Raw genomic sequence first — 72,089 nt, 5'->3', positions numbered from 1 at the left:
TTGCAGGTAGACACTCGTTTTTTGCAGGTCTTAGGAGAATAAAGAAGGTCAATTTATGGACGAGCAATTCTTGAAAGAAATTTTAATGAAACAAGGGAATTTTATCCAATTCATTACCCAACGGATTCATAACAAAAGCAATAAAGAATTGATTTCCATTTGAAGATTCATGTCACTGCTGCCAATACATTTTTCCAAAAGTTCATTTTTTCCTTGTCTTAGGAAATAACATCATAGCTATTGTAACTTAATTTATTTACATATTGTTTTTAAATAAAGTGTTGTTTCTTTTCTGAATTTTCTAATGTTTTTATGTTTCAGGTGTTTCTTCCTTCAAATTGTAATTTCCACTCCATTGGCGATTGAACAATGAGGACCCCACGATACAAATTCTTGTTGCAGAAGGAAACTCTTCGACAACACCAATCCACTAAACAATTTATTCTTTTGAAACCTATACATAAGTTTACCTTTTTTTCGCTTTATTTTTATTTGATTGGATTTGCTTGGATAATAGATTGTACATTAGTTTTTTTTCTTATTTTTCCTTTGTTGTTCCCTGTAGGGAACAACAATTTTCGTGTGAATTTTGTCTGTTGTTCCCTTTAAGGAACAGCTGTTGTTCGTTCTAAGGAACAACAATTTCTACGTGCATTTTTTCTTTTCGTTGTTCCCTATAAGGAATAGCTATTCTTCCCTTTAAGGAACAACTGTTGTTCCTTTTAAGGAACAACAACTTTTCGCATACATTTTTTTGTTGTTCCTTTTAAGGAACACCACTTTTTTTTGTGTGTATTTTTTGTTGTTCCTTAAAAGGAACAACACTTTTCTGCATACATTTTTTTGCTGTTCTTTTTAAGGAACATCACTTTTTTGTGTGTATTTTTTACTGTTCCTTGAAAGGAACAACACTTTTTCGCATACATTTTTCTTATGTTCGTTTTAAGGAACATCACTTTTTTTATGTGTATTTTTTGTTGTTCCTTTTAAGGAACAACACTTTTCTGCATACATTTTTTTGTGTTTTTTGTGTGTATTTTTTGTTATTCCTTGAAAGGAAAAACACTTTTTCGCATACATTTTTTCGCTGTTCCTTTTAAGGAACAACACTTTTTTTGTATATTTTTCGTTGTTCCTTTTAAAGAACAACACTTTTTTGTGTGTATTTTTTGCTATTCCTTTTAAGGAACAATACTTTTTCGCATACGTTTTTTTGTTGTTCCTTTTAAAGAAAAACATTTTTTTGTGTGTATTTTTTGTTGTTCCTTTTAAGGAACAACACTTTTTTGTGTGTAATTTTTTGTTGTTCCTTGAAAGGAACAACATTTTTTGCATACATTTTTTTTGCTGTTCCTTAAATCCTTTTGAGGAACAACACTTTTTTTGTGTGTATTTTTTGTTGTTCCTTAAAAGGAACATCACTTTTCCGGATGCAATTTTTTGTTGTTCCTTAAAAGGAACAACAACTTTTTTGTGTGTATTTTTTTGCTGTTCCTTTTAAGGAACAACACTTTTTTTGTTTGTGTTTTTTGTTGTTCCTTTTAAGGAACATCACTTTTTCGCATAAATTTTTTTCTATTCCTTTTAAGGAACAACACTTTTTTTGTGTGTATTTTTTTGCTGTTCCCTATAAGGAACAACACTTTTTCGCATGCATTTTTTTGTTGTTCCTCATAAGGAACATCACTTTTGTTTGTGTATATTTTTTTGCTATTCCATATAGGGAACAACACTTTTTGGCGTGCATTTTTTTTGCTATTCCCTATAGGGAACAACACTTTTGCATATATTTTCCTTTGTTATTCCCTACAGAGAACAACATTGTGGGAGTATTTTCAAGAACAACCCTTCCTTCCTCTTGTGGGATTATTCCTAGTTCATCTCAACCACATTTTACTGATTCCCTTTCATGGTATGAAGTACACTACTTTTATGAGGACAAGAATTATGGATTCTATTGAAGCAAGTTAATATCATTCACATTATGATCTTTAACAGGATAGCTCCTTGATGATAGATTATTTTCAAAAGGGACACAATTATTTATATACTACTTTACTGTATTGTTTTCTGTTGTACATGATAGTAATTGATCATCTTAATACCATGTTGGTTCCACCCTTCTTGGTTATAACATTCTCTGTCTATAATAAATGAGATTGTGCATATATTTTTTCTATTGACATGTTCAACTTCTTCCACCATCCCTGCTCTTAAGGAGTACTGAGCCTTGCTTTTTTAATCATAAAAATGTGTAACAACAACAAAATTTTGTTCACATATGGAGGATAGGGGGTCTCATTATGAGCTAGTGTACCATGTTCATAAGGTTGTAACAAAGTGACATTCCCATTATGGCCACCACATGAGGGTTATGATCCATTGGATAGCCAAATTATCCTTAGAACAAGTGGTCTCATCACGAGCCGACCTGATCACTTTTGCTACATCCCAGTGAATGGAAGTGTGGTTATCTAGTTACCATGCCAGCACACTGATCTCTTCTATATAACAACACTGAAACTCTCCATTTATAAATTGAGGATCCTAGCTCATACGAGTTAAAAAGCAACCCTCCCGAGGCTATGGACGCCTGCTGGCAGTAGAGGCTCTATTTATGGTATTGAAGTTATATCTTATCGTCAATTATTACTATAATACCCTTTTCTTATTCTCTATTTTTATCGGAGAAGTTATTTCCTTAATTTTCCCTGTTTTGAACCTTCATGCATGAGAAATTGTTTTATGATTAATCACATCATTTTTCAGCTAGAATACTATCAGCAAAGCATATCTTTGGCATATTATTGTCCTTTTTCTTTTTCGCATAACTTATCATCAATTCAAAGCATCATATCTCTTATTCATAACTACTTTTACACACTCTACTCTCATTATAACCATAACTCTCGCCGTCCTATTATTGATATGTGTACTCTGCTTCATTCATTGTTGTATTGTTCATTCCCTTGCCTTACCGTCAGCACAACACCTTTCATATGCTTTATGGTCATGGAATCCCTTTTCTAATTGGAGGGGGAATGTATGCATTATGGGATAACATGTGATATAATTGTTGAACTCTGCCATAACTTGATGATTTGACAAAATATTAGTATTGCATTTATACAAAAGTTTTTCTAGTTGAAATTCTTGTATGCATCTTATCTGTTGCTATTCCAAACTAACACAGTGGATTCACGAAAATTGCATGCCGAGTAGTGAATTGTTTACTAGAGAATAACAAGTATGGGCAGAATTCTATTCGCAGCAAGACCACACTATTGCAACTAACAGAAGAGGCTCAAGCAACTCGCGAACACGCATAATTATTCAGACATGATGTGCTTGCTTGGATTCCACGTTTTGCATCACTTTCAATCTCAACTCTACCTACATCATCTTCAACAAATGCTAGTCCATACATGTCATTCCACATTTTTTTCTTTTTTCGGAGGTAAAACTTCAGGTAAAATAGCATACTTTTCTGATTTATTACAAATTTAGGAGAATTTTATTAAAATCCATTGAGAATTATTTACCATTATTCATTCCACATCTTTACCACTTCCCATTTTTCAAAGACATATTCTTTCAGTTTGGGGGAGTGTGCCTTTCATTTATTTATTTATTATGACCATGCCAATCATATTCTTTATCATCCATTGATCTTTTTATTCATTCTCAACACCTCCCTTATTCCATGTTGTTTTACACCAAGCATAGATTTCAACAGATTGTAGCAACCATCTCAATTTGTTTTCTAGCATTGCATGAGGGTATGCTAACTCTCCAGTTTGGGGGAGGAATTGTTATACATAATAGATGTTTTCTACCTTATTTCTCATTTAAGGCATACAATCTCATTTTTATATCGTGCATAAATTTATTTGTGTATATCTTTAAAACTATGAACTGAATTCTTGTGATTTTTGGATAATGATGATGATGATGATGATGGTTAACATCCACTGAGACCAAATTGGTCTATCGGACCTATAACTTTCTTAGTTTTTAATTATCTGGCTCCTCGTCTTTCTTGGCGAGATTGGTGCTGTAACTTTCTTTTTTTTCTCTACGGTCTTCCAACTTCCTTTATCTTGCATCCCCTTCATCTCTTCTGGTTCTTGGGACATTGGTGTTTTAGCTTCGCAATCTATTGTGTTCGTCCTTTTGAAGATAGTCGGAGAAGAAGTTTGGTCTAGGAGATCTGCTTTGTTGTTAAATGAAGACTTATTTTGTGTGATCAAATCCTCATAATTGCTGATTTGTTGGGCGGGGCTTTCTCCCTGCCTATCTTGAGAGTTGTTTCTTTCCTGCTCGATTTCTTGTGATTCAGAGTTTTCTCTAGAGTATTCTTCTTTGATGACAGTGTAATGTTCTTTTTGTGCTCCTTCCCACCATGTAGATCTGTTGTGGTTGTTTCTAGCAGAATTTTTCTGGGAGGCTTTTGGGCAATTTTTGACTAGATGCCCTCTCTCAAAGCAGGATCGACATCTGAAGAGGACACTTTCGTAATCGAGTTTCTGGTTCCATACATAGTCTTTACTTGTTAGGTTTATTTCAGCTGGGAATCCGGCGCTGAAATCCATTTCCACACAGATGCGTGCATAGGTGGTTCTTGCATATTCCTCTGTTTCTGGGCACCTACAGTAAAATTTCCCAATTGCATCTCCAGTGGCTTTTAACGACGAGAGATTCCAAAGATGCAAAGGTAGGCTTGGAAATCTCACCCAAACTGGTGCTGAAGTTATGACTGCTTTAGAGGGATCGAATGATGGGTTCCATGGCTTCATGAATAGGCCTGATTTTTCCCAAAACCAAGGGCCAGAATCTAGAATACATTGTCTGCTTTCAGGATTTTCAAAATCTACTATAAAGAAACCCCTAGCACATTGGTAGATATTAATTTCATCAGAAATGACAAGCTTCCATACCTCTGGGATCCAGTTGTGGAGAGCTGTAAGTCGCGACCAAAAACCATTGAATTGGAAAATTAGGGCACTTTCAGAAAACTTCAAAGCCTCATTGAGTGAGGCCTGGACCACCTGGACAGTGGGAGCTGGGGCTTCACTGACGATATGGGTAGGAGCTTGCCCTCCAGAAGCGGATGAGCTAGCAACTATTTTCCCGAAGCTGGGAGCCATATTTTACTTGCCCGTAGAACCCAGCCGCAAAGAAATAAAGTAGAAGATAAAAAGGTATGATTAAAATACACAAACCCAGATAATTTCAAGTTAAATTAGTTCATAAAATTTCGGAAGTCATGCACTATCACCTATAGCCATTTTGTTTATATCTTATGATCCATGCATCAAAACGATCTGATTTTTGGATCATAGAAGCATTAATATATTATAAATATACTTGCAAAATTTCAGCAAAATCTGATTTGTAGTTTTTGAGAAAATGGTTAATGAAGTTTCTTGTTACTTATATCATATTTTGCTGCAATTTCATATACACATAAGTTGAACGTCAATGTAAAAATTGTTATGCCTTCATCAAGATTGCTAAAATTGAATATTCATTATTTGAGGAGGAGTTCATTTGTTCCATCCATTTCATGAGTTGAGATGAACATTTTTTGTATTATTGCTTGGTTAATACAGTGTCTTTAGATTGCATGAGGACATGCAATATATTCAGTTTGGGGGTATGTTGGGCCGCTAGTTTGTCACTATTATTATCACTCTTTAACGGTTTTTTATCACGTCATTTACTATATTTTATCATATAATTCCATTTTATAATTATATATGCTCTTATGGATAAATATTATTTCTTCTCCATTATTTTTAATAAATTGATGATTATTATGCATGATTTTACCAATAATGGTTTAATAATAAAATTTTTATAACATCACTCACCATTTTAGCCTCCAAGATATTTTCCACATTGCATATTTGATCTCCAGCTCATCATTAAATGTGCCAACTCAGAAATTCGTTGGAATAAGAAGTGAAAATTTTCATTGGATGTTTTGGGCAAATGGAGAAGAATCTGAAAAATCTGAAACATGGGTTTCGTCTAGAATAGACCAAATTAATTTTGTAGTGAGCCGTTTTCCAAAATTCAGTCCGTATTAAGAGAAACTAAAGGTTCTCTAAAGACGTTTTTTTGAGATTCATTGTTGCGGCCATTTTCCAAATTATCTCAGTTGCAATACAAAATTCAACCTGTTCCTATTGAATTCTGATGGAAAGATATTTCAGATATGATCTTGTTGATCAATTTGTTGTGAAAAATCCAATTTTTTAATGAGAATCCTTTTGTAATCATCTTTGTTGTAACTTTTCTCTGCTCACTATGTATTTAAATGAAAACAGAGATCAAAGACAAGAAAGAGGGGAATTATGGGGAATTAGATGGATTATTAGATTAGAGATAGATAGGATAGGATAGTAGGAGAGGGGGATGGAACAATTATTATTCTAAATTGTAATTTTATTTGTAGACTCTTGCTACTGAGAAGACACAAATTACTGTAATGTTGCCCAATTTGATGATTAATATATAAGTAGAGTTGCTATTCCTTTGCATCTCCTGAAGTCGTCTGGCGATATTCACCAGCAGCAAAGGGCCCAGCCCCTGGTGGATTCACTTGTTGTTCCTATATCATGCATTTTTTATTTCCACAATATGATGGTTTGATTGAATTCTTACTTTCTGCAATTGTATTGCTCTGTTGTTTCTTATTTGCCAATCTTAATAGAATTGTTCTGCTTTGTATAGTCCGTAGTAATGTTGTTGATTCAATTTACTGTTATTTAAAATTCAGTTATTTAATTACATATTCTATTTGAGATCATCAACTGTAAAGAGTATTGACTATTGCTGTCGAACTCTCAGATTGGGATCATTTGTTGTTTGTATTGGTTATTGAGGTTTGTGTCTAATTTAGATTAAATCAGTTAAAAGAGGAATGAGTTATCACTACTGTATCCTCGACTGATTATTGTTATTACTTTGATGAATGTATGATTTGATTTCATTAGAGGATTAAGTTTTCTTTTAATTGCAATTAGAATTTACTTGTTGCATCCATGTACTCTTGTATTTCAAAGATCTATACTACAATTTAGAAAACATTACTCTCTGGGATTATAGCATGCACAGATTGTGTACACTCTTGAAATAAGAGGACTTACTCAGGTTGATAATTAATGTGGGATAATTAGGAGTTTTAAAAGGCACCTTTTTACACCCAACATTAGGTACTCTGTCGCAGTGATAATATATCTCGTGCTCGTTTTTTCTTAAGGTTTGATAGGTCCTATGAAGTCAATCACCCACTTTTCAAAGGGCTATAGTGTTATTTGCGGATTCAAAGGCATCTCGTCCCTTCGTAATGGTTTACATGTTCTTTGACATACATCATAGGCCTTGCAATGTGCTTTTGAATCCTGATGAAGGGTCGGCCACCATAACCCTGCATGGAGAATATTATGCACAGTCACTTTCCCTGCATAATGCCCTCCCGCAATGCCTCCATGCGCGTCCACAAGGATATGGCTTCTTTCAAATTCATGTACATACCTTTATAGTATCTCATCATTGCCCATCTTATGTAGGTGCTCCGCAATGATAGAGAAATCTGTCATGCACACCACTAGTTCCTTCTTCTGCTAGATGGAGTACTCTTTCGGCGCAATTCCAATCGTAAGAAAGTGGATTATATCTTCAAAATGTCTATCCATTACACGCACAAAAAATAGTTGTGCATCAGGTAATCCTTCCTCCAAACTAGTAGGTTCCTCTCTTGTCTCAATGCACGACAAATGATCCAGTCCTGCATTCAATCATCTAGGTTTCACAACAACTTCAAATCATATTGTTGTAACAATAAAAGCCATCTACATATGCACCCCCCAACATAGGTTTATTGACCAAGTATTTCACCATGGAATGATCTGTATACATTTTGAAATGTCCCCCAAGTAAGTAGTGTCGATATTTCTGGAGTGCATACACCATAGTCAATCCCTCGCGTTCAGTGGTGGAATAGTTCTTTTCTTCTTTAGAAAATCCGCGACTCGCGAATGTGATAGGGTGGTCCAAGCCCTCTCAACCATCCTGTGTTAGTACTGCTCCTAGAACTATATACGATGCATCAACATGGACATGAAACAACTTGTCCTAGTTTGGGAAGACCAGGATCAGTGCAATGACCATCGTTTCTTTCAATACATCCAGGATTTTCTTAGTCATTGTTCCAACAAAACGTGACATCTTTTTTCAACAGCTTTTCCATCGGCATGGCGATCTGGGCATAACTTTTGATGAACTTCCTATAGTACCCCGTATGTCCCAGGGTAGTGCACTGCTATTTCACACTTCACAGCGCTTCCAAATTCAAAATCACTGCAATCCTCACGGGATCTAATATCAATCCTTGTCTACAAACCATACGTTCCAATAGGTTCCCGAAAGGAACGAGGAACATACACTTCTTGAGGTTAAGCACAATTTGGTATCTTCGGCAGGTATCCAGCATCAAGCGTAAGCTCACTACATGGTGCTTAACCAGCCCAAATATAGTCCAATCATCAAAATAAACTTCCAAGAACTTGTGAATATATTCCTTAAATGCTGCAACAACCATGTGTGAAAAGATTCCCGATGCATTCTTTAACCCAAATGGCATGGCAATGTATTGAAAGTAGCCCCACTCAATCGTGAAGGTTGTCTTGCTCCTATCTTCCGATGCGATTTTGATCTAGTGGTACCCTGAGAACCCATCAGTGAAAGAATATGCTTCCTACCCACCGACATTGTCCAACACCTCATCTGTGAACAGATATGGGAATGAATCATGTACACAAGTGTCATTCAATTTTCTTAGATCCACGGATATTCTTATCTCATCCTTCTGTTTCTTTTCCTGCACCACCATTGGACTTACCTAATCAGATTCTTCCACCGGCTCAATGATTCCTGCTATGAGCATTTTGTCTAGCTCTACACGATCCTTCTCCTTGTATTTCGGATTTAAGTGATAAGGACTCCGCTTAACTGGCTTCACATCAGTTTTAATGTGATCCTCATCATTCCTAAATCTCTGATGATTCCATTTAAATCCGTAAAATTGGTTGGGGATAAGTCTTAGTACCCACGGAGTAACTTAGTGACCTTATCCACTGTCACGTCATCTTAGTAGTCATCGAGCATTTCAAACTTAGGTTCGGCCTCCGTACTAATGTTCACTCGCTTTTTTTCTTTTACCCACATGGTGGTGTCAAGGTTCTCAATCTGTGGTCCTTGAGTCTCGCGATGGCCTTCTATTTCTAGAATGTTAATTTTCTGTAGATCTTTGTCTTCTTCTTTAGCATTTACATTATAACATTCCATCGTGCAGCTCAGTTGAGTAGCTCATTCAGGTTGAATCGATTCCATCTGCTCTTGTGGTATGCTAAAGATAAGTTCCTTTACCTCTTGTGGCGCTTCATCAACGCTATCCCACCATCTATCCTCAAAATTGAAGGTCATCATGACCCCTTTGCGTAGGATATCCCATTCACTTGTCCCATGGCAAAGCTCCATCTCTATATACCAATTCATGGGAATAACATCCAGGGTATGACAAAACAGGTGCACCCACTCAGGTTGTGGCTTTTCTCCATAGACCTTCGTCCACTTGGCTAGGTGTGCGCGCGGATCATCCTATCCATCATACTTGTCTGCTAGTTGCATCTTAGGCTTCCTAGACCATGTACACATCATTTTCCTACATGCACACCATTCTTCAAAGCTTCCTCTGTGCATTTCCCAGCACCTTGCGGCCATAGTGCACAATACCCAATTTAAGGCCTATAAACGTTGCTTTTCTGGTACCTCTCTTTCCAATCTGTCCAAGAAAGCATCTACCTCACCTAAACCATCATACGTAGGTAGATCTCTTGCTTATTATGACACACAGTGTAGTGACCTTTTCATCATGTTACAAATAAGCGTGGTTACCTCATGTAACTGGTTCTGCCATTGTTCTATCTCCTTATCCGAATCTGAAGTACAGGAGCTTTTGCACTCTCATGAGATCCATCTGTTCATGGTGGGATTTACCCAATCTTGCTCTCACGTGGTTATTTTGTAGATGCAATCCAAATCATCGTCACTTTCATAGCCATGCACTGGCTCGATGTAGTGTGATCCCATAACAAAGTCTAAGGGTATAACTACATGCAGATACTTCTTCTCAAAAATCATCTTGCGCTTCTTCAGTTTAATCACCCCGTTCATGTCAGTGATCCAATCAATTCCGAAGAGTACAGGGTAGGGATTGCTATCATCAATAATCTCTATTACTTCAAAGTCTTCTAGTGTGCTCGCTCCCTTAATGTCCACGGTGATTCCCTGCAATCGCCCCATGGGTATTGTCTCCTGTTGGTTTGCCATTCGTAGTTGAATAGGAGACTATTGTAGCATAGGCCTCCACATGTGCCCCAATGTTTGCTTCAGCAGAACATTCGCATCCAATCCTAAATCCATAATAACTTGGTCCATCTCATATTCTCCAATTTGTGCGGTTAGCCTCATTTCTCTCCCTGTCCTAGGCTTGTTTTTTCCAATCTTCCGAACTACGCACGGTTCTCCTGGCATGGTCCTAGCACATCTGTTAATGAGTTCCTGCAATCCTTTTATAGCCTTGTTGTTGCGCTATAGCTTCATGCATGTTTCCAGGAACGTCGTAAGAATAGAGGCATCAGCGAAGCTCTTCTTAACTTCCATGAAGGTTTCCTTAGTGCACCCCAAATCAAACTCTGCTTCTTTCGTCGGAGCCCTGTAAACCCAGGTACTGTCTTTGGGTTATTTTCCTTTATCATCTCCCATCATGATTCCACTTTGGAGCACAATGTTCACATTTGGACCTTCTTCCCGCGGCTTAGGCCTCATCATCTACAGGTTCTAAGTCGGGGGAGGTGGTAGCGCTCCCTTGTCGTGTATCCTAGCTATCAGTGTAGAAAAATCCTCCGTCTCATGATCAAACAAGGTACAATACAGACATGATGGGAAAATTGGATTTGTACAATCGTGAGCATAATGTCCTAGCCCTCTGCAAATGTAGCATATCAACTATCCACAACCTCTTCCAGGTCCTCCTCCACCTCAGCCTCATCCGTGCCCCTGAAATCTGATTCACACCACTCCTGCATTCGGGTGTAGGGGCTGCGTTTCGGCCTGAACTATATAGGTTGGATTTCTATCCATCATCAGCTCATAGCTTCTACAAGTGCTCTCATCATGTTCAACCGACCTACAAAAATTACAGAAAAACTATTGTGAATTCTGTGTGTACTTATGTAACAAATGGTAGTTGTCCGTAGCATGCTTTCCTCCTATTTGAAAAATCGTGCACCAAAAAGATGGTGTTGCGCTACGTCCTACTTGTGCTTCCAGCCTTAATGACATCGGTCTTCCTCCTGTGAGGTAATTTTCGAACACAGGGCAGTGGTACTTATCATGACCCTGACCCTTGCATTTTACGCACCACACCTCTTCACACACTTCTTGTTGGGCTATCCTATCTTATTTTGGAATCTGCATCTCAAGGCACAGGTTTTTCAGCTACACATGGATCTATTGAACTCCCAAGCTAGGAACTTACATCAAGGTTTCATGTAGCCTCATTGCAATCTCCAAGGCCTCTGCCTGAGTCGTTAACCTCTGTTGCAATAGCGCATTCCTCAAATTCTCCATTAGTGATGCTACAAACCATTCGTGGTGTTTTTCATCTATCAAAGTCATATTAGCTTCATGAATCATACACTTCAGTCTCTGATCTAGCTCCCATGGAGTCTCACATAGTAGCATTGTGATCTCTTTGAATCCAATGATCAACTACGCTTCTGACTTCGGCCTGCTAAATTCTCTGTTTAGCGCAAATTGGATATCCATGATTCCTACATTCAAATTGTCATTAGAATGATTAATATACTAGGTCAGCGCGCAATCCTATAGAGCACTGACCAGCGTCACTTTATTTATATTGTCATCTATAACTCCCCATGCTTCCCATATGGCTCTTATCACGAACCAAAATTGGTCCAGGTCTTCATTTCCTACTCCCTTAAACACAGGAAATTTTATCATGCTTGCCATACTAACTCGCAGTGGTGGCAGAGGTGGTACGGGCGAATATGGAGGTGAGGGCAGTGAAACTAGTGGTAGTGAAACTGGGGGTGGTATGCACATAATCCTTTTCCTTATCAAATGGATTGTACTTCACGGTGAGACCTTTATGAGATCTTCCTCATCCCCTCACGGAGGTGAAATCAAAGGGCTATTCTCTGGTCCCTTACTTCCTTCGTTTCTGTAGGTTTTTCTGCTTTGCATGGCTCCAGACATCAATGTAACTACATAACCCTCTTTTCACACAATAGAATTTCAATCCAAGTATTCAGAGACTTGATGTACTTACCTCGCGGTCTTTTGAGAAAGTGTCACTCTAGTTTGCTATAGCTTGCTGAAGTATCTATCGTGAACTCAGTAATGAATCCTCCTATAATTTGATCAAGCCAGTGATCAACAGTGCATGCGATCCTATCCTCTGATGCCTCCAATCTGCGCACCAACTTTGGGGTCCACACAATAGGAATATCGAGTTTCCACCTTCCTTGGCTATCTTTTAACTTCGTAACCAACTTGTACAAGTCAGTAGGGAAAGGTGTGAAAAATATTTTGTGGATCTCTGTGTATAGGTAGCAATCTAACCACTCTTCTTTTGTTAGTCGCAGATTCATGTTCTCCTACATCACAAACTCATGAATTCTTCTGTCCAACTAACCTTCAATTTCATTCTTAGTTGGATTCCAATGATATGACATCAGACATCTCTATGTAGATCCCAGTCCTGGCAACGGAACCATTTGTTGGCTTTAGGGGGCCTGACCCAGGTTTGAAGTTAATTAGCCAAACAAATCCCTACACTACTAGCCCTTTCAGCAATATTTCGTGGAGCGAAAACTGAGGTCTCACCTAAAGCAGTATGGGGGGATGCTGGAACCAAGTTTCTGCACCCTTGAGATGTTTGAGGGGTCAATTTAGTCCAACTGTGAATAGGTTCGCGCACTATCCTGACCTGCAAGGCCTCCACAATCTGATATAATCACCTTCATGTAGCCCTCACCAGGGGCTGAGGTGATTTCACGCTTCCCTAGAAGCGATCTACGCTACTTCCCCATGTTATACCATAGATCTTACTTATCTTCGCATAAACAGATACTTTATCTTATATTCACTTTATCAACAACATTCACATAAGTTTGTGCATCATATAAACAATAGAAATTGAATTTATATCTGATACATTTAATGCACAAAATAGGAAAAAGATACACAGAAATGATGTAAAACTTATCTTTATTACTTCTCCAAAGGTTACAGACTCGACCCACCTTGCGCACTCAGCTGCAGGGGTTCGCGCACTTAGTTGCGGACAACTAGGCCTCTTCGCACTTAGCTATAGAGCCTTCTCCTATTCTATGACCCAAAGACTCGACTCGACACTTAGATAAGACTTAATTCTCCATCTATTACTTCCACTTATCTTATTTACAACTTAGAGCCTCAGTCTATTTATACAATCCCATGGTTTGCGGACCATGGGTAGATTTCTAAAGCCTATATTACATTAAAAAAATGAGGGTGGACAACCCTATGACTCATTTACAATCTTTTCTCTCCATGCCCACAAAAGGCAGAGTCTTTACATCATATTTGGTCAAAATCTAGGCTTTAAGCCCCAAAACTTGCCTTGGGGGATCCCGCACCCAACAAAGAGCCATTGAAAGGAAAAGTTAGTCTCAGCCATCCTACAATGAGAACCTACATGAAACACAGAGAAACTACGAGAATCAGTGAGGAAATATAGTCTCAGCATCGTACAGTGAGCACCTATAGGAAAACTATAGGAAATAGAGAGGATTGTAAAAAATGTTGTGCGGGGGTGTCTCAGGCCAAAAATTCAAGAATTTTCCTCAATAAAAGCATTGTAGTGAAAGGTAGGTGTCATATATTTCGTGCTTTCACTCAGAGAAAGAAAGAAATTGTCATTTCTTTTAGTGATTACAGTGTGCAAAGAGATAAACATAATTGTGTGGAGGATTGTGTAGAGTAAAAGGAATATTGCAGTCATCTCGCTCCTAGACTCTAGACCCTAATCACTTGGGGAAGCTCTTAAGCTATAGCCACCAAAAATTCATACAAATAGATTGATAGAGAGAAAAAATGATAGGGGGTTTCAACAAAAGGGAGCCCACCAGAACAACTAGAACACATCAACATCCTCTTGTGGTAGAAATATTTAGAAGGCATCAATGGTTGGGATTCTTCGAGCTACTTAGGGGATATGATGATGATATAGCTAGGGAATTTTCAATGTCACTCATACCTATAGATAGAGTTAGTGCCACTTCTGTAGTGAGGGGATTTTTAGTGACAATTTCTCCTGAAATCATTAGCATGATCACTACACTTGATCTAGGGTTGCAATGGAGAAAAGAGGATAAAGCTAGTAGCACTCTTGTGAAGAATATTTTTTTCTTGGAAGGAGAGGAACCAATTGAGGAGAAAAATGGGATTAGAAGGGGGATAATTCCATATCCTTGGGATGAAGTAAGCTATCACATCGTCAAGTATATTTCTTGTGTGGGTAGACTCAGTATAGTCTACAGTTACTAGTTTAGACTCCTCCATGAGCTGATATTTGGAGAAGAGTTACCTCCTCATAGAAGAATTAGTCTGCCTTACATTTTGCTGCAATCAAAGTGCAAGAAGGGAAGCATCAACAGTTGGCACATCATGGATTGATCAAACTCATACTAGAAGATGCCCTAAACAACTTAAGAATCCCTATTATGTGGTCAACATTTGCAGACATGAATAGAGAAGATGCAATTCAAGACATTGAGTATGGAGGAGACCCTAATTCTAGTGGTGAAGCAGAGGGAGAAGAGACTGAAGAAGATGAAGAATAGCATGAAGAAGAGGAGGCAAAAATAAATGCGACAAAGGATGAAAAACATAGCAGGGAAGAAGCACAAAAGGATGAACCGAGCCCTAGAATACATAGCAAGGAGTGAGAGGAATCTCCAAGGGTATCTCGAGAGCCAATAAAGAAGGATGCAACTCCTAATATAACTACTCTAAGTACACCTATCAAATCAAAAGGAAAGAGGCAGAGGAAGACTCCCCTATACTTCAGAACAAGGAGGAGCACTAGGATAAAACAAGGGAGACGTCAAAAACCTACCAAGATTCATATAATCATAGAGGAATCACTAAAAGAGCAAGATAATCTAGTCCCTATAGGAAAGAGAGGTGAAGAAGGCACAACAAAGCAGGCTTCCCCAAGGTCACCAATCACCTATGTTAGGAGGCTTGTCACTAGGTGAACTTCAGCAAAACAAGTTTATAAACCTTTGACCCATTTTCAAAAAGGGAAAGGCTTCTTACAGAAAACAGAGATAGGCCTACAGGAAACAAAAGGTAGTCCTACATGAAACTCTATCAAACCTACATGAAACATGAAAACAAAATCAAGAAGGAAAACAAAGGCAAAGGGAAGGAAAAGAGGCAAAAACCCAAATATAGGGACAAATAGATACTCAAGAGACAGTAAAGGGAGAGTCCCAGGAGCTGAAGGAATCTAGCCCATAGCGAAGCCTTAACTCCTATTATAGATTCATTAAGGATGGTAGAGTAATAACACAAATTTTTTCCATCCATCTATTCTTTGAGCTTGAAAAGAAGAGATCAAGGAAACATCGTTGGATGAAAATTTCTAAACCAAAAAGTGTAGAGGATGTGGGCCATATGGAAGAAAATCTGCTAGAAATGGGTAGAGAGTTGAGTAGCATAAGAGATAGGGAAAGAGTTATGAAATATCAACTAGAGTCTGAGAACACATGGTTGAGGAGGAAAGTACAGGAAAATGAGAGCCAATTGGAAACTGTGGAAAGTCTCTCCATGGAGGCACTCTAATGCAAGATGCCAGCAAAATCATATGCCTTATACCTCAAAGAACAATCGTTGTAGTTTTAGGTAAAATCCCTAGCACAACGAGGAACTATGCCTTTCCAAGACTATAGGCAGTTCATTAACCTCTGTGACCAAAGTACCCTAGAGGAAAGGGCCAAGATATCTGAATTATACCTACATAACTTCACCTTAACAGATTTCAATGTGTGGGGCCCCAATCCAAAGCTAGGGGAATTACCACTGATGGCCTTGGCATCATGGAAGAATCATCAAGAGGCCAGGGATAAAGAAGTAAAAAGGGTATTGGAAAGAGAAGAAATATAACCCATTTACATTAGAGCATAACAGAACAAGTCCATGGCTTTCATTAGCAACCTCAACCTCATTGCGAATGATCCCCGGCTTGCACCAAGATACCTAGCTACACAAGATCAAGAAATCACTCATTTTGAGGACACTTTGAGATATGAAATCTAGAAACCATGCCAAAGGAAATGAAACATCTTATGTTACAGCCTGAATATCACAGAGTATCATTCCCTTGAAAGAGTTGAGGAATGCACTAGAAAGGACCCCAAAAGCATTGCAGAGACTCAAAGTCAACTAGATTGGCTTGAAACTCATTCCACCATTTTCTTGGGTATGTTAGAAGTAATAAAGGAAGAATAAGAGAGAAAGAAGTGGGAGGAAATAGAGAAGCATGCAAGATTTTATACACAAGAGGGGGATACTACAACAGAAGCGGGGAATGTCAGGGAGGCCACAAAAGCAATGAAAGACATGGACATAGATTGAGTTGCTCAGAGGATGAGAAACACTTTTTGTAGGGGGTGATGATGAGGCTCATCAATGGGTAGATTATATGGACCTTAATGCCACTATCGAACTCACTAAAATCAAATTTTCTCACATTTATTTACATGTTTTGTTATAGTTTGCTTAATGAGTTGGGTAAAGATGAGATGTCATGTCTTGTGGTCTATTGTGAATTGATTGTTGTTTTTGGAGAAACTTTTCACTAATTAAAGTGCAAGAACTTGAAGTAGACAAGAAAGAGGGATTTCAGGAGATTGGATCTCCCTCCTTAACTCCTCACTCACTTGAAGATTCCTCCACCAGATCTCATCAACTCATAGTTAAAAGTAGCTGAGTCATTAAGATCATCGGTAGCCAAGCCAGTGATAGTTGAAGACTAGTTGATCTCAAGTTTGGGATCCAAAACTCCCTAAATTTAAGAAATTTTTTGGTAATTTTAGTTGTATAAATAAGCAGGCCTAGAGCCTCATTAGGATTCGACTTTCTTGTTATTGTAGCCAAGAGGCATTTTCGAGTTAACAAATTGTGACTACTGACTCTTATGTATTTTTTATATCTTAATGAAAATGAAAAGAATTCCCTTGATCCAACACTGATTTGACTCAAAGGGCTGAAGCTCTTCGGTTAGGTCCCAACCCTAACAACATATTAGGTTCCTCTTTTTGTACATGTATGGTTAGATTACATTCATAGTTAGCTACTGATGTAATTTAGGTTTTGTAAATTTGAAAGTAGTTGGATGGTTAATGAGTAGCTAAAGGATTTAATGTCACTTTACAAGCATATTCCAATTCAATTTTTCATTCCTTAAAGTAGGAAGAATTCCTTTTATTTCATTAAGGATAATTTTCCCTTTCCCATTTGGTAGTCAGACTTCTTCTAGTCATTATAGAAGATTGGTTTGAGAAACCCTAGTGGTTTATTGTCCCAGTTGAAAAGTGACAAGAGCAGACCATTACATCTATTTGTGTATACATCAATGTCACCTCCAAGTCTGTACGAGCCCTGAGTTGATGAAGTAAAGTTGGTAGCCCCAAGAGTTTCAACATTCTTTCTGCAATACTGGTGCTCATCACTCCTATAACCAATTGATCAGGAAAACCCAAGAATTGTTCCCAAGTTTGTTGAGTATCCTTCAGAGCTTCAAGGACTAATGGATTCACTAACAGATGGTTTTTTACTATTGTTTTGGGGTGCTTCACACCCTTCACAGCTTAAGCAATGTGTTGTAATTTTTTCAACCAAAAATATAGAATGTTTACCAATTTAATATGGCGTAGATACGATAACAAATTTACATGGTAAGAAATGATTACCTTACATTGTCCTTCACAATTAAGGTATGTATGTACAAAGAAATATACATCTTTCCATATGGCCGGCAAGAGTCGTGCACATAACCTTTTCCACATGGATGGACTTGATGCTTTCTCTTAACAAATTCATTTCCTACTCCACGAAACGATGTCCTCTTTGTGAACCAACATTACCCCTACTAAGAAAGCCATGTTATATTTGTCATTTCCTTTATTACCATAATTTCTACTACTTTAACCATGGAATTTTCATTATCCTATTTCTGAGTGAACTCCACTATAACCTTCTCATCAAAAGCCTAGATTATTTCAAAATATATTATCCATCCTCCATTCTAGAATACCTGATAAACAACATGTTTCTTATGTAATTGTCCCACATCTTCAGGGTCATGGTGGAATGTGAAGCCTCCCATTCTGTAACTAATTCCCAACAACTGAATTTGAACTACTCTCATATTTGCATGTAAAGGATGGGGTGATAATGATGTGTATTTTCCCAATTTCATAAGTTTCCAATTAAATTAGGTGAGTAGACTTTGATGTGAATGGGTATAATAGCGGGGAGTGTAAATTTCATTCGTGAGGGTGGCCCAACCCCCCCAACTTAAATGTTTGAACAACATCATTCATGGGAAGTATAGGTGGCAACATGTTATTAATAATTTTAATTCAAAGCAATAAATAGATGTTAAATAATTTGTACCTAATTTGATATTACCGTATGTGAGGTGAAAATCAAATATTGATAGTTGATGAGACAATGATTCATAATGATGATCTTGCATGGCATCCATAATGCTACTAAATCAACAACAAAAAAATATAGTAGCTGACTTGATAAAACAACAAATTTTGGTATTCAACAGTGTCTATAGTAAAGTTAGCAGCAGTGATAAATACTATTGGAAACTAGATCACTATTGAGAGGGGGGGGGAGGGTGAATCAGTAGTGAGAGCACTTATAATCTTTTCTCCAAATTATTATATTCTTTGACGATGCACAAACTCAAACATAAAATCATAGATCACAACACTAAATAAAACATGAAATCATAAAAGCATCCAACACATAAAACACATGTATGTCTAGTGGAAAACCTTTCCCCATGAAAAAACCACACTTACCACTGCTGCACCACTCAATATATTTTTTTAATTTGTTGAACAAATTTTACATGGATCAACTTACTCCCATAGGTTAGAAGGCTCAAGTTCTTTCAAAGTATTTTGGCATCTATCGGACAAGAAATTTGTTTCTCTCAGATCTATGATCTACCATCTCCTAAAGGCCACCATGATCAACGATCCTCACCCAACTTCGATTGGACTATCCGATTCCAATTGGATAGAGAAATATCTTCCTTCTCCAAATTCTACCAAGTCATTGTATACTCTAAAGCCTCAGTACCTTCACTTACTCCATGTGAGCCTTGTTTCACAATATTTCAAATTGGGCTACCAATTCATTCAACATCAACATCACAACAACACTATTGTTTTGAATCAAAAGCTCCAACAAGAAAAAACTAAAGAATAAAATAGGAGAAGACAATCTCCAAATACTCCACTAGTTATCACATAATTGCATCAACAACTACCCCAATCCACACTTCAACACTTCATACAATGCATAAATATGGTGGTTGAAACATATTTCAACTCACTATTGTGACACCTAAAAATGACTTTTGAAAATATGTAATACAATATTGACACAACTTGCATACTCTTCTACACACATACTCACTCAACACACAAGAGAATCAACCAAAACATCATTGAGATATTTCTAATAAATATATGAAATGAGATTCTCGACTCAATTATTACAAAGAGCTACTAGGCTTCACAACTATATTCATATGCCTGATTTGATTTGGATTCATCTCATTAACTCTATCAAACCACTATCTCCACTTTCCTTTTGATATTTTCATATTTAATAACTTTAGGATGTCCCACGATATTTTTTGACCATAAACCAAAATGTTTCGATCAAAAACATTTCTGCAACACAAAAATTAGTTGACTAATGTGTGAAATATGAAGAAAAACTTGTGCAAATGCTTAGTCACATGCATGATAGAGCCTCCATGCAACTAGGCCATCGCAGTCACCCCATAGGCCTGTGTATCAGCAATTAGATATTTTCAGTTGCTCCAACAGGATTGGCTCCATGTAACTGTTGGCATTATGATTTCTGGTATGGCTATATGTTACAGATGTTGTACTTGATGGCAACTCCCATGGCAGGGCTCTCATTTTATGAAAAATTAAGAAAGACGCAGGATATCAGTTCAGAAGGTGCGTACCCGCAGGTACACCATGCAGGGACCGCGTCCAGAGTCGCAGGCCAGCCTTTCAGGAGGTGCGTCCACCCAGTGCACACATTTCTAGGCAGAGAAAAGCCCACATGGGGGTTTCTTGTGTTTTACTCTTGGTATCCGCCGACGGTATTATGTTATTATGGTGTCGGCTCGTGGTATTGTTCCATGATTTGAGGAGGAGCTTGCCTATATAAAGCAAAGGAGATCATTTGGCTTATGTATATCTTTGGTTGAATATCTTATTGGGTGAGATCTGGTCTAGATTTAAAAGGCGAATCTACTGAAGGACTGAGATCTCTTTGGCGCAAGATCAGATCTGTAGATCTGACTGTTTGGGTTACACTTAAAGTCTTGAAATCATTCATACCCGAAGGGACGCAGGTACAGTGAAAGGAAAGCGCGCCGGGACACAGTGCAGAATCTAGAGATCTGCGTGGGGACGCAGGACAGACGAATTTCAGGTGCGTCTGGACGCCGCTGAGTGACTAGAGATCTGCGTGGGGACGCAAAGCGATCAAGGTTCAGGTGCGTCTCTGTAGCAAAAGGACGCGGCGCGATAGTGTTTTTGGGTGCGTCCCTGTAGCAAAAGGACGCGGCGCGATAGTGTTTTTGGGTGCGTCCCTGTAGCAAAAAGACGCGGCGCGATAGTGTTTCTGGTTGCGTCCTTGAAGCAACAAAACGCTGAGCAGTTAAAGGAACAGTGCGTGGGCACGCAGCGTAGAAGAAGGATATCTGCGTATGGACGCAGAGTAGCAGAAGGTTAACTGCGTCTGGTCGCAGGCCACAGAAGGAAAAACTGTGTCTCTGTCTTAAGATGTTCTGTTGATTGAATTTCTCTATTGATAAAGTGTTCTGGGTTAGTTCTGTTATTGATCTGATATCTGTAGTGGACTGTAACTGTTATGTACTTGTTGATCATCTGATGCTTTATGAAAAGAAGTAGGGGGTTGTAGCTCCCTTCCAGGAGTAGACTGGAAAAACGAGAGAGAGAGAGAGTTGTAGCTCTCTGTAGGTTGCAGCCTGCGTACTGGTAAAGGACTGCACCAGTACAAAATCATTGTAAAAGAAGTTTCTAATTTGAAAGAAGATAGAGACATATTGCAGCAGGTGGTTTTCACCCACATTGGGTTTCCACCTTACATCTTGTGTTCTTTGGTGTGACTATCTGTTTTCTTTGTTCATGCTCATTATTTTATGGTACTGACATGCAAAAATAATTCAAAGATCAAATAAGGAAGATTTATTAAATTGCTAGATAATACTGATTCACCCCCCCCCTCTCAGTATTATTTCCAACAGTAACTAGGGCTAAGGATGAAGAAAACCAATGGATCTTGATTTCAGGACGTCTACTAGCTGATGGGACATCTTCTTTAGCATCTGGTCACTCGTCCAAGCCTTTGTGACAAGACAAAAAATAATAACACAAGCCAAGAACCTTTGCAACAATTCAGTGAAAAGAAGTCCCTAGTCTTCACACCTCATCACCAATATCATCACCTCTAGATCCTTAAGCAGCCACCACAACCTCTTTAAAAACCTCTAGCACCTATACCTATCAATAACTAAGACTCTTATGAACCCAGGTTTACATTATGCACCAAATAAAGTGGGGATAAATCAATGATATACAACATGAAACATTACTTGGACTCCCATTGACCCATACATAGTAAATGACAAGATATGCTAGAAACCATAGGTCTCTCCATGAGAAATATGTCAACAAGATAGAATAATGGTAATACATGGATTTTACATGTGTAGATGCCTGTGCTCTCATTTATACATGCCCAAACCATGAGGTAACATGAGTACATGGCTAAAATGAGAAGTTATATATTCTCCTCATATATAGTGATTAGATATTGATCCAAGACCTTAATGATAGCTCATATTTCAAAGTGTTTGAAAGAGTTTCGAACCTGAGTGACTAGATAGACCTCATCTTCCTCATTCTGACGCCGTGAATAGTTCAAAAAATTGACACCGTAAGAAGAAGTTATCACAATTTGAAAAAGCCCAGTAAACGACAATTTATGGACATTTGACCAAGATTAATTTGATATAAGCGCTAAACCTTTCCTTAATATTTTTACTTAAAAGTGTGAATTAAGCATGTGGATAGTATTTGGAAAGTGGGAAGCAGTTTCTCGTGTGCCCTAAAGGTTGGAAATGGTATTTCTAAAATTTCACATGATTACCCTTAGCGATTGACATGTACCAAGGGAAAACCACTTTCTCGCGCACTCTCGATCTGATATCAGTCATGCAATATTTCACACGAGATTACACGATAGCCATTTGATTGGACAGGACAAATTGATAGTGGATATCGACCAAGCTAGTTGGCGAGCAAGTGATGTGATATCCGTTGGATCCAGAGAAGTGAGATCAATGGCACAGATTGAAGCGCTTGATGAAAGGGAAAGTCAAAGAAGGATCGAGCATGATTGATCAATGGTGGAGATTCCGCTAAGTAAACAGTCCCATGTAGTTGTCGATTAATATGACCGCCAACCTTATTCCTAACCGCCAGGATTATCCCTAACTGCCGGGATTATACCACCAGCATATGCGTGCCAAACAGTGATTGTAACACTCACCTCTGACGGTTTAGCTTGGTGGAGTAGCTAAACTTAGGCGGAAATGCTATATTTAATTGGAGTTAAGTGCAGTTCACCAAATAGAGTGAAATAGAGTGAAATAGAGTGGATATTGATGAAATTCACTCTAGGAGTAGTTTTCATACAAAGCCAGAGAGAGATAGAGAGAGATTGAAACAAGAGGCTAGATAGGCTAATTGTAGCCTTCTGAAACCAATGGAATAGTCCAGAGAAGCTGAAGAAGTCATCTTCATGGAGATTCTCATCCAGGGAGATGTTGGAGCTTAGGGCCACCAGGAGTTGGAGGCAATTTTAGGAGCTACCAGTACTCATTCTCAGTGAACCAACAGTCATTCCTGACTGGAATGAGCCTTTTAAATCCATTGCAAGGATTTGCAGAAGCATTTAGAGACTTCTACAAGGAAGTTTCATGCATCCAATGCTAACCGTGGAGGAAGGCCTAGTTTGGGAATGAAGTGCCCATTTTGGGCAAATGTTCAGTCTATTTTCAGTGTCTGATATGTTCTGGAGATAGGAGATCAAGTTTTAGTGACATTCAGAGAATTATGAAAGAGTTAGTTCCATCAAGAAGCTCAAGGTAGCTTAGAGCACTGATTGAAGGATCAAGTCTAAGGGAGCTTAGATCTATTTGCATAGTGATGATAGCCATGACAAGGATATAGATGGTATTATAAACCCATTGGTTCAGTTTAGTAACATTTGGAGTTAAGTGTGGAACTTGTAAAAGAAACTTTGCCATAATCCCAAAGAGCCAAGTCAAGGTGACAAAAGCTCAAGGAGACGTAGCCCATGATATTCGGGTGAACTCCTAGATTAAATTTTCTATTATGTTTCGTTGTTTATTTACTGCATTATATGGCTATTATATGTGTTAATGTCAGCAGAAACAAATGGACTTAAGCACTTAAACAGTTAAAAGAAAGCATACACCTATTTCAAGTATTTAATTCCGCAAATGTCATATATAATCTAGATCGTTTATTTGTTAATTGAGTGGGAGGTTCTTGTAAGAATAACAAGTTATCAAACCCCCATTTCATATCAGGTGGTATCAGAGCATGGTTTCTTGATTGACAGAGCAATAGGTTGCTTAATTGACTTTAAAGGTGTTTAAACAATACAAAGGATTTGACGGTTTGATTGTTTGTAAACTGACTGTTATTTGAGTTTGCAAAGGTGAAGGGAAAGCTACTAATAGCTAAGTCCAGGAAAGCAAAAGAAGGAAGAAGGGTTGAAGGAATTCTCCTTACCCAAAGGACGTCAAGGAAATCCTTGAAGCACAAGAGGGTTTGTTTGCAAAAGGCTGCTTGAATAAGAGTTTGACTCTACAGCCATTAGTTCTTTGAAAGCTTTGTGAATTTTGTTAAAGTTCTCTTGTTCATTTCTATAATGAAAACTTCTACAAGTGAGTTTTCAAAATCCTCCTCCTTCACAAGATTCTTTGATGAAGACATGAAGAGAGACTTATTCATCATGATGGATATGGTGAAACAAATGTATGAGGATGAAAGGATGAGTACCAAACTTTGAGAACAGTTGAATTCCATGAAGGAAGAGAAGTAGTTGCCTTTTGACAAATTGCAGGAAATGGAGAGCCAACTTCATATTGAAAATATGAACCTAGAAAGGATGCATGAATTGGAGATGCAACTCCTTGTTGCCAAACGAGCCTTAGTCAAGCATTAGTTTGAAGAACAGGTAAGCAATTCTAGTTTGTATTCAATTTCCTCTAAGAATGTTTATGTTGGTTCTTTTGAAAAACATACAAGAGGCATAGGGTCCAAGTTGATGTCAAAAATGGGCTATGAAGGAAATGTATTGGGAAAACATGCACAGGGCATTGTTGAGCCAATAATGGTTGAGGAAAGGCCTAAGTATTTGGGACTTGGCTATGGACAATCTTATGGAGAAAGTTCCAAAGCAGCCATGAAGGCAATTGAAATAGTTCCTAGACGGAGTTTCATTTTAGGTTCTCTACCCCAAGTTTGTAAATATTGTATTCATGGGGAATGCAATTGTTTACAACATACTTTGCAGAAGAAGGTGTTCATAAGAATGCACTTGAGCAAGAGAGTTGTGAAATCTCTAAAATCATTGAAGAGATTGATGGTGTTTCGGAGGGATCCACTTCTTCATTCAATTCACCTTCTCATGAAGGAAACGAAGGTGAAAGAGAAAGGTATAAATCTGATTTCAATCACATTTATTTTGATTATGTAAAGCATGGTAAATTTAAACATAAGCATTGGAAAAAAATTGCATGTTCATTTTGTGGTTTGGTTAACCATAGGTTTCTAGATGTTGGAAGAAAATGGCCACATATAGGAAACTTTTGAAGAAAAGGAGGCAAGAAGCCAAAGGTCCATTGGCCAAGGAAAATTATGTTGTAAAGAGGATGAACATGTGTTGCAATTATTTCCATAAACAATGACATATTGTTGAAAAGTGTTGGATTTTGAATCCAACAATGCTTCCACAAAATTTGAAGAAGGTGGAAAGAGAGAATGGTAAGAATGGAAAGGAAGTTTCCATAACGGATGTTTTTATGGATGATTCACATGTTGATGTCAATGTGCAGTTAAAGGGAGTGCCTTTGATGTGGATTGGTAAGAAATGGTTAGAGTTATTATCCAATTAAAGTTACATGTATTTTGATTTGATACATTTCTTTGCCAATGGAATGGAATTTGCAGGGTTTTACCAAAAGGGTGAATGAAAAAGTTGAGTATGAGACTTGCTTTATTGCAACAAAATTATATTCATTTCATCTTTGTAAGTACATTTTCATATGATTGAGGATCTTGCATTGAGGATCTTGTACTTATGATTGTGCTTGAGAGAAAGTTGAGGAATGGAATACATGCATGAGAATGGTATGTATGAACAAAGGAATGTTGATGACTTCATTGTATTTGAACATGTATGTGTAATTGAATTGATGGTCGATTGCTTTGTTTAAACATGCATGCAATGTCATATCGACTTGTAAAATTTTATTTTGTCTCCAAGATTGAAAAAGGGAGATAATGGTGAAGTGTTTTCACAAGAGGTGGAATTCTTTCTAACTTGAAAAAGAATCGTCAAGTTCTTTTCGTACATGCTTGACATGGAGAGTCAGTTGTTTGAAAAGGCATATTTTGTCGGCTTGTGATTTAGTTGATCATTTTTATACAAGATGTAAGAGAGATGATGATGATTCACATGATGTGAATTTATGTTGTCAAGTTGTTTTTTTGTATTATGTTGGTTTTTACAAGATGCCGGAACAAGATTTGCAGCAGCAAAAGTTCCCATAGAAGTGGCTTGGTAAGAAGTGGTTTGACTTCTTGACACAATAAAACATACTTTCATTGGTAGACATGAAAATTTCAATTAAGTATGCATATATATGTGATGTAATCTCATGTTTGTTTGAGCCACCTTGGGTCGATGATCAAGGAAGCGATGTTTAGCTACCTTCTGTAAACTTCTCAACAAAAATTCTGAATGAGTTCAAAGAAGACAATTATTAATAGGAGGACAAGCACATCCAGGAAGGGAAGTGTCAACTACCTTTGAGTTTTGGTTCAAAGGCACTAGCCATGCAAGGCAAGTGTATGGAGGCTCAAAAGAAGAGGGTACCTTTGAGTTTTGGTATAAATCAATATATCAGTCTTTTGGGGTCCAAAAGATTCCTAACGGGGAGGAGTGATTAGATATTGATCCAGGATCTTAATGATAGCTCATATTTCAAAGTGTTCAAAAGAGTGTTGAACCTAAGCGACCAGATAGATCTCATCTTCTTGATTCCTTCTCTATGAACAGTTTGAAAAACTGTCACCGTATGAAGAAGTTATCACAATTTGAAAATGTCTAATAAACTGCAATTTATGGACATTTGACCAAGAATAATTTGATTTAAGCACTAAACCTTTCCTTAAGAGTTTTACTTAAAAGTGTGAATTAAGCATGTGGGTAGTATTCGGAAAGTGGGAAGAAGTTTCTCGCGCACCCTAAAGGTTGGAAATGGTATTTCTAAAATTTCACGCGATTACCCTTAGCGGTTGACACATAGCATGGGAAAGCCACTTTTCTCGTGCACTCTCGATGTGATATTAGTCATCAAAGATTTCACGCAAGATTGCATGATATCTGTTCGATTGGATCGGATAGATCGATGGTGGAGATCGGCCAAGCTATTTGGCGAGCAGGTGATGCGATATCCAATGGATCTGGAGAAGTGAGATCAATGGCACAAATTGAAGCACTTGATAAAAGGTAAAGTCAAAGAAGGATTGAGTGGGATTGATCGATGGTGGAGATTTCGATAAGTAAATAGTCCCACGCAATTGTCGATTAATATGACATCGAGCCTTATCCCTAACCGTCGGGATTATCCCTAACTACTAGGATTATACCACCAACATACACGCACCCAATAGTTATTGTAATAGTCACCTCCAATAGTTTAGCTTGTTAGAGTGGCTAAACATAGGTGGAAATGCTATATTTAACTGGATTTAAGTGCAGTTCACCAAATAGAGTGAAATAGAATGGATATTGACTAAATGCACTCCAGGAGCAGTTTTCAAACAGAGCCAGAGAGAGAGAGAGAAAGATATTGAAACAAGAGCCTAGCTAAGCTAATTAGAGCCTTCTGAAGCCAATGGAATAGTCCAGAGAAGCTGAAGAAGTCATCTTCATCGAGATTTTCATCTAGGGATATGTTAGAGCTCAGGGCCACTAGGAGTTGGAGGCAGTTGCAAGAGCTACCAGTACTCATTCTAAGTGAACCAACAATCATTCCTAACTATAATGAAACGTTTGAATCCATTGCAGGGATTTGTAGAAGCATTTAGAGACTTCTACAGGGAATTTTTATGCAACCTAGTGCCAAACGTGGAGGAAAGGATAGTTTGGGGGTGCAGAGCTCATTTTGAGCAAATGTTCAGTCTATTTTTAGTGTCTAAGATGTGCTAGAGATAGAAGATGAGGTTTCAATGACAGTTGGAGAATTCTGAAGGAGTTAGTGCCATCAAGAAGCTCAAGGTAGCTCAGAGCACTAATTGAAGGAATGAAATCTAAGGGAGCTTAGATCTGTTTGCAGAGTGATGACAACCATGTTAGGGATATAGATGGTATTCTAAGCCCATTAGTTCAGTTCAGTAACCTTTGGAGTTAAGTGTGGAACTTGTAAAATAAACTTTTCCATAGTCCCATAGAGCTAATTCAAGATGACAAAAGCTCAAGGAGATGTAGCCCATGATATTTCGGTGAACTCCTAGATTAAATTTGTTGTTATGTGTGGTTTTTTTTTATTGCATTATATGGTTGTTATATGTGTTAATATCAGTAGAAATAAATGAACTTAAAGCACTTAAATAGTTAAAAGAAAACATACACTTATTTCAAGTATTTAATTCTGCAAATGTCATATATAAGCTAGATCATTTATTTTTTAACTGTGTGAGAGGTTCTTGTGAGCATAATCAAACCCCCATTTCAGATCATATAGCAACAACAATAGAAGTAATATCAACATCATATGCTAGTACATGGCCACTCAACACCTTGGCCATGATCATCCCAACAAAGAATATCCTGCAACAAGATCACCATGCTCCACATAGGTACAACAATAAAATTGTCTAATAGTAGGAAGATGACAATATATCATAGAGGAAGAAAAAAAAACAACATTGGGAGCATATGAGCCAATATAGATCATCTCTTGTACATAACCATATATCCAAGAAATACTGGGCAACATCTACAATAGTATATGATATGGAAGTGTAATACCATCAGTAACACATGAAACTCATCATCTCCTCAACATAGGTGAACAATATATCATCATTGAGGCACGAGAAACAAATAAATGATTAACAAAACATGTATACTCCACACATGAGAAAAATTATATATATCATCATAAGTCATCCACATAAGTGAAAAATATCTCATCCAACCAACAATAGCTGAGCAACAATATAAACCATCTACAATAAAAATCATGAGCCATAAAGTGCACAATCTATATGAGCCAACTATAACACATGATCTGATCTCTGTAATAGCTACACATGCATAAACATAAACTATATCATGAAAAACATATGATATTGATAATATATAGAAGCAACATCAATAACTTCATTCCTGCAACACACTCATGATAAATAAGCACAATAAAACTCCAAAGTGAGCACAATTCCAACACTCTCCAAATCCACTTGGAAGCACAAACTATCCCCCTGAATGTGTCATCCCTCATCACACCTAGACAATGCACATAAGAATAACTATATGGCTTCAATATCAACATTATCATCAACAGAAACCAAAACATATAACTACTCCAAAACTATCAATAGATGTATATAGTTGATCTAACTAAAATCAAACTATAATAGAAATAGATAAAAAATAAAAATTCACTTAAAAACTCATGTACTCCCCCTAAACACATGCATATCTCAATATCTTCATGAACTCTTCCATGTATGACTGCACATCCAAGAATTTACATGAAACTCATGATGCAACTGTATGCTCTCCCTGAGACCACGCGGGCCTTAGTTCTTGAGGGGATTTCCTTGCTACTTTTTCCTCCTCCAAACTTTTATCTTCTAATCCTTTTTATTCTTGTGCTGTTGTCCTTGCATATTCTCCTCTTTCTGATTAGATCTCCTGAAAGACATGGGAAACCTGTATTCCTTGGACTTATGGCCAATATTTTCATGCAAAAAAAATCTAATGTGACCAAGGAATAGAGGAATATGTTGATGTCTTCTATCGATATGATTTCCATTCCTTGCATGTGCCCTACAGTCAATAGCCATATGGATGAAATCATTGCTTGAGAAATAATAACCATAAAATGGAATATTATACCTAAAATATGGAGATATTCTTCACATGCATGCTTGATTTTTATTTTCCATTTGTTGCACCTTTTCATGAGAGAGTTTTATCTCTCCATTAATGAAAATTCCTTCTATGTGATCATGAACTCCACATTTTCCCAATTCTATTCTTCTTGTTGGGTTTTCTTCTCTTATTTTTATACTTCTACATGGCTGATGGATCTTATTATTTTTACTGCAACTAGTTGTTCCAACATTTTTTTGTTTCCTTGTAGATGCTTGAGCACTAGTTTTGAATATCTCCAATTCTTCTCTTGTGGTTTTTGCTTCAGTATTTAATTTCAGGAACTCATCTTCCAACTCATTGTATAGATTCCTCATTTCAATTTCAATTTTCATTCCATCTTGCAGCTGAGTTTTTTAATTTGAAATCTATTCTCTATATGCACAGTCCTTTTCATCAAACATTTGTAGTAGCATCCATTGACCTCTCTTTTCATCCATGACCCTTTGAGTCTCTACTACTAGTACATCTACCTTTGACTTCTCAACATCTTATATCTCACTAGATATTTCATCTTCTTCTTAAGACAAGACTTGATTTATCATTGCAATATGTGTTGAATCCTTTGCATTTTTCTTTATCTTTGAAATCTCCAATTTACCTCCAAGATACAAATTCTGAAACCTGTCCAACATATCTTTTGTATTCTCACAGTGCCTCACATACATGCTATCAGGTTTTGAAATGCTATTCAAAATAATCTTTTTATCCAATTAATTAGATTCATATTTAATTTCATACTGAACTAATAGGGAAATATCTTCATCAACGTATGAAAAATATGAATCCAAATTCGATCTCCAAGTTGAAAATTTACCTTTATGAAGCCCTAGAATTCGTCGCCAATCCATTTCAAAAATTTTATAAAAACTGTCAAAAAATCCAAGATCCACTCTCCAATGATCAAGTTGCAACTGAGAGCCCCACTCTAATACTAATCATTGGAAACTAGATCACTACTTGGGGACGTGAATCAGTAGTGAGAGAAATTATAAAATTTTCTCTAAATTATTATCTTGCTTAACATGCACAAACTGAAACATAAAAGCATAGATGATATATCAAATAAAACATGAAACCATAAAATCATTCAACATGTATATCACATGTATGTTTGATGGAAATCTCTTCCCTGGGAAAAAAAACCACCCTTCCTACTATTTCACTGGTCAATATATTTAATTAATTTGTTGGAAAAAATTACATGGATCACCTTACTTGCATAAGCCAAAAGACTCGACTTCTTTCACAATATGTTGGCAACTATCAGATAGGAAATTTGTTTCTCTTTCATATCTATGGACTACCATCCTCTAAAGGCCACCACGATCAACGATCCTCACCCAAATGCCATTGGAATATCCAGATCCTATTGGATGGATAAATATATTCCTTATACTAAATCTTCCAAGTCACTGTATACTCTAAAGCCTCCATGCCTTCACTTCCTCCATGTGAGACCCATTTCACAATATTTCAAAATAGGCTCCCAATTCATTCAACATGAACATCACAACAACGCCATCATCTGAACTAAAAGCTCCAACAAAAAAAAAACGAAGAATAAAATAGGAGAAGATAATATCCAAATACCCCACTAGCTTCCACAAAATCTCATCAACCACTACTCCAATCCATGCTTCACACTTCAAACACTACATAAATATTATGGCAGAATCATTTTTATTTCACCACTGCAGCACCTATAAACTGCTTCATAAAATCTACAATAAAACCCTCACATAACTTGCAAACCCTTCTCCACACACACTCACTCAACACACAAGATAATTAACCAAAACATCATTGATCTATCTCCAATAAATAGATGAACTGAGATGCTCAACTCAATAATTACAAATAACTATTGGGCTTCAAAACTTTGTTCATATGCTTGATTTGATCCAAATTCAACTCATTGACTCTATAAAACCACTAACTCCACTTTTATTTTGATATTTTCAAGTTTAATTAAATTTTGGAGGTCCCATGAACTTTTCCGAACATAAACTGAAAAGTTTCGATTAACAACAATAGCACAACACAAAAATTAGATGACCAGCGTGCGAAATTGGGAGAAAAACTCATGCAAATGCTTAGTCGTATGCATGACATAGGCTCGATGTGACTAGGACATCACAGTTGCTCCCATAGACCTGTCTTCCAATGACTTGAGCCTTTCAGCCACTCCCATAGGCTTAGATCCATACAACTAGGGCTAAGGAAGAATAAAACCAATGGATCTTTAGTTTAGGACATCTACCAGCTAATGGAACATCTTCTTCAACATTTGATCACTCCTCCAAGCCTCTGCGACAAATCTAAAACTGGTGACATAGTCCAAGAACCTTTGTAGCAAGTCTTTGACAAGAAGTCCCTAGTCTTCCAACCTCATCACCAATATCATCACCTCTAACTCCTCAACGAACAACGAAAACCTCTCTAAACACCTCTAGTACGTAGAGCAACATCATAAACTCTTTTAGTATCATCTCCAACTCCTACAATAGTAGCATCATGTCAATCAACTTCCTATAACACTAATAGAGGCACCTCCAACACAAGAAATCACAATCTCAGCACATGTAATAGCAAATCCAAGACTTCCTACGCCTATAGAAGCATATGAAACACCTATAGAATCACTCAACCCCCTGTAGCAGCAACATCTCCAACCAATACAACATGTCAGCCTCAATCCAGCATCACATGTAGACTCCATCTCCAAATCAACTCCATTAGGTCCAAACATGAGTATGTTGACATCAATGCCAACCAATAGGACCACCAAGCCAAATGTCCCTTACATATGCATATGACAAGCAACATCATGTCCATGACCATGTTGACGTCAATGCCAATAGTAAAATTCCAGCAAATACTTTATCATGGAAAATGGAGATAAGAAGAAATGTGATATCCTCTAAAAGCTGTGACGTATGACAAAGATGTTGCTAGAAGAGTAGTAGGTTGTTACTTGCAAAAATATGAACAAGTTGTTACCTAACAAGTAACAACAATTTTCTTGCAGTAAGAAAAATTACAACCTTGTATCTAGAAATAAAAAATTATTTAGATTTCATTACACACACACGCACATGTATGTAAAGTTCAATTTTTTTTTAATAGTTTCCAAGTGTCAGGAAACTGGTTTTCACTTGTCAACTGCTCCAACTACACTCCTAAGATTTTTCATAGTTGAAGATTCATTTATTATATATATGTTTGTTTCAGAAGGAAAGTACCGGTAAGTTGGTCTTCATTTGTCATAAATCCAATTGTGCTCCTAAGAGTTTTCATGGTTGGAATTATTTATTTATTTATTTTAGGTGAATTTTATGGTGGGGATGAAGGTGGTTGTGGAGGACTACTCTTCCTTAGGCAAGATTTCCAATTGAAGACTAGCAACAACTTGTTTGAGAAAGGAATCCCTTGAGGTTGGATGATGATATAAAGAAAGTCAATGCCAATTATTGAGTAAAGGGGTACACTGTGCATTAATTGTTACTATCTTGATTTTCATGTTATCAAAGATTATATCTATTTCATACGGGCCCAATCATCTAATATGTAATTTCCCCTTAAAATATTTGAATCGAGAATCATATAAAAGTACCCAATGACCAAGTTTGAATAAATCCTTTTTTAGTAGATAATCATGCAATTTGAGTCTTTGTTGCTACATAATATCTCTACATTTTAATGTGACCAAATTTCATCCAACTCATGCATTTTTTTATCTAATTCTTCTTAGCTACTGATGAATCCAATTCAACTGCAACTATAGTCCCGAGTGTGCTAATTTCAAACACAATCAGAAATATAGGGTAGTTCTCATAGACCAGATCAAATGGGGAAAACTGCGTTGTGTTTTTCCATGTCATTTTATAAGACCATAAGGCTTTAGGTAGTCAATTAACCCAATATTGAAGATGACTAGCTATTGTTTTAGTAAGAATGTTTTCTAGTACTTTATTGGTTCTCTCAACCTACGTATTTTCCTGTGGGTCATAGGGAGAGGTGACTCAATGTTGAACCTTATACTTCTGAAGAAGTGCCTTGACTATGTGACATGTAAACTACACTCCACCATCTCTGACAACTTCTCTTGGTAGTCCATATTAGACAATAATTTATTCATACAAAAAGTGAATGAAAACTTATTCTGTAGCACATGAAAAAAATCTTTCCTTGAACCATTTGGTCTCATAGTTGGTGCATACCAGGGTGTAAGTTTTCTGATGAAATGAAGTATTGATTTGTTTTCGAAAATGAGGGGCCATTTCTCAAAGGGCTTTAACACTAGCTTCATCTGCAATGACATATAATTAGACTAGATGGGTTGGCCACTAGGAGAGATTACATCTGCTAACCTATTTATTAGCATCTTGGAATATAGTGTTTCAACAGTAACACATACACAACATATTTTGGTTGGTCTATCTGTTTGCAAAATGACTACCACATAGATCATCATGACAAGCTTTAATAATGTCCTAAATTTCATCTTCCCTTATGCATTATTGCATTATCTGATCAACTCCTAGGTAGAAATGGTGTCCATCTATACATGAAATCTTGGTACTTTATTGAAGGGCCCTTCTTATTTCTCATGGATGCACCTGACTTGGAAATTTTTCTACAACAAGATATTTTGCATTGTACACATAATAGGGTGTATGAACAGACACTGAAAAAAGTATTCATTGGGACAATTTTCTTCTGCAACTACATTATCTCTTCCAGGTTTGTCAATAATTGTAATATCAAATTATTGCATAAGTAACAACCACCTAATAACATGTGCACTAGTAAAAGGTTTATTATCTAAATACCTAATGGTCATGTGGTCCATGCACATAAAAGTCGGGTGACTGGTTATATAATGTGTTGTAACCCTAGGGGCCACCTCTAGCTTAGAGGAGCCTAGCTCCTAAGACATCTATTTAAAATAAATAAACAAAAATTATTTTATGACTGTAAACATTATTTCCCAGAGATATTTTCTTACAGTGTAATGTAGTTTTAGTTCTTGGAGAAGATGACAAAACCCTTCAAGATGGTCAAAATGTTTGTGGATACAACTCAGTGAAGTTGTAGTATGGCAAGAAATAATTTTGAGAGAAAATATTCAATGTAGAGGGCTAAGAAAGAATCCTTTACAGAAAACCTTAGTTGAAAATATGGAATTAAAGAAAGTTAACTAATGAAAAATGTGGAGCAAAGTTTACGATTTCTTTAAATTAAAATTCTATAGGTACTATTTTATATTATCACAACATGAGTAAATCTATTGATGAAAAGTAACCAACAACTTCATTACACATATTTAAATAGAATAATGAACACAGTTAATGACTTAAAGAGATAATAAAAACATGTTAACGCCAACACACATATGAAATCATTTGAAAAACTTTATTGATTCTCCAAGAAAATTATGTTCCATATTACACAACAAAATTCGATCTCCATGCCAAAATGGGAACCCCAACACTAGTCGCTTTGTCTTCTTTTAAATAAATTTTGCATTGAGGTAAACTTATGAAAACGATCGAATGCCTTAACTACCTTTAAACTACTCAATTATTTCTTAACATATTTAAATAATAAAACACTTCCATACTATTACAAATTTGCAAAATGAAATGTTTTTGAATTTTCCAAAAATGAACTATTTAGAAATTTGGGACTCCTGTTCTTTTAATAATTCTGATTCTTTTAATAAAACCCCTAGATCAACAACTCGAATATTCGATGGTGTGACAAGACTCTAACACTTATTCCAAAGTGCTAAATCATGGACTAGGCACTAAACCATCTTGTTGTAAGCCATCCTAAAATTGGTTAATTTGGTATAGCTTGGTTTGTCTGTAAATAAGGTATTAACTAACCAAATTAACTGAAAATCCTTTTGTAGGTAGCTAACCATTTTTTGTCCCTTTAATACTACATCCTTTTCATGTGATGAGATAATATTGTTTGTATCTTCTACGACCAGTGTTTCATATTGCTCCCAAGAAAGAAGGTTCCCTTGATGATCCTGGCATGTTGGTAGCCTTGCTGTCATACTTTTGTCAAAGTTAGAATTAAAGTAGGTAAATTATTCTTTGACTTCTTCCAACATTCTCTCCACCTTCTTGCTATACGTATTTCTCTGTACCATTTTTCTTATTTATAATCCCACAATTGTTTGATCTAAAATGTCCATTGCTCTGAGTTCTAGGGAGGATTTAGCATTTAAATAATTAATGATCTTATTTTCCAACTTTTCACCTTCCTTTGCTGGGTCTTTTTTTGTGTGGATAATTACTTCATAGACCTTAATAATATATTTTTATTAAGAAATGAAAATCATATGATCGTAATCTGATCAAATTTGTTGAATTATGTCACCCCATATAATCCCCCTGCTTGAATCAAGGACATGTTTCCTTTAATCTTATCTTTTAATTCCTTTGCCACATCACATGGTAACTAATATTTAGTATTGTATCGATTTTCATTCTCCCTTTCCATATTTAATTGCCTCCCCTTACGTTTTAGTCATTCCTTAGTGTCATCCGGACCCTTCTACAACTTCTTCAACTCACCTTTTGATATTTTCAATTTTGTTATGACCCTAGTTAACTTTTCATTTGGGTCCTCTGAATCAACGGGTACTACAACTTTGCAAACATGTTTCTCTATCCCTTGCAATAGTTCTACATTTTTCTCTTTAAGGGATGCTACTTCTTGATTCATGTCTAATAGTTTCTTAGTTTGAATCTCCTTCCCTTTCTCCACCTGAGTTAATTTAGGTGTCTCCACATGTTCTGTTGAAAGCATTTTCAGTTTCTTCTTTACATTTTTCATTTCATATTCTACACCTTGAATTAGAGCTTGGATATTTGTCTTCTCGTCTGGATTTACCCATAACTTAATAATTGATTTCTTAAACAAGAATGAAGGCCTTTGGAATTCACCCTTTCTTTCTTTATTTTATATACTACCTTCCCCAGAAGTTCCTCTACCTTACTTTCTGCCAAATAGGTCTTACTAAGATCATTGTAAATTAGCTCTCTTGTTTTTCTGTGTAGATTTATTTTATATAGGAGATGAATATCCTTGGTATCGACAAATAGATTCACAATCTTGAAATTTATAATGGAAGAAATGGGCTGGGAGACTTGATGAGAAAAAGATAATTTCAATTTTTTCCTCTCAAGATCCATGGGTTAAAGGACCTTGGTCTAATAGGTGGAGACTGATTGAGCTTATAATTAAATCATGACATTACTTTTCATCTTGACATTTTTCTCTTCAATTTGTTGAAATTTCTCTTTCAAATACTTCAAGGAAGACAACTCCTCTTCAGTGGGAATTGGAGATGAGGGTGGACACCTTATACCTGCCAATTGTAGCTGGGACCCAATATCACTTGAAGGCTTCTCTATTGGTTCCAAAACTTTTGTCTCTCCTCCCTAATTTTTTTCTTTTTTTTTGGATTGATAACTTTACACATCAATTTCCATGACTTATGTAACATTTATTTTCAATCCCTTCTCTCTAGGAGGGGTTTCCACATCTACACCTTGTTGTGACTCCTCCATACCAAGATTTGCAAATTTTTCTAATTTTGGTCTTGTTTCATTGATGCATGGAGCACACAATATTTCTATTCTTATTTTAGATATTATTTGGTGTGGAGCATAGGTCCATCTCTCTCCTTGTTGAAAATTCAACTCTTGCATCATGCTTTCAATCTCCTCTATAGGTTGCCTATTATTTATAATGAATGGGTCTACTATTCTAGGAAGCTTGAACAAATACCCCTTTTGGACTGGGATAAAGTGGACTTGATCCACATTCAAACTTTGTCTAATGAATTGTAGAGAAAATATCTTCATTGGTACAAATATATGGATTTTATATGGTGGAATTTTTCCATTGTACAACCTTATATCTACATATTCTTCAAATTTATAGCAATCCCCAACTTTAAGGTCTTTGTTAAACTACAACAAATATTGGGCCTCTGTAAGAATTATATGAGAAGACATGTTCTTTATGATTATATATACTGATAACATGAAGGTAGAAGTATAGTAGGAAAAACCATCATTATTTTCTTTGCATCTGACAATGTTAGTCCAATACATAATGGTTTGTTTCTGCTTATTTAAATCAACAATGTTTAGCCCTAAATCCATGAATTGATCCACATGTGTATATATAAAGAAATATACAATTAAATATGGAAGCCTAAAGCAACCAGAAATTCTAAAATTTAGAAGTTGAATGTTAATGGAATGCTCTGAATATGTAGGAGTATATAACACAACATTAGGTTGCATCATCAGATAGAAAAATACTAGACCTTAAGAATTTATGGCTATAGTATCATCTTTTCCCAATAAATCCATAATTACAGATAGGAATGGCTTGACATTCTTAGACAAAGAAGTTATAGGAAACTCAATAGCGTCTGAGAAAATCATAGAATTATAAGGTAAAATGAGGCTAAACAATTTATTTCTATCATCTATGAAAAATATATGATATGCGGATACAAAGGATTCATCAGTGAACTTCATAAAATTTTCTAATTGTGGGAAATCTAAAGCTTGACGAACTAACAAATACGGGGGCTATAAAATATTTTCACCCATTGAGTTCATGACCAAAAACCTCTGAGGAAACAAAGATGAAATAATACAACTAATCAATTCCAGGAAAGGATATGTATGGGGGATAATAGTAGTGCCAAGACAAAAAAATTTGTACTCATAGGGAGAATTCTAATTCAATTTGATTGATAAACAAATTATGATGAATTTCCATAAGATTTAGATGACCAACATAATAGAAGATATTGCTTCCCATATCCATTAGAGATATATGAGTGGTTGACCCTGATAAAGAAACTTTCTTGGTCATTTTATATATTGTTATTTAATGAAAAATGGAGGAAATTGGGTAGTATTATTACCTAGATTCGTTGGAAAGAAGTTGATGCAATTATGAACTACAAACAAGAGTGAAAAGAATGGAGAAATATATATGTATAAATATATATAAAAATAGGGTTTTTATGATGATAAAGTAGGAAAAATGAGAGTAATGACAATATGGATGAAAAGTACAGCAAAAATGAGGTGGTAGATGATGTGGGAATAAGGAGGTGACATGGATGGAATGAGGGTGATGTGGATGAATGATGAGGATGGATAAGCTGACTTGCTTTCTTCGGCCCGCTTTCTATCATCGGTAGGGTCCATGGAATCTGCTTACTGCCCTTGGGGGCACTTTAGCTAGTAGGTGGTTTTACCTTGGAGTTCTGGCTAGGTAGATCAGAGTTGTCGACCTCCCCAACAATTATTTCATGAAACCTCCCCTCAGGGGCGCTATTAGATGCAACCTTCATCTGCTTTGTGCCATCAGGCTTTGCTATGAACTCAACTTGATTTTAAATTGTTGTGATGTGCTCGAAAACTTTCCCACCGTTTAATATTTTCCACCACTTTATGTGAATATGGGATGGCCCACCCTTATATATATATATATAGATATATATAGATATATATATTTGAGCCTGTGAAATTATGCTTACAACATAAATATAATATAAAGGATTTACAAAATATTTATTCAAAGAATCCCACATCTTGTACTTTGTTTTTCTCAATTTTTTTTTTAAATATGTATATATATATAGAGAGAGAGAGATTTTTATTTCATTTTTCATTTTTGAAAGAATGCAAAGATGACATAGCTACAACATAATGCTTGAAGTTGTTAGTTGCCAATATGACAATGAGAAACTATTCCTCTATTACCATGTAATTTAGTTATGCTAACCATTGGTTTTTGCTGACATAATAGAAAACATATTTGTTATGCAGAATCTATGACTACAGACAAGAGTATCTTCCTTAGGCTTGGTGGACGGACATAGAACAAAAAAAGAAAAAGAGAATAATGTTTTCCTTAAAGTAAATATATAATGGGATGAATCATACCTGGAATCTGTCATATGCTTCACTCCTTCCTTGGCTTCTTTTCTCCAATCATAGCTCTGATCACTATAATTAGAACCTACACAGTCACAGAACATAAGAAATGTTCTAAGGAATATATGTAGCATCATCTAATAACTTTATTCAATAGATTGACATGTTATTGAAATATATGAAACCATAACATCATATATAGGAAGAAAATAACTCTTTGCATTAATAGAAATGGAGTGAGTGACAAAGAAAAATAGGTGTTTATCTTGTAGAAGAGATCCTCCAAGTTGACCTATCATTTCCTTATCATAAAGTGCACCTCTAATCACCTTCATGCATCAAATGATATCTCTCACATAAGAAACATAAGGGTAGAATCACTCTCCAAAATCCAACCCCTTGTCTATGGATTCTTGGGAATAATACTGAGAGGGGGACAGCGTGGGGTGAATTAGTATTTAACAAATCAATAACTTGTTCATTTCATACTCAAATTTATATATGCTACTTCAATGAAGGGAACTCGTGTGTGCATGGAACTGTCTTTAAGGCAACTAGCGTATATCCAATGAACTTATGATTCAGTTAATTCATCATATGTTGATCTTTAATCAGTACTTTATTAACAATTTAAATAGTAACCATGTATAGTAATAACAGAATAAACCATCACACATAAGAAACACACATGAACACAAAGATTTAAGATGGAAACCCAATGCAGGAGAAAAAACACCTGTTGTATCTTTGTCTTCTTTTAATATAAGAAAAGCCTATTTACACTCTTGTACTGGAACAGAATCATACTAGTAAGTAGGCACCCACTTGCAAAAGGCTACAACATTCTCTCATTCTCTAGCTTTGACTGGAAGGGAGCTACAAACCCCTAGCTCTTGTAAAAGTCGATATGTTTACTAGTATGTAGGCATCGGGCTATAGAAGGCTCTTGGGCCACTAATTTGTCCTTATTATTATCACTTTTTGACACCTATTTCATCCATTTCTACCATTCTTTATCACATCATTTATCATAATTTATCATATAATTCCATTTTATAATTATTTATGCGCTTATGGATAAATACTATTTTTCTCCCTTATTTTTAATAAATTGATGATTATTATGCATGACTTTACCAATAAAGGTTTACTAATGGACTTTTTGTAACATCACTCATGAGGAGAATTAGAAGAGAATTAGAGGTTAATTGAGAAGGATAATTGGGGAATAATGAGAGATAATTAGCAGATAGGAGATGGACAATTCTTAGATAGGATCTAGGAGAATGGATAAGAGATAAGATATGAGAGGATGAACAATTATTGAACTTGAGGCAAAGCCAAGAGCTTCATTATGCTGTAATTATTTCTCTCATATGTTTTAATGAAGGAAGTTATCCATTGAGTTCTACATCTGTTATTTGTAATTTGGCCTGAGTTATTTCTCAAGGAAAAACTGAGTCTTGGGCAGTTGCGCCCACTACGTTGGATGAGGTGCTACCTTGAACATGTAGATTAGTTTACTTATGTGATTGTTTATTTGAATTCCAATTGTCATTCCTTAAAGTAGATTTCTTTTCTTTTAACTAATTTGTTGTTTGCTCCATTTTCCAGAATTGTTATTTCATCCAATTTCTAGATTTCATTTAATTTACTGCTCTTGATTAGCATTTGAATTCTCTTGAGTGTAATAGATTAAATTTCCAATTCAGAAATGTGTGATTTAATCTAGCAATGATTCAAGTTGTGTGATTATCATAATTGTTTTTCCTATCATTTACATTCTTCTTTTTAATTTTAGCTTTATTATTCAAGTCTTACATTTTATTTCTTATTGAATGAGCTTGATAGTATATAATAAAATCATATAGAACCAATCTTAGTTTTTGGTATTGTTATGCATATATTTTGTTGATTTCCTTGAAATAAAAAGACTCTCCTCAGGTTGATAAATTAATGTCTAGGAGATTAGTTGTTCTATTCATTTATTAATCAATTAATTTTACCCAACAAAGGCTCCAACTTTCACTTGTTCTCAAGCTGCTACTGGAAGGGAGATCCAACCCCTTGGATCTTGTACTAGCTAATATTTTTACCAATATGTAGGGGCAAACCTATAGAAGGCTGCGGCCTTACCTCTTCCCCCAGGGACCACGTTTCATAAATTTTCACACTAGATACTCCTGGTACACAACAACACAATATGAATGCCATGTTTCATCCAATTTTCATACTGGACCCATTGGCAATACTAAAGCTCAAAATCAATCACCACTAAAATACAACCAATCACTGAAAACCCATCATCAATGAAGAAAATCACAATCAATCAATCTAAACATTCAGAACACTGTCACGAGAACACAGTCACCAGAACACAGAGTAGAACCCAGAACTCTGCATCAACAACCATAACCAACTATAACTTCAAACATCATATTTCATAATCTATACACTTCTCACATTTAAGTTATGCTTGCAAATCAAGCTTTGCAATGTTTTGACTTTGACATTTTATGAGAAGAACAAACACTCAATTAGGGTTGTTATCTGTTCAATATTTGTAATATGTGATTTTCGCATTGATTTTTAAGTTAATCATTATTTTTTGAAAAAAAAAGTGATTATTATTATTTTTTTGACATGAAATTCATAAAAAAAGCTATTATTTAACCATTTTTAGTTAAAATTATCGTATTAAAATTGTGATTTTGACATGTCAATTCTAGCAAAAAAATATCAAAAAGTGTAGTTTTTTAGTTATATTTATGTTAAAAATGGTCATTTTTATGTCCATTGTTAAAAAATATTGTTTTTTAGAAACAATTATTTCATGTGGATTGAAAAATTAATTAAGGATGTATAAATATGTAGAATATCGAAAATTCTAAATATCGATCTTCTAATTTAAAAATGCAAAACAATAAAAACCTCACTAAAAAAAAGTTAAAATTAAAATAAAAAACAAGAAAATGTGAAGAAAACGACCACTTCAAAAATGATCAAATTTACAAAATAATTATTTACATTTTATACATTAGAAAATTTAAAGCCAAAAAACAGGTCTTTTAAAAAGGGGGTGATGCAGAATACTCACTTTTCAAAATCAACATGAAAATCACTACCATTCTAAAACGTAATGTACATAAAACTATCCTTCCCATGACATTCCTTCCAAAAACTATGCTCTAAAAAAAACATGTTCGTTCTGCATCACCCCTTTCCAAAATCAGGTCACTTTTTTGCTATCTCTACGAAACGGGTAACAGTATCAGTTCCCGTTTCAAAGTTTGCATTGTTGAAAGTGTGTGCATATGTATATACTCCTTTTGTTCTATTAACCCGCACGTGTACGCTGCTTGGAAAAAGTGAACCAGCGTATACTTCTTAAACCATTCTCTTTCTTCAATCTCTGGAGTCTGATCTGTAATCCTTTGTTGTTAACTTGTTGCATTGTGAACTACTAACATTCATCATATATGTGAGTTTCCATCAAGGACAACACATGTATCATAATGCAAAAGATCTCCCCCTTTGAACATGATGCCAAACATATTGGTTTTTATTACGTCAAGTTGTAGAACCTAAAAGATATATCAACCAACACCAAGATACTCTCCCCCTTTGACATTAAGAGAAAAGGGAGGACCAAGATATTCTCCCCCTTTGAGATACACTATGTTGTCCATGCTCCCCATGAGTACATGCAGAGTCTGTAGAGGTATGTTTCAAAAGAATAATATGACTCTATAACTTAGCTACATGAGTATGACCTCCCTAAGACCGATGGCCCATACATACATCAATCACCCAACAAATTTGGGATACACCAAATTTGACTCATCCACTCAACCAAGTGGGGATATACCAAATGTTTATACATGATTGAAATATCAATTATTACATCATCCTTTCCATGCATAGTGGGGCTACAAATTAGGTCTTTGCATGACCTTTACATCAAATGATATACATGAAATTTATAACAAGGACCAACAACCTAAACAAGACCATGTTAGTCATCAGCAACTATCATACACCATATATGATTTGTACCATAAGCATCTATCAACAGCATCAAGATCAACAACCTATATATGTCCATCATCAAAAGAGTCATCTGAATCAAAGCAACTATGTGAATCAAGCAGTATAAGTATGATCATGCATAATGCCAAAAATACATTATTAGAAGTGTATGCTCCCCCTGAACCTATGCCATTTTTTCATCATCAGATATGATCATTGCATTTGTCAGTAAGAATCATCAAGGCATCATCTTCAATCAGTTATTCATCAAGTTATTAACAACGTATGAGGGCCAAAAGAACTTCTACATATCATCAGCAAACTATAATCATCATCAATCAAAGTAGAAAAGATAATTGATAATTGACTGAACCATATCAAACCCCTTTTCCTCAGTTTTTCCCATTGCTTCTTCCTCAAAACATCATATACACAACTGTGCAACTTTTAACTTGCATATATATGCAACTTGTATTCATGATAACTGCGTATGAGAATGGAATACTGAAGTTTCACACTTTCAGCTCCCCCTGAGTATGTTATGTCTGTATACTGAGCTATGCCACATCCCTCTTACTGTACTTCCTTCTTCTTCCATATCTTGGAGTGTGATGATGTTTTCTCCTTTCGATATGTTGGCCGAAAATTGCTCCTGCACTGCTATATGGTAAAACTTTTGACAATCATAACATCTTATATGTTCCATATTCCCTCTATAGCAGTCCATGGATTTGTGACCAAACATATTGCAAGAAAAAAAAATATCCCTTAAAGTACCTGGAAGCTGATGATATTTCTGTGTGATGGTTATTAGCTTGATCCATTCTACTTTTGCATCTTGATGCAACATGTCCAAAATTATGACACAAAAAACATTCAACATTATTCATCAGAGAAAAGAATAGATTATCACTTCCAATGTTAGGAGTAACTAATTTTCTTTGAAGACTTTCTTTCCTTGGGTGTTGACAGGGTTGACCTCTTATCTCCTTGTTGAGCATTTCAGATTTTGCATCAGAGTTCTTTACTTTGGTGTGTGAGCTAGATTCATCATTAACAGTTTCATGAAAACCAAGACCAAATTTGATGGTCGGAGACCTTTGACTACTAAGAATGTCATCCAAAATCTTAGTACTATCTTGAAATCGTAAAAGTTTATCTTTTTCTTCTAATTAACCTTTTAGGATATTTACCTCAACCTGATATTTCTCTTCCTTTTCAAGATATTGCTTCTTCATGATTTCTTCAGCCTTTCTTCCTTCTTCCACTTGTTGCATTAATTTGAGAATCTCATTTTCTTGTTCTTCATCTACTTGAGGTAGTTCTTCATTCTTCTTATTTGAATTTTCAAGATCTTCTTTTAGAGAGATGATCTTAGCTTCAATACTTTCATAGTAACTGGATCTATCTTTAAGTGTCTTGATTGTTGAACTATTTTCATTTACTTTATTTTTTAATGATGTCACTTCATCCTGCAGTTTTTGACATTGATCTTCCTTTTTATTGTACAACTTCCTTACTTTGTTTCCTTCCTCCAACTGAGATTTTAATTTGGTAACTTATTCTTTGAAGGCACACTCCCTTTTGTTAAATAGATCTTGTTGATCTCTAATTTTATATGTGAGTCTTTTAACTTTTGCCTCTATATTTCTTTCACTATCACTTTCAATATCTTCAATATTGCAGGAACAGAGAAAAGTATCCCCAGAAGACCAAAAATTTCTACCTGATACTTCTTTTGCTTGTTCATCTTCAATCTGAAATGATTTTGAATTTGAATACTTGCTTCCACCTGATGGCCAATTTTCTCTCCTTTTGTCACTGTTCCTTTGAGTTTTCTTCTTCTTCTAAGGCACTTTCTTCTTTAGCTTCTTTCCCATTATTTCTATGGATCTACTTCAATTGATCAAGCTTCTTCCAAAGGACTCGCTCTCATACCAATTTTTGAGAATAATACTAGGGGTGGGGGGGGGGGGGGGGGGGTTTGAATGAGTATTTATCAAATCAATAAATTTTTCATTTCATACTCAGATTTATATACGCTACTTCAATGAAGGGAGCTCGCATGTGCATGCAACCGTCTTTAAGGAAACCAACGTATATCCAGGGAACTTATGTTTCAGCTAATTCATCATATGTTGATATTTAATCAATACTTTATTAACCATTTAAATAGTAACCATGTGTAGTAATAACAGAATAAACCATCACACATAAGAAAGACACATGAACACCAAGATTTAAGGTGGAAACCCAATGCAGGAGAAAAACCACCTGTTGTTGTCATCTTTGTCTTCTTTTAATATAAGGAAAACCTATTTATAATCTTGTATTGGTGCATAATCATACCATTACATAGGCACCCACCTACAGAAGGCTACAACCTTCTCTTATTCTCCTACTTCTATTGGAAGGTAGCTACAACCCCCTAGCTCTTGTACAAGCCGATATGCTTACTAGTACATAGGTGCCAACGTACATAAGGCTCCAACATTCATTCATTCTCTAGTTGCTACTGGAAGAGAGCTCCAACCCCCTGGCTCTTGTACTGGCCGATATGTTTACCCGTATGTAGGAATCAACCTATAGAAGGCTACGACCTTCTCTCTTCCTCCAAGGATCATGTTTCATAAATTTTCAAGCTGGATACTCCTAGTACACAATAACACAATATGAAGGCCATGTTTCGTCCAATTTTCATACTAGAACCATCACCAATATTCAAGTTCAAAATCAATCACCACTGAAATACAACTAATCACTAGAAAAATCACAATTGATCAATCTGAAAATTTATAACACTGTCACAAGAACAAAGTCTCCAGAACACATAGTAGAACCCATAACTCTGCATCAACAACCAGAACCAACTACAACTTCAAAAAACATATTTCATAATGTATATGCTACTTCGAAGTACTGAACTAGCTTGTATACATGCCTTCACCAAGGTGAACCAACATATAGATCTGCAAATACTAAATTAAAACTTCATAGTTTTTCCAGACTTCAGTCATATCCAGATCATAACATTTATAGCATAACACATGCGTTAGCAATCAAATATAGATTATCCATGATCAGACCACATAATGATAATACATTTTAGGTATTATGATCCTGATCCACCATTAGATCTCATCCATCATCGACCACTTAGGTTCATCCTTAGTTCAGATCAAGAAAAGCACCAGAAACACATAACATGCATATTTGCTCTTCATAGGATATTCATTACTTGCACACCTAGCCCTTTGACCTTCTCCTTCATATATACTTGATCCTTTGTCAATACCTCATACCAAAACATCATACCAATACCTCAGACCAAAACCTTGGACCAATACCTTGGAGAAAAACCTCAGACCAAAACCTGGGACCAAAACCTCGGACCAATACGTCAAACCAAAACCTCGGACCAATACCTCAGACCAAAACTTTGATTTTCCATCCCATATGCATCTTTCCTTATGTGAAAGTGTGTGCATACATATATGCTCCTTTTGTTCTGTTAATTTGCGTGTGTACGCTGCTTGGACAAAGTGAACTAGCATATACTTCTTAAACCATTCTCTTTCTTCAATCTGTGGAGTCTGATCTATAATCCCTTACTATTAACCTGTTACATTGTGAACTGTTATCATTCATCATATAAATGAGTTTCCATCAAGGATAACACCTGTATCATAATGCCACCAATGGATGGTAATAAATATGTAGTTGAAGGAGGTAGTTCATGAATTTTTATCATTTTACTAATTTGAGCTTGAGATCCACTCTTGATGGTAGAATGAGATCGAGGGATAAGGGATGAAAAATCCACGGTAAGATAGGATAGGATTTGATAATTTTATCTGAGGTAAATAGTTACAACATATCTTGGAAGCTTTTAGAAGAGGAAGCTTCAGAATTCTTTTTCGTTTCCCGAATTTCTAGAATCAGTGAACCCCCAACACTAAGTAACCTACTGGTGATAAGTGTGGGTGCATAGTAGGGAAACCTAGTAGTTAACGCTGGCCAGTAAGGGAGTAGGGTGAATTCATCCTTAAAATGACTGAAACAAGGTTCTTTCAGGCATAAACTAAAGGATTAGAAAGAGTCATGCTTAGGGATTTATGTAGGGAGGATGATAAAGTGTCCAAAGGATGTGAATGATCCTATTTGTAGGCCTATTGACTAGATGTGACAAAATTTCCTATAACAGATTGCCCCTCTAAGTGCAAGGTCATAAATGGAAGCTGATGACTAAAGCACTTTACCTTATGACAAGTTCAGATTAAGAGGAACTAGCAATATCATCATATATTACAATACATTTACATCATGACATATTTGCTGAGGGACGCATACCCATACTCTACACATAAGCTAACATTACATGTACAATGATCAAAATACACATCCACAAATGAAAAATGGTGGACCCATGGCTAGATGATAGTCTATACAATCATAGAAATCATACATTTTAATCTTGTATTACTCCTGAAATTGCATCTCAGATGGATGAAACTAGATCCTGGGTCTTCTATCTTGTTCACACGACCAACCAATGTATGAGTCTAACAATGTGAATCAATGAGATAGGGTCGAACATGGTAGACACCATATGATTACAAACTAATGATGTAAGTCATTAACAGATGTGAGAGAAACCACCAATCATGTTAATAGATCTCAAGGTATTCTAGTACAATCCAATGGTGTGAATAAATGAGTTGATGTCGAACACCACACAAAATCTTTCGGTCGAAGGTCAATGACGTAAACCCGTCGTCGAGAGCGAGGAAACTTGTCATTGATGTATGAAATCACCAAGTTAACAAGGGGTGTTTCTAAGTCAACTTCATGGATAATGAGCTAATGCTGACAAGAAGCAGCCTATCGCAGGAGGGCCTTGATGTATCCCCCATCAATGAGATGAAACGGCTATGATGATTTGAGACAGAATGTTAGGTCCCTATAATACTAGTATATTTCTTTATTATTATTGTCATTGTATCCACTTATTGTTATTTTTGTACCCATGTTGTCCCCATATTATTATTATTGTGCCTAATAGAAGCCCATTATTTTTATTGTTGTGCCCTTACATTATTATTGTTATGTCGGCTCTGATTATATTGTGACCCCTTAGACTCCTATATATAGAAATGAGGTCTTCTCATTTGTATCATCCAAGGATTATTCATTTGCGTAATTTAAAGGATGTTTCCCCCTCAAAGAGGCTTCTATTGAATTCATTGATCTATCTCATTCTTCTATTTTGTGAGCTCATTGCATAACAATTGGTATCAGAGCTTTGGATTATATGGTTTCGTTGCATCAAACAGGTCATCGTGGAATTTTTGTTATAACTTTGTTTACGATGCTTAAGAAGTGGAAATTAAAACCCATTTGTGCCAAAATTGTGATGAACCTTGAGATCAAATGATAGATCTTGTCTCGCTATATTTTTGGAGATATGAACTGAGGAAGTTAGGGTGTTTGCAGATTCCCGAATTCGAGCTCAAACATGTTACCTTGGGAAAATCGTTATAAAATTTTCTCTAAGCATCATATTTATATTTCCTAAATAGTTATAGAAAGAGGATGGACTATAGTTTTCTTTATATTGTTTTCAAGTCCGAATCTCAAAAAAATGACATGTGGAAATTTGTACAAGTTCTCTCTACTGAACAAGTCTATAATCAAGTCATCGTGGGCGATTTGACATAACGCTTTCTTGGAGAATCCAATCTGGATCAGAATTGTGGGGTTGGAAAGGGGATAGAGCGGGCTATCACAGGACAAAAGTTTAGATGTTGGAGATCCCAATTTGTAGACATACAATAGATTCAATATCGAGCTCCTACAAAGAGAAAAAAGGCGTGTAGTCTTTTTAGAAACTTTGTATAAGTTTGGTTTGAAAAGTTTGTTTGAAGTGATTCAAAGGGCACAGTGAAGTATATTTATAATTAACTGATGCCCTAAAGAAATAAAATCGAAATACCTAGTAAGAAACTTGAAATCTCTAGCATGACTCATGAAGAAGAGGAAGAAATGCAACATGATATATCGAAGTTACGAGACCAAGTGCAACAAATTTCACTCTCACAAAAAGTAACAGAAACTGAGATGGATTGTTTAAAGAAAGGTTTGGAAGCTAAGATAAATGACATGGAAGCTAAGATGGATGGTGTGGAAGCTAATATGGATGGCCTAGAATTAAACATTGAAGATTTGAAGAAAGACATGAAAGGTTTGAAAGGATGTTTGGCAAAGTTGCTACAAGAAATGCTTCCTAATGGAAAAATGGTAGTAGATGAAACTCATGATGAGAACAAAAGAATTGTTAGTCATGATTTCATAGACTCTAACATTGGATTGAAGACCCACCATGTTCCAAAGATCGATGTGAGGATGTTTGATGGCAAGGATCCCGTAACATGGATACTACAAATGGAGCAATATTTTAATCTCTATAATGTGCAAAACACACAAATAGTATGTTGCTTATCCGGATTGATTCCCTTGACACTTATTTGGTGGGGGCATTGGTCGAGCTTGTGAATTTATATTTGCAACCCAATTAGTTAGTACGGTATCGATGGATTTTTTGTCATAATAAAATTGTCACTTGGGTAATTTTTATAGAAGAAATGATAGCACATTATGAGGATACAAAAAGAAACACTTTTTTTAGCCAATTGATAAATCTCAGACAGAAGGGTTCAATGGTCGAGCACATTGAGGACTTCCAAAAATTGAATATAAGGGTAAAAGATATTCCAGAGGAGGATAAGATTTATGTGTTGATAGGGACATTAAAGGATAACATCCAACAAGAGGTCCGCCTTTGGGAACCTGATTCATTGGAGAAGGCATTCAGGTTCGCAATAAAAATTGAAAGTAATATTATGGAAACAAAGAAGCCTACCAATAACACTATAAAGATGGAAGTCTTGTTGCCCCTAGCCTTCCATAACTGCAAGGTTGACACCAAAACAACCAGAAGAAAAAAGAGAAAAATGAATTTGTTACAGTTGTGATAGCAAATACACTAAAGGTCATAAGGTTGCTGAGAAGAAATTATTTTACATAGATTATGAAGAGGAAGAAGAAAAGGAACAAGAAACATCAAAATAATATGATACACACCAGGAACAAACCCTAGAGAAAGAAGAAATGAATCCGACCATATCTTGTAATGCATTGGTCAGAATTACCACTCCTCAAACTAACAAGATAGAAGGACATATCAAAAAGAAAATGCAATAGTGTTGATTTATTCGAGTAGTACCCATAATTTTATTCATTGTAAGATAGTGAAGGAATTAAATTGCTTCCTATATCTAGCACTAGAGTGTCAAGTGATGGTTGCAAATTGAGGAACCATAAATTTCTCTTTAAAGTGCCATAATATCAAGATATCCATGGGAGAATATGAGTTGAATATTCCAATGCTTTCCATTCCAATGGGTGGTGCTGATGTTGTACTAGGAGTCCAATGGCTACAATCTTTGGGTACGATAGATTTTAATTTCCAAAAACTTTTCCTGAATTTTTTTCAGAAGGAAAGGAATTTGAATTAAGGGGTATCATAGGGAAATTGGGAAAGATAATCATCTCTAATGAAAAGCTTCTAAAGAAAGAACAATGTGGTGTAATTGCACAATTATGTTCACTAGAGGTTCCCACATCGAAATCATATATTTCTCCAGATCTCCAAAACGTCTTGGACAATCATTCCAAGGTATTTGTGACTCCCAATGACCTCCCACCTATTCATGATCATGATCATGCTATTCGTTTGATTCCAGGAAGTGTTCCTCCAAACATCAGGCCTTATAGATATCCCTATGCCCAAGAGTGAAATTGAATGTATGGTTGCAGAAATACTAGATGTTATCACCAAAAACTTGATCATCTAGCCTAATTTACTAGATGGATCGAAGTACACCATGTAAAGGCAATTTTACCATAGTAAAATTGCCTTCACTGTGAGAAATTACCTAATAAACCACCTTTGTTAAGTAATTTATAGCTAAACCCATGAAGAATAATTAAATAAATCACTATTTATTTGATTTTCTTCTAGAATTAATTAATTAAACCATTGTTTTATTATTATTCCTTGTCAAATTTGAACCAATCATGAGAAATAAACAGATAAATAATTATTTATCTTATTTTTATATAAGAATAATTAATTAATCACTAATTAATTAGTATTCTTTGTTAAATTTGACTAAATCCATTAGGAATAATTAAATAAATCCTTATTTGTTTATTATTCCTTAACTAATTCCTCGAAATAATAAATAAATAAATCATTTATTTATTTATTTATTTAAATAAAATTTTAAATACATTTTCCCTCCTAAGCAAATATAATAAAATAGCCGAAGTGGTTATTCCAAGAATGGGATCAATAATATATTTTATTATTGCTCATTATTTGAGGATAACTCAAAATTTTGTTATAAATAGAAGGGTTTTCCATTCATTATTCATTTTCTATGATTTTCATTGTTGCACTCACTGTTGTAACTCTGATTATTTTCGTTGTCGCACACCATATTTTTGCTGGGTTTTCACATTATATAGGAGAGAGACTCTACAAAAGTTGAAGACGTTTGAGGATAGCCAAGAACCCATCCCATAGAGGGGGATTGGTAACATTTATCTGTTCTCTTCACAGGTGTTATTATAAAATTATTCTTTACATATATGGTTTCCATTGGATGATTGGAGTTATTACTCTTTCTTTTGCTATATAACTATGATTCTAGCATAGATCCGAACTTTGGCAGGCTTTGTTTCTATCAGTTACTACAGATCTACAATGTTTAGTAGCCATTTATATTGTTGAGATTGTTTGTCATCCACAATATTAAGTGGGTTCTTTTCATACCTCATTGAGAAGATGTTGGCATTATGATACAGGTGTTGTCCTTGATGGAAACTCACTCAGAGGTATGATACAGGTGATGGCAACTTAATCAGATGATAGATCTAGTGTAGTAGGTCAAAAGAAAGGCATATGCAGTTTAGACTTGATGAAAGTGCGTATACATGCAGGTGAGAAGAGCAAAAGGCACGTATACGTACACACGCAAGTTCATAGAAGTAAAGACACGTACATGTCGGAAAACTAAGTTTTGGTCTGTGGTATTTGGTCCATGGTATTGGTCCATGGTATTTGGTTCGATGTGTTGACCCCAAGTATTGGGTCCAAGGTATTGGTTCAACATGGTTTCGGGCCATGATATTGAGAGAAGCCTAAACCTATATAAGGAGAAGATCATTAGGCCAAGGGGGAAGCAAGAAGGTGATGAATATCTGATAAAGTGTGAGATCTAGTATGCTAGTTATGGGTTTGTGATGCTTAGCTTGATCTGAATCAAGGATGCACCTATGCGGATGATGATGGATGATGGATCAGGATATTAAGGCTTGGAATGTTTTATGATTATATGGTTTGATTATGGATAGACTAGATCTGAATTATTGACGCATGTTTATTCTGTAAATGTTATGTTCTGATGTCTGAAATAGTTGCAAAGTTATAAGTTAGAATTTGCAGATCTGTACGCGGGTTGTCTTTGGTAAAAGCGTGTATACACACAAATTGGGTTCATCTGAGTAGAGTATACAGTATGAAGTATGCTATTTGAAGTTACAGTTGGATCTGGTTGTTGTTGCATAGTTATGTTGTCTATTATGTGTTCTGGTGACTCTGTTGTTGATAGGGTTTCAGTATTGGGTGATTCAGAGATTAATGATGCAGGTGTAGTTGATGATTATATTGCAATGGTGATTGTTTTATGGATCCAGTATGAAAATGTATGAAACGTGGTCCCTGAAAGATCATAGAGTTCAGTAGGTCGGTGCCTACGTACTGGTAAACATATTGGCCAGTACAAGAGCGAGGGGGTTGTAGCTCCCTTCCAGGAGCAGCTGGAAAACGAGTGAAGGTTGGAGCCTTTAGTAGGCCGGTGCCTACGTACTAGCAAATGGATCGGCTAGTACAAGAGCTAAGAAGGTTGTAGCCGTCTGCAGGTAGAAGCCTGTGTACTGGTATAAGACTGCACCAAACTATTGTAAAAAGAAGTTTCTTATTAAAAGATAGAGACGAATAACAGCAAGTGGTTTTCACCCACATTGGGTTTCCACCTTATATCATGGTGTTCATGTGTGCTCCTTATGTGTGATGTTTTTTTCTGTTTTACTGCACCTGCTTACTGTTCATGTGGTTAATGAAGTTCTGATGCACTAACTAAAGATCAACATTTAATGGATTAACTCAATCATAAGTATTCTGGATATACGCTAGTTGCATTAGATACAGTAGCATATACACGTGGGTTCAGTTAAATGAAGTAGCGTATATGAATCTAAGTATGGAGATGAAAAAGTTTTATTGATTTTATAGTACTGATTCACCCCCCACCCCCTCTTAGTATTATTTCCAACAATTGGTATTAGAGCAGGTCCTTTGGTAGAAACTTGATCGCTTGAAGGAGATCCGTAGAACAATGGGAAAGAAAGCGTGTCAAAAGAAGAAGACAACTCAAAGGAACAATGGCAGCCTGCCGGTAAATGGAAGCAAGGATCCAAATTCTGAATCACCCCAGAGTGAAGCTGAACAAGAAAATGAAGTATCAGATAAAATCATAGATCAACAAGATCTACTTAGCAAAAGGGAAAGTGCCCTCAAAGAAGAAGTTATCAGCTTAAAAGCTCAGCTGGAATATGCCTTCAGAGTTCGTCAAATGCTACAGGTGATGAATGAAGAAAAAGAAAAGGAGACTCTCAAACTAAGGCAACAAGTGGAAGAAGGAAGAAAGTCTGAAGAAATTTTGAAGAAGAAATGTCTTAAAAAGGAAGAACAAGATCAAGTTGAGGTAAATATCTTGAAAGGTAAAATAGAAGAAAAGGATAAACTATTACGATTTCAAGATAGTACTAAGATTTTGGATGATATTCTTAGTAGTCAAAGGTCGCCTGCTATCAAAACTGGTCTTGGTTTTTATGAATATGCTAAAGGTGAATTTAGCTCACAAGGCGAGGCAAGGAACTCTAATGAGAAATAAAAAATGATCAGCAAGGAGATGAGAAGATAACCCCATCAACAGCCAAGGAAAGATATTCCTCAAATAAAATCTTTTGCTCCTAACTTTGGAAGTGATAGATGATTATTTCCTCCAATGAAAAGTGTTGAATGTTATGTATGTCCTAATCTTGGACATGTTGCAGCCAGATGTAGAAGTAGAATGGTTCAAGACCATCAAACAGAAAGATCATCACGTTCCAGGTACTTTAAGGGATATTGTTTTTCTTGCAATATGTTTGGTCACAAAGCCATTGACTATTTTAGGAGGAATATGAAACATGTAAGATGTTATGCATGCAACAATCCTGGACATATAGCAAAAGAATGTGGGAGAATATTGTGGACAACAAACCAAAAGAAGAAAACATCATCACAGTTGAAGATATGGAAGAAAAAGGAAGTACAACCAGAAAGATGTGGCATAGCAGAGTACACAGACATGACAGATTCAGAGGAAGCTGGAAGTGTGGAACATCAGTGTTCTAAATCTCATACGCAGGTTTCATGAAGACAAGTCACGTATATACGCGAGTTATATGTTGCACAGTCGCATATATGATTTTCTAAAGAAAAGAAACAGTACAAAAGTCTGATATGGTTCAGTCATTGTTTTGATGATGGAATGGCACAGGTTCAGGGGGAGCATATACTTCAAATAATGCATTATTGACATTATGGTTAGAAGTCTTTGGTGATGATGCTTATTGACATATCTTGCTTGACCAAAAGAATGGATTGTAGGTTACAGACCTTGCTTGTGCTCAGGGGGAGCATGGATGGATTAGTACATCTTGGCATATACAAAGGGGGAGCTCAATCAGAAACTTCAAGATGTACTCAGGGGGAGTATGGATAGCAGAATGTATATCAAAGAAGAGAATATCTTGGTCTGCCCTTTGCCCTTGATGTCAAACGGGGAGAGTGACTTGGTGTAGTGGTTTCCATCAAGTCCAAAGGGGGAGGTTGTTGGCATTATGATACAGGTGTTGTCCTTGATGGCAACTCACTCAGAAGTATGATACAGGTTATGGCAACTTAATCAGATGATAGATCTAGTGCAGTAGGTCAAAAGAAAGGTATATGTAGGTTAGACTTGATGAAAGTGCGTATACACGTGGGTAAGCAGACCAAAAGGCGTGTATACGTACACACGCAAGTTCACCGAAGTAAAGGCGCGTACATGTTGGAAAACTATGTTTTGGTCCGTGGTATTTGGTCCATGGTATTGGTCCGTGGTATTTGGTCTGAAGTGTTGACCCCAGGTATTGGGTCCAAGTTATTGGTTCAACATGATTTTGGGCCATGGTATTGAGAGAATCCTAAACCTATATAAGAAGAAAATCATTAGGCCAAGGGGGAAGCGAGAAGGTGATGAATATCTGATAAAGTGTGAGATCTAGTATGTTGGTTATGGGTTTATGATGCTTAGCTTGATCTGAATCAAGGATGCACCTATGCGGATGATGATGGATGATGGATGATGGATCAGGATATTAAGGCTTGGAATGTTTATGATTATATGGTTTGATTATGGATAGACTAGATCTGAATTATTGACGCATGTTTATTCTGTAAATGTTATGTTCTGATGTCTGAAATAGCTGCAAAGTTATAAGTTAGAATTTGCAAATCTATACGTGGGTTGTCTTTGGTAAAAGCACCTATACACGTAGGTTGGGTTCATCCGAGTAGTGTATACAGTATGAAGTATGATATTTGAAGTTGTAGTTGGATTTGGTTGTTGGTGCATAGTTATGTTGTATGTTCTGTGTTCTGGTGACTGTGTTGTTGACAGGGTTTCAGTATTGGGTGATTCAGAGATTGATGATGCAGGTGTAGTTGATGAATGTATTGCAATGGTGATTATTTTATGCATCCAGTATGAAAATGTATGAAACGTGGTCCCTGGAAGATTGTAGAGTTTAGTAGGCCGGCGCCTACATACTGGTAAACATATTGGTCAGTACAAGATCCAGGGGTTTGTAGCTCCCTTCCAGGAGCAGCTGGAAAACGAGTGAAGGTTGGAGCCTTCAGTAGGTCGGCGCCTACATACTAGTAAATGGATTGGCTAGTACAAGAGCTAGAAGGTTGTAGCCTTCTGTAGGTAGAAGCCTGCGTACTGGTATAAGACTACACCAGTACTATTGTAAAAATAATTTTCTTATTAAAAGATAGAGACGAATTGCAGCACGTGGTTTTCACCCACATTGGGTTTCCACCTTATATCACGGTGTTCATGTGTGCTCCTTATGTGTGATGTTTTGTTCTGTTTTACTGCACCTGCTTATTGTTCATGTGGTTAATGAAGTTCTGATGCACTAACTAAAGGTCAACATTTAATGGATTAACTGAATCATAAATATTCTAGATATACGCTAGTTGCATTAAACATAGTAGCATATACACACGGGTTCACTTAAATGAAGTAGCATATATGCATCTAAGTATGGAGATGAAAATTTTTTATTGATTTTATAATATTGATTCACCCCATCCCCTCTCAGTATTATTTCCAACAGAGGAAAACACAACAACAAAATTGGTGAATCCGCTAGGTTTTATACTTTAGATCTAGAAACCTGGGTGATCTTTAGTTTTAAGATTAGGGTTTCTTCTTTTTTCAATTCTCTTAATGTTTCCTAGTCTTTTAACCCTAGGTCTAATAAATTTCTAACTTCCGTAAGCTTTCTGGTCATTTCCACAGGTCACAAGAACAAGGCGTGACAAAGGTGACGCTTTTTTCTGAAATTTGCAAACCGGGATCCTCAGGACAAAAATCATAGTTTTCAGCTGAAAAAGTGTGATATGGGCTTCAGAACACACCTTTCAGCTCAAAAAGTGTGATTTTAGCAGAAAACAGGTCAGCGCCTGTGATTTCTGGGTTTTAGGGTTTTTCTCAAATTTATTTCTAGGTTTTGCTGAGAGATATCTGTTGGGTGTCTAACCTTTGTCTCATCCTACTTAGGCCTTGATCCACTTTTTTTACTCATCAAAGTCGAATCTAGCCTGCCCTAGGGCTTCTAGTACACTTCCACCTTTCTAGGAGGAGTTTAGCAGAGTGAGTGGTCTGAGTTTCTGTAGCGCTTTCAACCACATTTTCTAGATTTGTACCTTTCTGTTTCAGATATGTTAAGATAGGTTTTTACCATCCATAGCATCACATTTCAACTTTTTTGGTCATTTTCCTTATGGTCCCATCAGTTTCCCTAGGTATTTCACCCATCTCCCTATCTTTTTGCAGCGATCTTCCCTCTGTTTTTTTGTTGTTGCTACACCACTTTCCAACAACTTAGTGTCACTTGATCCCAACCACACCGACATTTAGATCTCTTGACCGTTTCAGTGTATTTCCCATCAGTTTAGCCACCAAGCTGTACATTGTTTGCAAACCCAATTTAGGTGGGATTTAGTTAATTGTTTTGTTGTTCATTTTTTGTTATTTATTTCAGTGTGTTTTCAACAATATTTTTTCCTTTTTACAAACACGATCTAGGCTTAAATAATTAATACATGTGCACATGCAATAACACCTTAAGAGAAGGGCATTTGGTTTACATCGCCAAGCCAAGACTTAATATAATAGATTTATCTCCCTGCATCAAGACAAAGATATATTGTTAATCTCCCTTCACCATTTCTGTGTTCCATGTGTCCTATCATCATTGCGCCACCAAGGTGTGTGTCGCAGAGAGTATTAGGCCTTCACCCCCAGTTTCCACTTGGGTGTATTACTCCTCCCTATCAAGTTCGAGTTCATAGCGCTCCGAGTCCCCATATCAACTCTTCTCTTGGTTCTTCATATTCCTCATCTGATTCCGAGCTTCCTTCACCACATATCATCGCCATGTCTAGACCCACAGCTGGTGCACGAACCCAAACTATTATTGGCTTCAGTTCTATACCGGTAGTCACATCAAGCAAAACAATCTCAGGAACCGCTCCGGCAACTCCCATGCTCCCCTTTATGGTTGGTTTAAGTCTATTGGATCTTAACCAGTTGATAAACGACCCCCTACCCCATGATGTTGGTTGGCCCTCTATGCCAGCTAAGCCTCCCTCAGACACCCCCAAGTTTGAGGGTATTTCTGGAGAGGATCCTACCAACCATGTTCGATCCTTCCACATGTGGTGTTCATCTGACTCCATAACCGATGACTCCATTAATCTTCGACTCTTCCAACTCACGCTCACTGGAGACACTGCAAAATGGTATGTAGACCAGCCCTCCACCTCTCATTCCATTTTCTCAAGGCTTGCTAAAGCATTCTTGTCATATTTCCAGTTACCTCTCTAGTACAACACTGGTACAAATCTATTTACCACATTCCGTCAGTCCTTCACCACTCGCCTTTCTAACCATGTTCAAGAGTGGAGTTGAAGGAGGAGCACATGTCGTGCCTCGCCTTTCGAAGACCGTGTCTATCTAGATTGGTTTCTTAAGAGCATTTTATACCCCATTGGGAAAGATGTCCCATCCCATTTTCCTTAGACTACGGAAGAATCTCTCCAGACTACTCTGAGATATGATCTAATTTATGCACAATCTGACTATGTCTATACCATAATTCTAGAACTCCCTCGTCCTGGAAGTGCCAATGCACTGGGGCATCTCATGCTGCCGATGGTATCCTTGGATCCCTTTCACATTCTTCACCATATACTCAATAAGAGTTACGGCTACCCACAGGAGGTAACTATTTCCTCTAACGCTTATGCCCCTCCTTCTTGCAACATGTTTCCTAGACCCCAATTCATCTACCAAACTACTTCTCCTCCTTATGCACAACCAAGCGCTCCAACCCCTCAAGCATTAGTTCCAGAACCTCTCATGCATCCTCAATCCCAGCATCCACTTCCCCTTGAGGGACAAGTTTTTTTCGCAACAGAGTGCTTCCAATCCCCAAAATTCAATGAGAAAGAATAAGGGGAAGGGTAACAACGGTAACCAGGGAAGCCAAGGTAACTATCCTAGTGAACCCCAGGGGAACAAGCCTAACACCAACAACCAACAACAGGGTGACTAGCCCAACCAAAACAAGGCTATTCGCATGAATAAGCCTTGTGCATGTTGTGGTGTACATGGGCACTATACACATGAGTGTCCACTTTTACCCCATATGCACCAAATTTGGGAAGCTCAAGAAGCTTCTAGAGGTCAACAATCACCTCAAAATCCTGTGCCACCTCAACCGGTAGTGCTCACAAATCGTTTCCCTCAACAAGGATTTGTTGCTACTCAACCTCTACCAGGTCAAGCAGCCCACCTCCCCCAACCTTTCGGTCCGGGTGACTACCAGATCCTGATGATGAAATATAATGAGGTTAACCCCTCCAATATCAATCTACAAAGTCAGTCATGTCAATATGACAAGCCCTCCAATTCGTTTGCTTCCGAGTCCAAAACCAAAGTATCTGCTAAGCCTCTTATGACACCAAATGGTCCTTTACACATCTCTCATCATAAAATTGAGACCATTCCCAAGATCCCAAAGGTACCATTACACCATAATGCAGCTTCTAACAGAGTTGCCCATACATATAGTATAGTAGACAACTTGGCACAGTCACCTGCCACCACGTCGACATTGGAAGTCCTCTAGTCATGCCCTTTTGAAAGAAATCTCTACTAATTTCCTTGGGCGGAGTGGACCCTTCTGACAATTGTTTGATTTTATTCTCAGGTTATACATCAGAGCACCCTCCATTACCTTCATGAGTTGCTTTCTAGATACTAGTTAGAACCTGTAAATGCCATCATCTCCCAATGCATTATTGATGAAGGTGCATCCACCTGTGTGATGGCCACTGCTATTTGGAAACAACTAAAGTCACCTAAGTTGTCCCCCTCCACCATCATGTTATGTAATTGGGATGGACACACCTCCCTGTCCCTTGGCATGTACCGCAACTATCTAGTGACCCTTGTAGGCAAGACTGTCCATGTCGAAATTGAAGTCATTGATGCCCCATTGGATTAAAAAATTCTCTTAGGTGATAGTTACACATATTCCATGTCAGTTGTTGCATCTGTAGTGTTCTGCAAGACTTGCTTCCCTCATGAAGGGAGGATTATTACCATTGATCAGTTGACTTACTACGAGCCGACATCCATGACCTCCCCCGAGTCCATTATCTCATCAAATGTCTGACAAACAGTCTTCAACCCCTACCACCAATATTTCACCTGGAGTCTATAAATATTCCTCATTTTTGGGTGCCTTCCCTAGTCCCCCCCCTCCCATTTCTGAACCTACTTCCCTCAATGTTTGCATGTTACAATCATCACAGGCTGACCTTAAGCAATCTGGTGCACCTGATCAACAACTAGCTCCTCAACATCCTGTTGTTGCTCTTGCAGTTGAACCCTCTGGACCCACTCCCTCAGGACCTCATCCATTTGTGGGTGTATCTCATATGTTCCCACTAGGAACTATTCCTCCAGGTATCAATCATCCAGGAGCTATTCCACCACAAAATTATCCTGTCATCCATATCCCTTCCTTATTCCCCCCTCTAGGAGTTTTTTTCCATACTTGTCATGGCTTCACTGGTCCTTCCTAACATGACTCTAGGAATCCCAGTATGGTACATTAATCCCCCTACAAACATTCCGCCTAGTCAGCCGAGACAATATTATGCTTTGACCCCGGTAAAACCAGTCTCCATGACCCCTGTCACTGCTTCAGTACCATTACAACCACAACAAGGGCCAAATCTTGTTGTGAAAGCATCTTACTAGGGGGAAAAGCCAAAAGGAAAGATTCTAAAGATAAGGCTCCCCAAGCTCCTCAATCCCCTAAAGCCCCAAAGCCATCACCCCCATGTACTTTGTGTCAAGTTGTTGGGCACACCACCAACAATTGTCCTAAACTTCATCAACTTAAACCTTTGTTTGATGAGGCATTCCTTGAGTCAAATATTTCGAAAGTCCATGTTAACTTACTAGTCCCACCTAAGAATCTCAAAACACTTTGCACGAACCATCCTTGTGCCTTGTGTGATCTTCATGGTCATTATTCCCATTGTTTCCCTCATCTTGATGAATTTCATGATTTCCTCAACGCGATTCATGAATACGAGGCCACTCGTAGTGGAACCTCTACTCCTCTACCTATGGATTATGGTACCACTAGTCAACCAAAACAGGGAAAATTTAGCCCTACTATTGTGATCCCTCCCCCCAATGTCAAGATGGAGAACACTAGAGGCCCCATTCTTTACCTATCGTCATCCTTGAGTTCCTCGCAGGCAAACCTTTCTAAGGTTTCTGCACACATTTCTATCGAACCTCCTTCGAAAGAATCCCAGGTATCAACATCAGTAGATCCTCCATCTACCATTTCATCATCTACCATTCAATACGATGTGTTTGTGAACCTTATTTCTTAGGTTGATTCACCAGGTAATCCTGCTGCATCATCTAGTCAGTCTTCCTCTCGTCCACCCATTTCCCAACCTGATGAGGACACCATGGAAGCTAGGTCTACCCCTGATTACCCCTACCTTAAGTAAGGGAGCATTTCTTTGGAGGATTTTTAAGACCATTTCCTTCCTAATTCTCTCAATTTTCTCTACCTCGAGACATTTCGCTCATAGAACATCCCTTTGATTTGTGTATCTTTATTTCTGCTTTGAAGTTAGGTAGATTTCATCATCTCATTCATTTTATTTTGTACCTTTCAGATGCATCCATCATCCACACTGTATATCAATCATGCCAACATTGCAAGTCACTTCTCCCAGAATCTAGCCTCATCGGCCTGGGCCATTTTCCTCCCTTGCATATGTTAGTCCTTTCAAACAACATCTGCCTCTAATTTGCCACAAACAATCAAGCTGAATATGATGCAGTGATAGGTTTGTTAGTTGATGTCATTTCTCATCGCATCCTTCATATTCATCTTCATTTAGATTCCTTGCTACTTGTCATGCAATTGAATGGTGTGTATCATGTGCATAACCAAGTCCTCTTTAGAAAATATCTACGAGTGAAGCTATTTGTACGTGAGTTTGAAACCATTACTTTCAGTCATGTGCCTAGATCCCAAAATCACTATGTAGCTACCATTGCAAATAACATTCTAGATTGGAATTTATCACATGTATACCACAGAATAAAACCGTAAACAAAACAAATAAAGAACCATCATCATCATATAAAATGCATAATCATACTATGTATCATAAAAATATTTGGAGACATAGCTCTAAATACATATGACATGCCCATATTATGTTACAAAAATCACAATAAAAGTGACCCACATGTCCCTACATCTAGTCACTGTTCGACGGATCTCACACCAAAGGCTCTGCTCCACCTGCACGTAGATCATGTACTTCCTGACCTACCATCACCACATGTCACACAATAACTCACCACTCCGAGGGAAGACTGTTGCACTCATCGATTTATCAGTCCTCCAAGTCATGCCATTCGTGCTCTGAAACCTCGGTAAAAATTACGTCAAACCTACAATGCAAATCCACAAGCAAGGTAGTATCCTTTGGAGCCTGTTGTGACGATGATGTCCCCTGATCTGCAGCCCCAAGCGCTATGGCTCGGCATGCATATCCTATCAACTTCACTGGTACTATGTCTACATATAACATATTTCACACTCAGTACCATATACATTTGATAGAAATATAAAATGCACCATAAATAATATCAACTTAACACTTACCATCTGGTTCCCATATAAGACCTGGCTTGAGGGGGCCTGACCCAGGTTCAACGTTAATTAGCCAAACAAATCCCTACATTACTGGCCCTTTCGGCATCAGCCCATGGAATGTGGACTGAAGTCTCACCCGAACCAGTATGGGGGGATGCTGGAACCAAGTTTCCACACCCTGAGACGGTTGTGATGTCATTTGATTTCTTTTATCTCAGCCTTAGCACAGGCGGTCTCGCTCTAAGGCTTGTAAGACAAACCCTCTATTTCGGCCTTCAATACCTTCGCAAAAGTATACGATCAACCTTCGTGTAGTCCTAACCCATGGATCAGGTATTTTCACACTACTAGGGCAGTGTGACGTGTAGATTCCTCAATTATCCTAAGTGATTTTCTTATTTGATCAAATACTTAAAGTTATCACCACATGATCAGATATTTGTAATTACATCTAATTATTCAATGTAATTGCATTCATTCATGCATCATATAAGCATAATAAAGGAAATTCATACATAATAGATCCAAACCCATCAACAGAACAAAGACACAGAAATTCCAGAATAACTCCTTTTATTAATATCTCCCAAGTGTTTACAGACTATTTCCACCTTGCACACATGGTTGCAAGGGTCTGTGCACTCAATTGCAGGGCCTCTATCTACACTACGACTGAAGACTTAGACTTCTTCTTCAAAGCTCTTATTCTATTACATGATCTACCATTTTTCGATCCTAAACTACTTAGAGCTTAGCTCTTTTTATACAATCCTATGGTCCACTGACCATGGGTAGGTCTCTTACAGCCAACTTTACTTTACAAAACTAAGGGAAAACTACCCTTTTTGACACATAACACCTTCGCGCTCTGCGACCACAAAACATAGAGTCTTTACAATTATATTACAAAAATTGACTTAAACATGGGATTTTAGCCCCAAAACTACCCTTGGGGGATCCCTCTCCCAACAGGCCCCCAACACAAACATCATGACTCGCCCTCGAGTCACTTGGTAGGTGCAGAGATCTTTGTGCTAAGACCGTCCAGCTTGACCCTGATGACCGCAACTTGGGCTGTGCACTGAGCTGTTGCCTGCTTGGCATCTTCAATACTTCAGCCAATACTTTTGCCACTTCTAAGAAATTACTGTGGCCCCCATATCAATTTCCTACACATTCTCCTCAGCTTCCATTCCTTTGGTGTCCATAACTTTTGTGCAAGTCGACATGATGCTATTCACTAGTGCTTGTGTCTCCTTTGACAATTGTTCAAACGGCAAACTCGCTACCATATCTTGGAAGAATTCATAGTTCATGTGCACCTAAAAGTGCAACAACTCAATTCTCAAAATGCCAAGTGTTTTTCACTAGGTAGCCACTTGTAATTTATAGGGAATTTTGAATTCAAATTCAACCGTTCCCCCCAAAATCGGTTCATTAATGCCGAATTGGCAGTAGATTTTCAAGGATCTAAGCCAAAAATTATGTCTTAGATGTTGGTCACCCACTCCATTTTGCCTCACTTCTATTGTCTTTTCATGAATAGTGACTTTAACAATCACTTTCCAACTGACCTGCACGATTTCTCCCTAGGTAGTGCAACTCCCTCTACATTGCCGCAGACCGAGTGACATGTCTGTGCTTTGCAACATCTTCCAATCGTGTAGCTCCCCAACCCGAGAAGTGTATTTTATAGTCTTGCAGCTTCTTTCAGCTACCTAGAGTGCTAATACTGTGATACTTTCATTTAGTCACATGGCCATTGGTAATCTACTTAATAACATAAGGCCCTAACCAGTTCTTCCCGCATTTCCCTGGAAATTTATCAAACTTACTATCATGTAACAAAACTAGGCCATTTACCTTAAATGTGCATAGCTTGATGTGTCGATAATGCCATGCCTTTTCGTGCTTCTTTTGGACCTGCTAGTGAAATACAACCAAAAAAATTTCTTCTTTGAGCTCATCTAGCTGCGCAAACCTCTCCTCCAGGGCTTCGTGATCCATCATACCTGTGAGCTCTACTATGTCTAGTCTAGGTACAATATATTCCATAGGCATTACTACTTCCACACCATAGACAAGCCTAAAGGGGTTTGTCCAGTCAACTTATTGCATGTCGTTTGATAATCCCACAGTACTACAGGTATTCATAGGTCCCAATCACTTCGCTGACCATTTCAAACCTTGGTTAGTGCATTTTCAAGCACTTTGTTGAACGCCTCCACTGTTCCGTTAGCCTGTGGGTGATAAGGTGTGCTCTTTTGGTGGTATACTTGAAATTCCACCATCAATGTGTTGATCATCTAATTTAGGAAGCGCATACCACGATCACCCATTGAGATCTTCAGACATCCAAATCGCATCAATACATGCTCAAATACAAACTTTGCAGTAGTCTTGCTCATGTATTCCTTCACCACCTACACTTTTGCCCAACGAGTCAAATAATTCGTCAGAGTGATAATGTACCTTTATCCTATCTTTCCTTATGGCTAAATGGGTCCTACAAAATCTATTGCCCACTTCTCGAAGGGTTGCAATGTCATTTGGGGATTCAAAGGAATTTCATCCCTCCAAGATGGCCTACCTGTTCTTCGACATACATCGCATGCCTTGCAATATGGTTTTGAATCTTGATGAAAAGTTGGCCACCACAACCCTATGCATAGAATCTTCTACGCGGTTGCTCTCCCTACATAATGTCCTCCTACGGCACTCCCATGAGCATCCACGAGGAAGTTGCTTCTCTCAAAATTTAGTTACATACCATCACAATATCTCATCAGTCCCCATCTTGTACATATGCCCAACAATGATAGAGAAATCAGTCGCGTGCACCACTAATTCCTTCTTTTGTTGGACATTGTATCCTTCCAGTGTAGTTCCTGTTGTTAGGAAGTGGATTATATCCTAAATATGACCATACGTGACAGGCACTACAAATAGCTACACGTCAAGAAATCCTTCTTCCAAGTTAGTAGGTTCCTCCTGTGCTTCGATGCGTGACAGATGGTCTAGTCCTACATTCAATCATCCAGGGTTCACAAAAACTTCAAAATAATACTCCTATAATAATAAGAACCATCTATAGATTCTCCCCCCCAACACAGGCTTATTTTCCAGGTACTTCAGCTCGGAGTGATACGTATACATCTTAAAATGGCCTCCTTGCAAGTAGCGCCTATACTTCTGGAGTGCATACACCATAGCTAGGCCATCGCACTCAGTGGTGGAATAGTTCTTCTTTACTTTGGATAATCTATGGTTTGTGAATGTGATAGGATGGTCCAAGCCTTCTCCACCAGCCTGTGTCAATATTGCTCCCAGTGCTATACATGACGCGTCGACATGTACATGAAACTTTTTCTTCTAGTCCAAGGAGACTAGAATTGGCACGATAACCATCTTTTCTTTTAATATATCCAAGCTCTTCTTACAGTCATCGTTCTAGCAGAATGTGACATCCTTCCATAATAATTTCTCCATAGGTGCGGTGATCCGGGCATAGTTTTTGATAAACTTTCTATAATATTCTGTATGTCCCAAAGTAGCGCGCACTTGTTCCACACTCCTTGGTGCTTCCAAGTTCATCATCACCGTGATCTTCATAGGGTCTACCATCAATCCTTGTCTGCAAACCACATGCCCCAATGGGTTCCCAAAAAGAATGTAGAATAGACACTTCTTGAGATTGAGAGCGATTTGGTATCTTCGATACGTATCCAGCATCTGGCGCAAGCTTGCTACATGGAGCTTAACGAGCCCAAATACAGTCCAACCATCAAAATATACCTCCACGAACTTATGAATAAATTCCTTGAATGCCGCAACAACCACACGTGAAAATATTTCAGGCGCATTCTTCAATCCAAATGGCATTACAGTGTACTAAAAACAGCCCCACTTGATTGTGAAGGTTGTTTTGCTCCTATCCTTTGGCACGATTTTGATTTTGTGGTACCCAGGGAACCCATCAGTGAAGGAATATGCTTCCTGGCTACCTACATCATCCAAAACTTCATCATTGAATGGAGTTGAGAAAGGATCATGCACACAAGCATCATTCAGTTTTCTGAGATCCATGCACTCATCCTTCTACTTCTTCTCTCACACAACCATTGGGCTTACCCAATTAGATTATTCCATAGGCTCAATGATGCCTTCCGTGAGAAACTTGTCTAGCTCTAAGTGGACCTTCTCCTTATATTTCAGATTGAGACAGTAAGGCCTTTGCTTAACTGACTTCACATTGGGCTTTAATGTGATCTTCATCAATCCTAGGTCCTCGATTATTCCTTTCAGATCTGTAAACTTGGTATGGAATAGGTCATGGTATTTGCAGAGAATTTAGTGACCTTATCCACCATAGCTTCATCCCAGTAGTCTCCAATCTTCATGAATTTGGGTTATTCCTCCATACCAATGTTCACTTGTTTCATTTTCAATGGCACAATTATATTAGGGTTCTCAATCTTCGATCCTTGAACCTCACGATGACCTTCTGTTTCTGGAATGTTAATCTTCCATAGATCCTCATCCTCTTCTTCAGCAGTTACATTGTAACATTCTAGCGCATGACTCAGCTGAGTAGCCCATTCAGGGTGAATTAGGTCTAAAGGACCCTGCAGTATCCTAAATATTGTTGCTTTTACGTCTTGTAGAGATTCATCAATACTGCAAACCCATCCTCAAAACTGAATGTCATCATGAATCCTTCATGTAGGTAATCCCATTCACTTGTCCCATGGTGGAGCTTTGTTTCTCTGTACCAATTCATTGGGATAACATCTAGGGTATGACAAAACAGATTCACCCACTCAGGTTGGGGTTTTTCTCCATAAGCCTAGGTCCATTTGGCGAGATGCACATGTGGATCATTCTTCCCATCATAATTGTCTATCAGCCGCATATTAGGCTTCCCAAATCGTGTTCTCTTCATCCTCCTACATTCACGCCAATCATCAAAGCTTCCCTTCTACGTACCTACCATCTTGCGAGCGTAGCGCACAGTGCCCAGTCCAAGACCTTGAAGCACTACTTTTCTGGTACCTCCCTTTCCAATGCATCCAAAAAGATATCTACCTCATTCAGAACATCATAAGTAGGCAGATTTCTTACCTTTAACAACACACAGTGCAGCGACTGGGTCAGCATGTTGCAATTCAACATAGTTACTTCATGTAACCAATTCTGCCAGTGTTCTATTTCTTCATCGGAGTCCGAAGTGCAGGAAATCTCACGATCCCATGTAATCCATCCATCCATGGTGGGATTCACCCAATAATCATCACTCTCATAATGACGGACAGGTTCAGTATAGCGCAATCCTTCAGTAGGGTCGAGGGGTACTATTATGCAAAGCGATTTCTTCTCAAAGATCATCTTTCTCTTCTTCATATTGATTACCCTATTCATATCAGTAACCCAGTCAATTCCCAGGAGTGTAGGATAGGGATTGTTGTCATCCACTACCTCTATTACTTCAAAATCAGCCAACATGCTTGTTCCCTCAATATCCACGCTCACCCCCTGCAGCCGCCCCATGGGGATGATCTTCTGTTGATTTGCCATCCTTAGCTGAATCAGAGACCATTGTGGCATAGGCCTCCCCATTCGCTCCCAAGTCTTATTTGGTAGGACGTTCACGTCTGACCGTAGGTCCAAAATAACTTGATCCATTTCATACTCTCCTATTTGTGTGGTCAGTCTCATCTCCCATCTTGTACTTGTTTTATGCTTGCCAATCTTTCGTACTACGAGTGGCTCACCTGGCACAGTTCTAGTGCATCTATTGATGAGTTCTTGTAACACTTTCAGAGTCTTAGTATTGTGCAATAACTTCATACAGGTTTCTAGGAAATTTGTGAGCATATAGGTGTCTATCTCATGCTCAGGCTTATCCTTGCTTCCTAAGGGGAGGCCTCGGCAAATCTCTTCTTAGCTTCCATGCAGGTTTCACGTGCGTGCTCCAAATTGAACTCAACCTCATTTGCCGAGGCTTTGCGAACCCATGTACTGTCTTCTAGCTATTTCCCCTTGTCATCTCCTGTTGGGATTCCACTTTGGAGTGCTATATTTACATTTGGATCTTCCACACATAGTTCAAACGTCATCATCTACAGGTTCTGAGTCGGTGGAGACAGTAGCGCCCCTTTGTCACATATCCTAGTGATTAGCGTAGTACAATATTCCATTTCATGATCAAATAGTGTGCAATACTTGCACGATAGATGTGTCGGATTAGTGCAATCATGGGCATAGTGTGTTGGTTCTCCACAATTGTAGCAAATCAACTGTCCTCGACCTCTACTAGGTCCTCCTCCACCTCGGCCTCTTCCATGGCCCTGAAATCCTGTCTGTGCCATCCCTGCGCTCTGGTCAAGGGGCCACGTTTTGGCCTGGACCCTATAGGCAAGAGTTTTATCCATCATCAGTTCATAGCTCCTGCAAGTACACTCATTGTGCCCTACCGACCTACAAAAGTTGCAAAACAGCTGTTGCGACATCTATAAAAACTTCTATAACAAGTGACAGTTATCTGTGGCACGTTTTTTGGCTACCTAATAGATAACACACCATAATGCAGACCCTGTGCTTGGTCCTGCTTTAGCTTCTAGCCTTAAATGCATCGATCCTCCTCCTACAATATAGTTTGCAAAGACCAGGCAATGGTCTTTGTCATGACCCTGACTCTTGCATTTCAAACACCATACCTCCTCGCGTAGCTCTAGTCAAACCATCCTGTCCTGCTTCAGACTTTGCATCTCAAGGCACAGAGTCTTCAACTGCACATGGATCTGCTGAAATCCTAGATTAGGATATTGCATCAGAGTTTCATGTAGTCTCATCGCAATCTCCAAGGTCTCTGCCTGAGTTGTTATCTTCTACTGTGACAACACACTCCTTAAGTGTGGTAGTAGTAGAGCCACAAACCACTCGCGATGTTGTCCATCTGTCAAATTCATGTTGGCTTTGCGAATTGTACATTTCAACCTCTGATCTAGTTCCCAATGTGTCTCACCTAGTTGCATCGCGATCTCTTTGAATCCCACAATCGATTGTGCCTTAGATTTAGGCCTACTAAATTCCCTATTTAGTGCTGCCTAGATGTCTGCTACTCCAGCATTCGTGTTATCATTAGAGTAATTAATATAACAGGTTAGCGCGATCTTCCAGGGCACTAACTAGTGTCACCTTCTTTATATGATCATTTGTAACACCTTGAGCTTCCCAAATAGCCCTCACAACGAACCAGAACTGGTCCAGGTCATCATTTCCCAAGCCTTTGGACAAAGGAAACTTCACTGTGTTTGTGATATTGAACCGCGGTGGAGGTGGAGGTGGTACGAGTGAAGTTAGTGGTGAGGGTGGTGAAGTTGTAGGTGGTGTGGACAGAGGTGGTATTTGCGGGAATACTTGTCTTATTAACTGAATATCACTTTGTAGAGAAACCTTCGCTATCTCTTGGGCACCAATTTTGGCTATCTTTCTGTCGGATTTCTATCATCCTTTTTTACCTTTTTGTACTTATTTACCTCTGTTGCTATGCTAAACATACAAGGTAAATACCCCTGACTTGTCTGATTGGAATATTTTAATTAATAAAGTAAAATCATGGAGTCTTATCTATTCGCAGCACTAAAATTCATGTTTGACTGCAGCTTGGAGAACAGGAACCCTTGGTTCAGCATCTTGTAACAGATCTAGTAATGACCAACCATAAGGAGGCCGCACAGCTGGAGTCACAGATCCTTGAACTATTCTTGGGCCTCTTTCTAATTTTGGTTATCTGGTCTTGGTGCCATTCCAACTAATGTATATTTCTGATTATGGGGTTACCATGTTTCAAGGAGATATGTTGTTCTCTTACATTGTGTATAAAAGAGAGATTGTTCCTATAAATGGGGATTCCCCCATTGATATTGTAATCACCTGTTATATATTAATAAAGTATCACCTGTTTTGTTGTTCTAATCTTCACTGTGACTAACGCAGCCCTGATCAAAGAGCTGGGCTCGCTCTTCTAATCAGGTGTTGTGTCTTTCTGTGTCTGTTATTTATTAGTTTATGCCTATTGTCACAGTTCTTTACTTCCTGTAATTGTTTCTGGAGTTTTATATTTGGTTTAATCTTACAACAATGTTTTGAATCTTAACCACGAACCCTTGGTCGGAATGAATTGTGCTTTTGCTCCTACATATACCTTGCACATTGCCTTGAAAGGATACGCACCCGGATTGTTAAATTAATTTCGGAATAGGGTAAATAAATTGTTCATACCTGGACACCAAGATTTTGGCGTCGTTA

Source organism: Pinus tabuliformis, chromosome 7, assembly GCF_031772625.1.
Source record: "Pinus tabuliformis cultivar Carrire ecotype Pingquan chromosome 7, CPIR1, whole genome shotgun sequence".
Taxonomy (NCBI): Eukaryota; Viridiplantae; Streptophyta; class Pinopsida; order Pinales; family Pinaceae; genus Pinus; species Pinus tabuliformis.
The sequence above is the reverse complement of the archived record's forward strand: the minus strand, read 5'-3'. Positions refer to the sequence as shown.